A 72,089-nucleotide genomic window follows, 5' to 3' on the forward strand; every position below is an offset into this window, starting at 1 on the left:
ATTGTGGCTACCCCCTAGATTTTGGGGGTCAGAAATCCGAATCCATCTAAAAAAGTATGTTCATTCTGGGAAATACGTTTTTAAGTTGGATTTCGCGACTTAAATATCGTTTGCACTAATTAATTAGCATATTTGAGGTGGCCCCCTCAAACCATTAAGATTGAGAGCTAGAGCGCGAAAATATGATCATTAGATCAAGCGTAATTCTGGGTGGCTCTTTTTTTCGCTCTGTACATTAATCTTAACCTTGGACACAAATGGTTATCGATGAGAATTTTTACCATGACTTTTTTTTTAATTTCTAGAAAATAAAACATTCAAATTCACATTGGCTCTGGTAACCAGAGTCTGGTTTCACAATATGCTTTTAGCATGAAGAAATTACAGAATCCGGCATATTTCACGAAAGTTTTTAATTAATGTCAATGTAATAGTTTAGACCTCTGTTAAATATAGAAAATTACTCATAAGTTTAAAGACATTTATAAGTTTTCTTTTAGAATTTTAATTTTAATAACATTATATCCTAAATAATAAATAAGTAAAATAATAAAGGAAGAAAGAGGGGAAAAAAATGCGTGCCTCTTAAAAAACTTCTTTCATGCTACGCTTATGGTTGAGACAGTACTCTAGATTTATATGTCCTTCTATAAAATTAAAAAAAGAATTTTATTTTTAAAAAATATATGAAATTGTTTATTAATATCTTTTTTAGAGAATTAGATACAATCAAACAAAATAGACTGAACACATTTCAAAAAAGTTGATAACTCAAAATCATTTTAGACAACTCATTATAGACGTACACCATGAACGCTTGAGCAACAGTTTATTCAAATGCTACGAGTTTCTTAACAATGCTTGCTTTTTCCTGATTTACAGCATAATCTTTCCTTAAACCGGATACCTGTGTCGAGGAGATCACTGCCACAGCTCTCCGCAAAGAGACCAACTCTTTCATCACATACATTCCTGTTGAGTGCTTGACACATCCAATCTCCAACTAAAAGACCCGACGGAAATTTGCTACATGTTGTGTATCCGTTCGTCCATATATCGACCTGCAGGAGTAAAGGTGATATTATATGTAAATATAACCATATTTTTGAAAAATTTCAAAACTGGTGAAAAAAAATATAGAGGAAACAAAATAGTCCACATTTATTTGAAAACGTGAAAGTGGTACTCATTGGTTTAAAGCAGAGTTCCCCATCCCCCGGTCCGTGAATGAAATGGTGCCGGGCCGCCCATTTCATTGAAACTGAATTTAAATTTCTAGATTTATACCCCAAATTAAAAATATGTGTTCCATCAAAATTTTATTTATTTGAAAAAAAGGACCCCCGAAGATAGTGACATAAATTTTTTAATGTTTTAAAAGAAAAAAGAAAAAAAAAAGAAAGAAAATCACCGCAACTACAGGGTTATTCATAATTCCCTCCGGGGTTAACGCCATTTTTCTTTACTACAACTGCTTCAGTGGTACATCTTACTGCCATCTACCGGTAAATGCTTAAATTAAAACTTGAATACTTTTCGGAATAATTTCATATGTTCTTTTTTGTCATATTCGTCATCGTTTTCTTACTATAACGCTTCGATACCCCGGAAGGAATTATGAATAACCCTTTATTTTCTCTTTCAATTAGTTTTAATTAAAAATATCAATCATCATAACTGTAAATATCAAAAATAAAACACGAAAGCAAGGCGCGAAATTTACATCGGAACTGATGAAGAACTTCGTCTTCTCTCTATCGTTATTAAATCAAAATAAGCTAAAATATAAGCAATCAACGTCCCCCCCCCCCCCCCAGTAGGCCGCGGTAAAATTATCAAACGTTGACAGGTTCGCGGTGATAAAAAGGTTGGGGAACACTGGTTTAAAGGACCATGTATTGACGACTAGTTTTCCGAGTTGTCGCCAATGGGAACATCGGCGCTAGAAACCGATAAGTAACTTTAATATCACGATGAAGAAATATATCACGTAAAGAAATATCAATATCTAACAATGCATCATGATTTTTTTTTTTTTTTTTTTACAATTTAGCTAATATATACTATTTTTACTTTTGTTCATATTTTTATTACAGCTATAAAATTTATCAACAGTGGCAATAATATCGAATTTAATACTAATTATTATGCTTGATACTCATGAAACTAACTTTTTGATATGTTAACAGTCAAGGATGTGCAAGGAATGCATTAAAGAATGTGCATTTTGCGAGCCTGGGGTAGTTTATAAACTCTCCAGCAATATTTTTTTTTTCTCGGGTAAGAAATAGTTCAGCATTTATGCTACAACTTTTAATAATGAGTAGTCTTAGTCACGGATATTTCACTTTTTCTGAAAACCAAGGTAGAAATGAAAAATATTTAGCATATTTTTTTTTCTGTTTTCCAGATACTATAAGCCCTGGTATTGGTATTGTGTGTTTAAAAAAAATTTCATTTATTATTTTAAACAGCACTTAAATTACGTTTTTTTAATCCTTGATCCTTGGTTGAGAAGTATTACATATTGGGGGATGTAGGATTCTTATTGTTTAGAGCAGCTAAAATATTTGATGTTAATGAGATTGTAGAAAAATATTATTTTAACAAAAAAAAAAAAAGAAAGAAAATTAAATAAAAATTAATGAATAAAAAATAATATTGGGAGTACAGATTAGTTCGGTCCGTTTTCTTGCGGTCAAAAATACATTTATTTCAGAACAAAATGAATGAACAGATTAATCAAAGTATTGCTGGCCACTACTTTTTCCCACCTTTCAGGCAATTTTCGAATACCATCTCGAAAAAATGTCTCGTCTTTTGAGGCGATCCAAGTTAGAAGCCAATTTTCGATTTCTGAGAAAGAAGTAAACCGGTGACCTGCCAAATCGTGCTGCATCCGTCGGAACAACCAGTAATGAGAAGGAGCAATGTCCGGTGAATATGGCGGGTGCGGTTAAATATCCCACTTGAGCGTTTCCAAATAATATTTCACGACTTTTGCGACATGAGGCCGACCGTTATCATGCAGAATAATATCTTTGTCATGCTTTTGCTCGTATTCCGGCCGTTTTTCTAGTAATGCACGGCTCAAACGAATCAGTTGTAGCCTATATCGATCGCCCGTAATGGAATCGCCTGGTTGGAGCAGTTCATAGTATACCACTCCACTCACCATTCTTGAAACGTCGAAACCATTCTCTACATGATTTATCAGTCGGAGCATTGTCCCCATAAACTTCTACAAGCATTTGATGCTCTTCAGCTGCACTTTTCTTCCAATTAAAGCTGAAACACAGAACCTCCCCCAAATACTGCTTCGTTACCACAAAATTTGACATATTCAACAAAGTAAAAAACATGGCTTTTGTATGAAACTCAAAGAGATATAAACTGAATATTATTGACAGATGTCTAACCTCTCTGAAACCACCGAAACCAGCTGTCACTATGAAACATTCATAACAGCCTGAGCCATCTTATCTAATTTGTACTCCCAATAATAAAAAAAAAAAAAAAAAATTAAAAAATAAAAGAAGAAGCAAAATGTATGTTTTCGTAGCATTCGGCACTTTTTTTTTTAGAAAACTGCACATTTTAACACGGGAGCTGTCAGATTGTTGAAAAAAAAATAAATTAAAGAAACAAACAACAAACTATTCCTAAACTGATATGCCAATTTCTCGCACTTAAACCACAAATTTAGTCAGTTTTTTTTTTTCAGAATTGTCATAAAGTTCAAAGTTTATAGAGGTCAAACTCTCAGAAAAAAATCCACAAAATCTTGAAGGAAGAACGTTGTTGGGAAAACAATGACTTTTTGAGCTTGGAAAGTTTAAGAAACGTGAATTTTTTAAAATTAGACATAATTCTTTCGAAGAGCTTAATGGAATAACTAGGCGACATCTTTAGAGGTATTTATGAAGCCGAGAAAATAACAAAAAGCGATTGCATCAATATCGGTATTTCCACTGTAACAAAATTTTTTTTGCTGTCACGTTAATAATAACATGACTAATCACGTTAGTTTTGAATGTGTTTGCATGATTTTTTATTTCAAATTAGGCAGCGGATAATAAAATAAGGCGAAGAATTATTAGTCTCGCCTTCTAATATATCGGTAATAACATAATTCGGCTAATTAATAGTTAGTTATATAATAATAAAAAAGTAATATAATTTTTTTTTCGTATCCCGATTAAAGGCTGTCTAAAAATTTCACTTACCTGGTTTTTCCACTAACTCTTCAATTAATGAAGATACAGTAATTTGCATGTTTTTATTTATTATTATTTGTTGCCTTTCCTGGTGGCTTTACGTAATTGAATTAAGTAAAATATGATTTTTTTGTAGTTCAAATAGGATAAAAATAAGGAGAAAAAATAATTTGTCCTGAATTAAATTCCCTGTTAATTAAACATATTTTTTGCAAGAAGGAACAGCACTAATTTTTAGAGAGTACACACGAGGATGATAAGATTTATGTTACCACTTGAATGCATAAATCTTTACACTTCACGATATGATCCCCATCGCATCTGGTATCCCCGAGGATTTGTGCTATATAAGCCATTCTGTTTTCTTTTAAAAGTCCATTTTCGGAAATGAGGTAGGTAACACATAGGCAGGTTTCAGCTCTGGTTGACCTAAATTAGAAATTGAAATAGTCTTATACATTGCTGCACATGAATATTATACAGTATTATACATTGTTGCACATGATGGCTATAGTCAATTGATTTTTGAAGATGTTTAGGCTATATCCACCCTCAGAGTGTCTACTGTCTCAATTAAAAATCTCTTTCAGAGGATCTGTCAATTATTATTATTTTTTTAGATCAGTTATTTTTCCTGTCCCTCAATATCAGATTGGTTAGAGAAATTGTATCTTAAGTGATAGTAAACTAAAAATATATTATAAAACTATCGAATTTGAAATAAAGGTCACAAAATTTTTTATGGCCGGTAGACGGTCCTGTATATTTTAATAATTAATAAAGAAACATCAGACTACGAAATGATCTAATGCATTTTTTTATTGAATAATACGAAATGGTTATAAAATAACTTTGTTGAGATATCACCTTCTGGACATCATACTAATTGAGTAAATAAAATAAAATTACGTACAAAGGTATTATGATCTATGCGCTAAAAAATAATGTTATAAACTATTGCTTAACTCTCCCGGTTACAGTTACAGTGACAAAATTTAGAAATTTTTAAACGGCAACACCCACTGTTTTGTTCGAAGTGTCATCCTTAAAGTAAAAAAAACCTGAATTCGAACTGAAACGATGTTTTTTGCGCAAGAAATTTTTGCGATAGACTTTTGTCCAGCACTGCCATTTTTCGTGACCAATAAAGAAAAGAGAAAAGAAACAGTGAACATGTGAGGACGGGCATGTAAACATTTTTTAAAACATTAAATGCTTTCTTGTAATTTTTTTAAAGTTTTTTTTTCTTCTCTCATCTCGTTATTTGTTAGGATAAAAAGCGCAGCTTGGCAAAAGCGTAGCGTCTCGAATTTTTCTCCTAAAATCATCGTTTCAACTCCAATTTTTATTTTTTATTCTAAGGATTACGCTTTGATCAAAAAAATTGGGTGTTGAAAAATTTTGAAATTTTGTTACTTTAACTGTAACTGCTTGTGCTACACAATGGTTTATAAGTCCATTCTTGAGCACATGAATCACAATTCCTATGAAATTTTATTCCGTTCATTCAAATGGCATGGGTTCCAGAGGGTCATATGCCGGCAAAGTAATTTTATAATCAGCCGTTAGATAAAATTAAAAAAAAAAACGCGCGGTAACATATCAATTGTTTTTTGTTTGTTTGGGAAGCGAAAAAAAATATCGTGGTGAGCAAATTGTGGTTATTGCTGTCGAGAGTTTTCATAGAAAAATTGCGACAAAATGAGATAAATTCCAAGTATAAAACTGACGTTCAATTTCATATGGCAGTCATTAACAATGGGAAACAAAATGTTTTTCTGAGTACGATAATCAAATTAAATTTGTACTCGCAATACGTAAAATAAAGTATACACTGATTTTTACGTACTAAAATGATTTACTAATTCACTCCCCCAGCCTTTTTTTTTTTTTAAATATTCCCTGCAAAGGCGACGAAAACTCGCTGTTTTATATTAATGTAAAATAACTTTTATAAAAAAAAAAGTGTTAGGACATTTGGACAGAGATGCCAACTGCCCCGAATTCAACAAAATATTTTGCAAAATGGAAGAGAACTGCAAATTAAAATCTGTAGATTTTCGGTCAATTTTGTCAACTATGGGGCTCAACACGGTTTAACAGTAACAAAGTGGCATTTTACATAAGCCTTTGAATTATTTAGAAGTAATTGCGAGTAAAATCAAATTTACTAAACCAAAACCTATAAATCAAATTTACTAAACCAAAACCTATAAATCAAATTTACTAAACCAAGAATTGTATATTAAAAGACTACCACTCGAAAATATTTATCCTATGTTCGGAGCAAGTTGGCATCTCTGTTATCCTCAAGTTCTGTATCGGGGTTTAGAACATAATACAGCCCATTTGTTCAAACGTAAATATATGCAGTCATCTTTTTTTTTCTTTTACAAAATGTTGAACTTTCATCAGTAAGATAATAATAATTATAAAAAGTTTGGTGAATAAATAGAAGGTTGAATGAATTTCGACACTTTAGAGTAATGCAATTTTTCATGTAAATCCGTGATAATTTAACAGTACAATTTAATTTAATAATCACTCTGTACATTGGAAAAAAAAGATAATTAGAAAAAACTGTGACTAAATGTGATAATTTTCACTCCTGAGCATGTAACTGACGCTCAATTTCATACTGCAGTCATAAACAATGTAAAACACTATGTATTTCTGAGAACGAATAGTCGAATTGAAGGAGTGCGGTTATGAGTTAAATAAACTATTCATAAAATTTTACGCAATGAAATGAATAATTTGCTATACCTTTTTATACAAAAACATTCTCTGCATAGTTTTGCAGTGACGTAAAATTTATTTGTATGAGAGAAGTGGTAAGGAGATTTAGATAGTTGATGATTAAGTTCTGTATTGAGGTTTGAAATGTACTAAAATACAGCCAGTTTGTTCGAGCGTTAGCTCGAGCGTTAAATGCAGGACTCTCATCAATATAAAATAATAATAATTATAAAAATTCAGCAAATAATTAAAAAAATTTAAATTACTCTTGGCATATTAGCAATAAACCGCATTTTTCATGTCAACCGTGGTATTTTCATGATAAAAAGATATTTTACAACACAAATTGAACAGCCGACCCAATTTAGGGTTACTACTACCAACATTCAACACCGTAGCTTTGTAATTTTGAATCCAATCCAGAAGACAAAGAAACTCATGGATCAAGTATTGGGAGAAATTTGCTTTCGTGGAGGACTTTTTGATGGAACTAACCCGCATTTGAGTTACGTGGAGAGGAAAACCATGAGCACCTCCCACGATTAGCTTGACGGCAACGGGACTCTAACCCATGATCCGTCTACCACTGAGAATATTTTGCGTCAGTACTGTGGTCGGTGCCAGTCGACATTTAAAATATTAGATGACAATATTTAAATATATTAGATTAAAACTTTTTTGTCTATTAATGTCACAAACATAACTCAAAATGAAATTCATAAAATGGTACATTACCTAAAACAAAGAATAAAGCCTGCACAGATCAAGTAAAATTTCATGCTTATTTTTTCACCTCTAAATTCAATTTATGAAAATTAAAATAAGACTCAATAATTTTTATGTCATACAAACTAAAGGTATGAATTATATAAGACAAAGTTTTTGAATTGTTATTTATACTGCTGATAAGAATTATTCCACATCAGGAGTGTTCTCAAGAAAAAGATTGCCAACAAAAGATTAATCCTTTTTTTTATTATTTAACATTTTTACTTACTTTCGCCTCATATGTCGTATAAATTTGATAAGTTTCCCGAAATCAAACTTTTATACTTTTTAGAGAAATAATGTTTACTTCAGAATCTCTGAAATTACATTGAATCTTTACAGATAGTACAACAATTAAAATGGCACGTAGGCAAGTTTAACAAGATATATATATATATATATATATATATATATATATATATATATATATATATATATATATATATATATATATATATATATATATATATATATATATATATATATATATATATATATATATATATATATATATATATATATATAATTATTGAGAAGAGGATAATATTATTCATATGCAAGTTGGTCGGGACTTGTGAAACATTATTGTAATAGAGGTAATAGAGGGAGTTATTGTTGTATCGGATATCGTAATAGCGATGAATGATATATGAATGGATGAGGTAAGGGATGAATTTGGTAACAGTTTTAATCAAAGAAATAATAAAGATCGATTGAAATAGCGAATTTTTTTTTTCTTTTAGAATTCAGACGCAAAAAAATCACTCTCTATTTTTTCTAAAATTGTAAATTTAAATACACAAATATTGAGTGAAAAATTGAAATCTTATAAGGTGTTGTGTCCCTTTATTTATAACATGCATAACATGTACAAAGCGCAAATTAAAAAACGGACAACACAGAATAACTTTTGATCTAATGATCGGATCTTCACGTTCTAGGACTCAGTTTAAATGGTTTGAGGGGGTGACCTTAAACATGCTAATTAATTAGCGCAGACGATATTTTAATTTGCAGAATCAGTCACAAAAACTTACCTTCTCTGAATAAACATTTATTTTCTTCGTTAGATTCGGATTTCTGACCCTCAAAATATAGGGGATAGCCGCAGTCTGTGAAATATGGTCCCTATAGATTGGGCAGTAGAGAGTATTGCTCGAGAACTTTTTAAGCGAATTAAAAAAAATTGCAAACAATTATAAAATTCGTTTATCCATATTACATCATTTTTAAGGGTGTAATTTTGCATGACAAAATTAAAAATTTGAGCAAAATCGGTCGAATAGTTTCTAAGAAATGGAATTTAAAAAAAAACGTATTTTTAAAATTTGATTTCGCAGTAGCTATTCGACCTATTTTGTTCAAATTATATATTTAACCATGTAAAATTATATCCTTTAAAATGATGTTAAAAGACTATGCCATACTTCTTTCAACTGTTATTAAGTAAAATAATAAAAAATAACAAATATTTACTAAATGTTATAATTTGCTTAGAATTATTTTTGGATACACGAATTTTATAAAAGTTCTTGAGATATTACGCAAAAAATGAAATTATCATGAAGGAGGAGTCCAAATTTTGGACCACTACTCCTGACAAAAGTTTGGGAACCATATTTCTTAAATTGCATCTACCCCCTAAATTTTGGAGGTCAGAAATCCGAATCCGTTGGGGGAAAAAAAAGGTATGTTTGTTCAGAGAAAGTGCGTTTTGTGCATGATTTCGTAACTTAGAATATCGTCTGCACTAATATTAATTAGTGCAGGCGATATACACTTCACAAGACGAACAAATAGAACATATAGATGAGGTCACCCCCTCCTCGAACCATTGAAATCGAGACATTGAACGTGAAGATCCGATTATAAGTTCAAAAATTATTCAGGGTGGTCCGTTTTTTATTTTGCGCATTGTACATCTGCGAGCCTCATGTTATACGGATATCACACGAGAGAAAAATATGAGCAATCGTTAGAGTGAGCTGTGGTGGCTAAGGGGATAGAGCGTTTGCCTTCTCATGAGGTGAGCCGGGTTCGAATTCCAGAGATGGCTGGTCGATACAAATTCCGCACCAGGATTGCATCGACCATAGTGCTGACGTAAAATATCCTTAGTGGTAGACGGATAATGGCTTTGAGTCACATTGCCGACAGGCTAACCGAGAGTGGTTTTCGATGTTTTCCTCCCCATGTAATGCAAGTGCGGGTTTCCATCAAGAAGTAATGCACAAAGGTAAATTTCTCCCAATACTTGATTCAGGAGCTCCCATGTCTTCTGGATTGGGTTCAAAATTACAAGGCTACGAAATTGAACATAAGTAGTTGTAAACCCAAAATTGGGTCAGCTGTTCAATGACGGTTTAAATAAAAATCGTAAGCATAACCTCCATTCTATCTATAACTCCAGAGACAATTTTGGGGTCGGCGTTGCAGATAGGTTTGCTTAATTACTCATAATTGATTTTTTTTACGTTGAATCAAGTAACTAATATTTTAGAAGTTACTTAAAATGTATGTATAAAAAGTACAGTTTTTTTACTTATATTTATTTATGCATCTATTATTACTATCAGGCAAGTGAGGTATCGTTAACAATGGATATCATTACGATAAATCGAATGAGAATAAAATTAAGTTATCTGAATTAATAGTTTATCAGTTCTGAAATTTATTAAAAGTTTCGTACGTACAAAGTAAATAAATAATTGTTTATACCAGTTTATGTAACTGACATTGCTATCTAGGCAGTAGAGGCATTGCCTAAATTTAATTTTTACGTAAATCCAATAAAATCTAAATGAATCCATTGAACTAATAGTTCAGAAGAAATGAGGATTTCATGCTTGAAATATAAAATTTTTGAAATACCTTTGACTCATAAAGTAATACTTATAAGATCCTACCATTAGATCTCTCAAATTAACTTTGATTTTTTATTAAATTAAAAAAATACATAAAAACTGACCTGCTAATATAACAATTTCTTAAAGATTTATTGCCATATAATGAGTAAATTGATAATACATTAATAGTAAATTTCAACGGAAATATTACTTCTACGAATTGCAATTTTTAAAAAAAAAAATGATTTTAAAATACAGGAGGCTTGGTTTTGATAAATTAAGTACACTTATTAACAGTTTATTATTAAAAAAATTAAAATATTTATTATTGGTATAATGTATTCTAATAAAAAATTACAGGAATTATTTTACTAAAATTTTATTGTAACATTCAATACATAAATTCAAATGAAATAATAGCAATAAAAATATTTAATTAAGAGCACTCTCTTTATGTACTTTGTTAAAGGCTTTAAATGTGTTTTGCATTTTGAATTACACAGGAATCAATTTAAAGAATAAAACATTTCATATTAAGTGTAAAATTTAGAGCATTATTTACATTTTCATAATTTTTTTTTACTTCAAACATAAAAAAAAGGTTACATTTCTTTATTTCTACATCAAACAGACCTTACAGACTTCTACAAAATATCTGAAATAAAAGAAACAAAAAGTATTAGCATGATAAAACACTACCAACACATTGTTAGAATTACTATCAAATTCAAATCAGTTAAGCCTTCAGGTATCCCTCCAAAATCTATTTTAGGTCTGATAAATATTTCCATTATAGTTCTAGGATTATTCCATGTACAAAGAAATATGAGAAGAATAATTGATTTTGTAATTTTTATGATTTGACGAAAATTTGTTTGTTTTTGAAAGCATAAAATAAATCGGTATGGAACAATTAGTAAGATATACTTACATAGTTGCTCCCATTTTAGAAAAGTAAAATATCAATAGATAAATGTATGTCGATTTTGTATAATAATAAACAAAATATTCTGCAAATCATAATACATCAAAACAAAGAGGGACGAATGTATAGAAACAGATAAGAAAATATAAAGAAAAGGGATTGTGGAATATAGGGCAGTTAAGATTGTGTAATTTGTATTTTTTTTAAAAATTACTTCTTATATATTATATTACTACTTCTTTTTAAAACTTTTAAATAATTACAGTAAAATGGCGTGACTCTGTGGGAGTCCAAAACTGGTTAATTTCATCAATGTAGAATTTCATTCAAACAATCTCTCCATCTGCGTTTTCGACATTTTTTTTTGTCGTATGCCTGTTAAGGCAGTGGGGGGTGCGATTGTTCCTGTTTTTCAGTGGCGCCATCTATGGCCAGGAATTCGACTTCTGCCACACAATTCACACAACCACAACCCGTTTATAGGGCGGGTCGCATTCACACGCTTTCTCACACAAAGGAGAAAGGACATAGAACACAAAGAGAGAGAAAGAAACATCCGTGCCTTGTCCGGGATTCGAATCCAGGACCTTTCTGATGCAAGGACAGTTGAATTCATTTTAAATTGTTGTCTTTGATAATAATAGGGGGAATTCTCTGCTTACCTGTTCTTTGGTATTGACAATCATCGGTATCATCCATCTCTTCTTTAGCTACGTCATTGATTTTAGATTTGTTGTGAGGTGCGGTGCTTCTGAGCGTAATCCCACGTAGACACTCCTTTGGGATGCAGTGCTTGTAGATGGTTTCTGAATAGTTGCTCCATCTCTCGGATTGGCAGTGCTGGTGCTGGGTTTTCGTGTCGGTGAAAGTTTTTTGCTGCAGCTAGTGATTTTTTTAATTGTTGGTTCGTCTTCTTCAGAGCTGGATGATCTATACTTTTATTGGCAGCTTGTTGTTTGTCAGCATCAGATTCTTTGTTGTTTTTACTAGTTGTTGGCTGTTGTTGATCAACTTTTTTATTTTTGGTTGTGGCTTTCTTACGGCTTTTATTTTTCTTTGGTGATGATTCTATTGGAGTTATGGGAAAATTTTTTTTTAATGGCGGGCACTTGGAACTATTTCTCTTTCCGTTGATCGTGAAAGCTTCGTACGATTATTTGAAGACATTATCTGAATTTTTTTATTTGTGTTATAATTATTTTATTCCTCCTTAAGAATTCTTTCAATTTTTGAAAAACCTATCTTGAAACAATAATAAGTTAGAAAACACGTGGCCTTGTTTCTCATAAAGTCATCCCATTTTACGGTAACTATTTAAAAGTTTCAAAAAGAAGTAGTAATATAATGTATAATGAATATTTTTAAAAAATACAAATTCCACAATCCCAACTGCTCAACATTTCACAACGCCTTTCCTTTTATTTTTTTCAAACTGTTTTTACATTCACCCTCTCTATGTTTTGGTGTATTATGATTCATATAATATTTTGTCTGCTTTATTTCAAAGTCAACATACATTTAACTATTGATACTTTATTTTTCTGGAACGAGTAATGCAAGTTTACCTCACTAATTTTTCAATACAGTTTCATTTTCAATAGGACAAAAAATATTATACCTCCCATCTTTCATCAGTGTATAGAATAATCTTAGAACAATAATGAAAATATCTATCACACTTAAAATAAGTTTCTGAGGGATATCTGAAGGCTTAGCTGATTCCAAATTAATTGTATTTTATCTTCCTTGCTCTAATATTGATATACTGATAATATTTTATCATGATATTGATTTTTTTCTTCTATTTCAGACATTTTGTAGAACCCTGCAAAATTTATCTAATATAGAAAGAGGGATATGTGATATTGTTTTATAATTGAAATAAAGAAAAAAATTTAAAATGCTAAGGAATAATGTACTTAATGTTACACTTGATATTAAATGTTTTATTTTTTAAATTCAATCTTGTGTTATTTAAAATGCGAAACTCATTTAAAGTTTATAACAAAATTAATAGGGTATATAAAGGAATGCTCTAAATAAAATATTGTTCTTTTTAGTTACTCATTTTTTCAGAATTTATATATTGTATGTTACAATAAATTTGACCTAAAATAAATCCTGTAATTTTTACTTAAATTATATTGTACCAATAATAAATGTTTTTAATTTTATATTAATTAATTGCAAGTATGATATTTAATTGATGAAAACTAATCCTATTGCATTAAAAAATATATTTTCTTAAGAAAAATATTGTCATGTTTCGCAAAAGTGATATTACTGATGATAATTACTGTTAATGCAATATAAATGAATTAATTGTATTTATGACAATTATAAGACAATAAAACTTTAAGACGTTGTCATATTCACTAGTCAGGCATTATTTCTGTACTTTTTTAGACAATAAAAAAATCAGAATTGATTTGATAAATCTAATAGTTTTGATGTTGTAAATATTTTATGAGTAAAACTTGATCGTTTTTACTTGATTAATTTTTCAAGTTGTCAGTAATTCATGGGAGCTTTAATAACATGATTTTAGATAACGAGCATTTCTATAAACACGTTCTTCTGGTGCGTAATACTGACCCAATTAGGTACTTGCACTTTAAGAAGAAGAAGATAACAGATACACACACTTGAGACATATCAAGTCAGTGTCAGCTAATCGTTCCAAAGCAAAATATGTTTTTAAATTGAGCTAAATTTCGCCACATAAGTTGGAATGTTAATTAATGTAAAGTTGATTAAATAAAGCGCCGCATCGAACATCGACATTGTTGAAATATAATTTTTCATCTTAACTAAGTCTTTTACTTACATTTGATTTATTATTTGTTAATGTATTTTATTGTAATCGTGATATATTTTTGATTTGTGTACCTGGCAACTTCGATGCATAATTAGTTTGTTTATGTTCTACATGACTTCGTGCCTGTCTTTGTATTGAGTAAGAAATATATAGTGAAAGAATCTTCGTTTAAGAATATAGAATGTGTCACTTAAGGGAATTGATACTTGACGAACTTGGCTTACTCGAAATAGTATGCAAAGAACAGTTGCGAACGTAAGCAAATGCCACTTGTCAACAACCAATCAGGAGCGAAATACCCACACTACGTCAATTGCAGGTATCCCATTGCCATACTATCATGTCTTTGGTCTCAAAATAGTGGATGTTTAAACTATATGACCCCACTGACTCACAACTGGTAGTTGAGGTAGTGCTATAAGTAAGAAATATATAGAGAAAGAATCTTCGTGTAAGAATATAGAATGTGTCACTTAAGAGAATTGATACTTGATGAGCTTGGATTACTCGAAATAGAATAAAAAGAACAGTTGCTAACAATGCCACGTTTCAACAACCAATCAAAAACGAGATACCCACATTACGTCACTTGCAGGTATCCCGTTGCCACACTATCATGCCTTTGGTCTCAAAATAGTGGGACTTTAAACTATATGACCCCACTGATTTATAACTGGTGGTTGAGGTAGTGCTTCAGATTTATATGTTTTTCTATAAAATATAATAAGAATTTTATTTTTCTAAAAATTCACGAAATTATTTATTGCTTTTAGAGAATTAGATACAATCAAACACAATAAACTAAACATATTCTAAAAAAAATTGATAATGAAAAGAGACAAAAATTCAAAATGATGCCTTTTTTTAATCTGAACATTTCAGACTTACATCATAAATGCTTGAGCTATAGTATGTTTAAATGCAAAAAGCCACGAACTCTTTAACAATGCGCGCTTTTTCCCGATTTGCAGCATATGCTTTCCTTAAACCGGAAACCTGTATCGACCGGATCACTGCCACAGCTCTGCACGAAAATTCCAACTCGTGCATTACATACGTTCCTGTTGAGGGCTTGACACATCCAATCTCCAACTTTTTGGTGATCTCCCGGCATCACGACGCATGTTTTGCCGCCGTCTGTCAGTTCTGCGTACTGCAAGAGTAAAATTGTTATTATATATAAGGGTAGCGATAAGTAGTTGACGATAACACAAATATCTTTCCTTATAACCGATAAGTACGAACAGTAATATCGCGATGTATTGTAGAAAAGATATCAGTATCTTATAATCATGGATTTTTTTTTATCACGATTGTAAGATATTGATATTTTTATTGTAATTAATGTATCGTGATTTTTTTAATTTAACTCATATATATTATTTTTACTTTTGTTCATATTTTTATCACATATATAAAATTAACAGTCACAATAATATCGAATTTAATACTAATCATTATGCTTGATATTCGCAATATTAACTTTCTGATATGTTATCAATTAGGATCATAATATTACCAAATTCGATTTGTGTTGTTAACGAATTTGTATTATCGGCAACCAGTGACCATTTTAAAACAGGAAATGGTGTTGTGCCTTCGTGTTGGGGACATTGGGCTTCATGGTCCCTGTTACCTATAAGTGACATGAAATTATAAAGTTTCTGTCGCTCTTTAACCCATTCAGGATCCCAATCACTGTCTTCACGGGACTCAGTATCATATATGAAAAGGACGTTTCCGACTCTAGCGGCCCACGGACGTGCACTCAATATGGTGCTCTCATATTATATTATCTTGTATTAGTACGTATACGTACTCTTTATTATGTATAAACTCGGATTTTGCGAGCCTGAGGGAGCGCTTCTTTCTTCATCCTCCAGTCCTGAAGGGGTTAATTACTTTTATAATAAACTCTCTAACATTATTTTTTCTCGGGTAAGAAATAGTTCTGCATTTATGCTATAACTTTTAATAATAAGCAGTTATACTCACGGAGATTTTAATTTTTCTGAAAAATCAGTGTAGAAATGAAACCTATTTATTCCCAGTTTTTTTCTTCAGTTTTCCAGGGTACTAACAGACCTTGCATTGGTATTGTATTTTCAGGAAAAATGAAAAATTTATGATTTTAAACATCATAAAAATTAATCATTTTTAAACTTTGAATGAGAAGCCTTGAATTATTGTATGGTTCTCAATGCTTAGTGCAGCTAAAATAGTTTGATATAGACGAGATTGTGGGTAAATTGCGCTGGAACGAATAAATAAATTAATAAAGAACTAAATTAATAAAAAAATAAATTAAAAAATAAAAGAAATAAAGTACAGCTTTGGTAGTATTCGACAATTTCTCTTAGCATTCAGATTGTTTAAAAAAAACAAAATAAGGAAACAAACAACAAACAAATTTCTTGTTCTTAAACCACACATTCAGTAAGTTTTTTTGATTTCTCTTAAGGAACCCATGCTTTATAGAATTCTAATTGTTAGGAAGAAATTCCACGGAATCTTAATGGAGGAATGCTAGTTGTAGGGAAAGCAAAGAATTTTCTTTTGACCTTGAAAAGCTGGGAAAAAAAATCGATTTTAAATTTAGGCAGAATTCATTTGAAGAGCTTAGTGGAAGAACCAGGCAAGTGACATTTTTAGAGATATTTATGAATTAGGAAAACTAATATAAAAGGATTCCATCCATATGGGTATGTTTACAGAATTGTTTTTGCTGTCATATTAATCTTAACACAAGTAATCTACATTAGTTTTGAGTATGCTTTCATGATCTTTATTTCAAATTAAACAGTGGTAAAAAAATAGGGCAAAGAATTATAATCCATGCCTTCTAATAAACAGGTAATAAAATAGTTCAGACATCAGTTTTTTTTGTATCCTGATTAAAGCCTCTCTGAAAATGTCACTTACCTGGTTTTTCCACTGAACTCTTCAATAAATAATGATAAAGTAATTTCGTTCCTTTATTTATTATTATTTGTTGCCCTTCCTGGCGGCTTTAGGTTATTAAGTTAAGTAAAACACGTATTTTTGTAGTTAAAACAGGAAAAAAAGGAACTTAATTTTCCGTCATTTTGTAGTTAAAATAATTAGTCCTCAGTGAGATTTCCTGTTAATTTAACATATTTCGTTGCAAACAAGAATATCACTAATTTTTGTAGAGTACGCAGAAGGATGATAAGAGTTACGTTACCATTTCAACGCAGAAATCTTTACACTTCATGATACCATCCCCATCACATTTGGTATTCTCGATATCATATTCAGTTGAAGTAATTCTGTTTTCTCTTGAAAGTCCATTCTCGGAAATTAGGTAGCTAACACAATTACAGGTTTCAGCTTTGGTTAACCTAAATGAGAAATTAAATACTGTTATTAACATCCTGCCTCAAAATGACAGTCATAGCCGTCCTGTTTTGATGGTGTGCAGGCACGCAACGGCTATAGCCATCCTAAAAACGTTTACCGTCTTAAACAAAAGTCTTTTTTAAAAAATCTGTCAATTACAACTTCGTTTTGAAAATTTATGCCAGTGCACACAATATCAGATTCGTTGATGAAAATGGAACTTAAAAGTTAGTTAGCTAAAAAATCCTTGAAAATCATTGAATATGGAACGAAAATAATCTTGACCGGTAGACTCTCTGTTCCTGCACATTTTAATTAATAAAAAAGGAAAATCATTTGTACGAAACGTATTAATGCACATATTTTTTGACTATGTATGCTTTTTTTCTCCAATGCCCACCTGGAGAATGACCTTTCGTCATATATGCATCTGAAGGGCAGATTTGCTGGCCACTCTTTCAGGGGTACCATATTAGGTGGGCCCACAGTAAGGACAGAGAATGAAAGAACATCTATGCCTTGCCAGGGATTTGAATGCAGAATGTTACAGATGCAAGGCCAGTAACCTGACTTCATACACAGGCCGGTCGGCTTAATTATGTAGTAATTCAAGGTGATTATAAAATAAAATCATTGACATATGACCCATTGGAGAGCGCAGTGTGTTTAGTTTTGTGTTTAGGTATTATGATCTGTGCGCTTAAAAAGGAAGTTCAAAATGATTGCATAGCTCTCACGGAATGCGGAAAAATATTCTTTAGCAGTGGTGTTTTAATCTATGATTAATTCTTGGTAAATAAATTCGATTTATAAGGATTTTATTAACCACTACTTTTAAAAAATTCAAAGGCTTGTACCCAACTACTCTTTGTTACAGTTATGCCATGTTCTGCTTTTGTAAAAGTTGGCAAAATTAAAAGAAAATCTGCAAATTTCATTTAATAATTCTCTACCGTTTTTTAAGATATTTTCTAATATCCCGAGCAGTTGACATCTTTGTTTAAGTTGTCAGGTATGATATTTTGATTAAACAAGGTGATTACTTATCTAGAAAATAATTTAAAAAAATACTAATTGTAAGGAAACGTTTCCTTTCTTTCTTCCCTTTAGAAGAAATCAAAGCTAAAAGGTTACATATACCAAAGCTAAAAGGTTACAAAGGTTACATAACAATACGGAAAATAGCAAAAACAGATCAGTACATTTTATTACTTTTTTTTTTAGGGAAAATTAATTATCCATGACAACTATGAACTTTTTTTTTCAGTTAGAACCTATACATAGGACAGCTTTTTGGAACCGAAAAGAGTAATTAGTGATAAACAGTTTAGGCATGTAAAGCTGAATGATAATAAAAATGATGAAACAAAAAATACAGGGATGCCACGGGCGACTAAAAATGCTAAAAGTGATGATTAAAAACAAAAACAAAATTGCATTAAAAGTGATTAAAACTAGCATTTTTTTCTAGCATATTTCATTCAGTTCACGGAAGAAGGTGATTGCAAAGATTCGTTCGTTCGTTGTAATGGAACTGGACGTCTGAAGCCTTACGGCCCATTTCCCATTCATCCTGAAATTAGACCAAGAAACATACATGACAAAAGTAAAGTTTGGGGAGCAAAGTGGAGTTTGTGAGAAAAGAAAGAAAAAATGGCGCTTTGCCATTATTAGGTAATAGCAAAATTACAAGTAATAAAAAAGTACATGAAAAAAGGTAAAATTAAAGTACAATGAGAAAATAAACACTAATGAATATTTACAGTATTTACAGTTTGGAAGGTAAAAGAATATTATAACTTTATATATTAATAATTTATAATGTATGTCATGGTTACGATTGAATAATTAATAAATTAGGTAAACAAAAATAAATTAAATATTATTTTTATCACTTCTCACATTTTTAGTCTCCTGTGGCATCTCTGAAAATAGAAGAAATAATAATTGTCAGCAAGTTAAGTTTAACCCCTTAATGCACAGATTTTTTGAAGAAAACAGGCCAAAAAAAATAAATTTTTTTTTATGTAAAAAAACACACTTTAGAACATTGTCTTTTCTTTTGGTGGACAATTTTGAAATACTGCGCTTTTGTTCCATAGAAAAAGGATATATTCAGAGATGCCAAATGTTCCGGACACGCCAAAATAATTAAGAAAACGGTAAATAACTTTAAAGTAAATTTTGCAAATATTTGACTATTTTCGCTTGCTTTTTAAAAGGTTTAGCATGACATAAGCATTATAAAGCGGTGAATTATGTAAGCCTATGAATTATTTAGAAATAGTGGTGGATAAAAGTCTACTAAATTGAATTTATTAAATCAGGAATCAAAATTGATAAACTACCACTTTATAATATATATTTGCTGTCTGGAGCAACTCTGTATATCTTTATTCTTGAATAAATAAGTGTTATAGCTCACAATCCTATGTAAATGATAAATATCAATAAAACGATTTTCACAAACAATTTTCACTTTCACATTGTTATTCTCAATTCTCGATTATAATCGAGTGTGAATAATTATAGCAGCATAAAATACAACGCCGCTCGAATTATCTCGATTGTGCACAGATAGGCCCGTTTAGCGCGCTCGAATTAACTCGAGCCCACAAGTTAAGGGGTTAAACTCATCCCCCCCAAGAACTTTGGTTCCTGAATTTCTCAGGAGCACATTGAGTAAATCCCAACTTCATATTTACGTCACAGTTGCCTATTTCAAAAACATATTTTGTAGTTGAACTATTGTTTCAAAGCCATCATTTTTCTAAGAGAATTATAAAATCCTCACCCACCTTAAATTATTTATGATTTTGGTATCCGTGACTAGATTTGATAAAAAATAAAATGGAAGTAACAGTAGAAAATATACACTTCGTTCGAACACATGCATCATACCATTTTTTCCATGAATCTATTTTTTGTATCACTTCAGTATAAAAAGTGGGGATAAAACAGGTTGGTAGAGAATATATACAATATGAATAAGTTTAAGTGTATAATTTGAAAATTACCTAACTTTACTACTATCACTAAAACTTTTCAAGGACTGCGGGAACCCTATTTTCGAGGAAGATTTTCTCTAGGGGTAATGAGAGGATAACTGAATCACAATTGCAGCAAAAATATTTTTTCATGATTTTAAAAACACTGTTTAAAATAGACTCAAATAGGCAGTAGAGTATCGATTATCTAAACAAGTAAGTATGAACTGAATTTTCCTAATAACCGATTTTTTTGTCAATTAATTGTAGTAATATGCAGGACTCTCAGAATTTATGTCAAAACTTTTACTGGTTGCAATTAATTTGCAATTTTAACTGGTAGCGAAATTCATGTTATGAAATACATTCCTAGTTTTTAGAAATCGATCATGAAATTTTTCTTTATCACCGCAAAGGTCTAGAAACATATTGCACAGATAGTAATCTGATAGATGCAAGACTGACAACTAAATTGCAAATTTTTTTAAAAGACCATAAATTGTAACACTGCAGGGTTTAAGGAAATTTTACTTTTAAAAACTTGAGAAAAGACATAAACGTTGAGCCAATGGGAGCTCATTGGCGTAACTTTAACTGACTTTAACTGACTGACGTTACGCTCATTGGCGTAACGAGTGGCGTAACTTTAACTGAAATGCAAAATATTTAATTTTCTTTTTACTCCAATTTGTATTTCAGTTACCAAAAAGAGCTACCTTAACCACTTCGAGACGGGTGAGTCATATATGCATTCTCAGGGTGTCGATTATCAGGGTAAAAATAGATAAAATTGGTAGCCAAACTATTTTTATAGCAGTTTATTTGTGAGCGGGGTAATAATAGTTTGCTTTATTTAATTCATCACTACTTAGTTCGAATTAAGAATTGTATAGTTACACTTTCAACGCACTAGGATTGGATGTGTTAGATTAAAAGTGAAAGCAAAAATAAGTCTGTCAAATTAGCAATGTCCAAACTTAAACTAACGCTTTTTATTTTTTTACATCCTGACTCTGACTCCGTACGACTACACTGATAACTCGCCCGTCCCGAAAAGGTTAAAGATAGATAGGAAAGATAGTAGGAAATAGGAAAATAAGATAGAAAAGAGCCATTAACGGCCGCAGGCTCCTAGATAAATCTCGATGATAATGATGATGAAGGCTGACAACTACTACACTTTGGCAAAGAATTTTAGAAAAACAAAAGCAAATTTATATGCCGAGCTATACTCGAGACCTTCATAATAAAAATAATGCATTTAAATAGTTTGCCGAGAAGGTTAAAGATAGATAGGAAATAGGAAAATAAGATAGATAGGAAAAGGGCCATTAACGGCAGCAGGCGCCTAGATAAATCTCGATGATAATGATGATGAAGGCTGACAACTATTACACTTTGGCAAAGAATTTTAGAAAAACAAAAACAAATTTATATGCAGATCTATACTCGAGACTATAAAGCATTTAAATAGTTTGCACTGTATGACTATGCTTGCAAATGCTTTTGTACTTATTAAATGTTTGCTTTACAATCACCATTCACACCAATCTTAAAAAAAAGGCAATTTATTTTTTAAAAAAATATCACAGGTTTGAGACATTTAAAATTTTAGATTCTTAACTAAAATCTTTTTGTCTCACAAACACCAAAATAAATATGAATTTCATGAAATAGTAGTACATTACCCAAAACAAAGTAGAATGCCTGCACAGATCAAGAAAAATTTCATTTTTATTATTTCCCCTCTAAATCCGGTCTACGAAAATAAAAATAAGATTCTATGCTTTTTGGTATCATACAAACCAAATGTTTGAACTATAGGTGATAAAATTTTTTTAAACTGTTATTTCTACTGCTGATAAGAATTACACCACATCAGGAGTGTTCTCAAGAATAAGATTGCCGACTAAAGATTAATTCATTTTTCATTATTAACATTTTTATGTGTTTTCTTTTCTCTTGTCCTTATCAATTTGATAGGTTTCCAGAAATCAGACTCTTATACTTTTGGAGAAGTGGTGTTTACTTTAGTATCTCTGAAATTTGATTTAATCTTTACAGGTACAGCAATTGAAATGTCACGTAGGCAAATTTTAACACGAAAGAAAATAACTGACTTTATTTTATGAAAATCGTTATAAGCATCTTAACTCAATGTCTTATGTCATTATTTTTTTTTTAATAAAGTTTTGAATATTCATATTAAATGTTGTGAAATTACTAAAAATGATTCTGTCTGAACTATCAAATTCTAAGAATACGGTAGATTCTAATAATAAAAAAGTATTCTTGTTTTACGTTTTATGAAATTTTTGATGGATGCAAATAAATTTATGAAAGTAAATAAGTGAACGAGCTTAAAAACTATGCTTGAGTAATGTTTGATAATGAGAAATCCATTATTACAAGTCAAATGCCTCATACTTGTTGCTATTTATAAAATTGAAAGTAGATTATTACAAAAGTCAAACCTATGCATATTAAAATATTTCCAATGATCAGTAGTTGCATTTTTAGAAATTTTCCTAAAAAGAAAAGTGAGATGGTGTTTGATAAATCATAAAATCAGCAATTTAAAAGTTTATGGAAGCATCAAGTTTAGGAACTAAAAATGATAAAATAAAGCAAAAATATATATTATTTTTTAAGCAAATTTAAAAACAAAAATTCCATTTTTTAATAATTAGTGGTACTTACAGGTACTACTTTCAATCGCATTAACAGGCAAAAAGAGGAAATAAAGTTCATTAACAAATGTGTCAATTTGAATTATTTGTTAGTTTTTTCATTTACTGGTTGCATCATTTATGTGTTAACATCCAAAACTAATTTTAAAAGTAAATACAGGATTTGTACAGTAGAAAATTTAAAAAGTGGTGCTTACATTCTAATAAAGTAGTAGTATTTTCTTTGCCAATCCAATGCAGGTGGTTATATGATAGCTCCTATCGTTGAAACGTAATATATAAAGATAAAAATTAAATTTTTTTAGTAGCCATTTTAGTTTTTGAATTTTGCAATAAGTTTATTTTAACAAACAATATATAATTGTCATGAGAAAACATCATATTTTCTGAATAAATTGTGTGATTATAATATGCATCTTGCTACCACTTGATATGTTATATTGACACAAACTGTAACATACTTTTCAACTTTTTCGCTATTTAAAAAGGTGATTTTCCAGTGGTAGAGAACAGCCAATACGAATGAAATCTTTTAAATCTTTAAATCAAATCGGTCTTCTTAAATCAAATCGTAAAGAACAGAAATTTTACTATCACTTTATAGTATATTTGAGCCAAACTTTCCGGCTAAAATGGCTTTATGTTCAATCGACCAAAAGAAGTTAATGCTATGGATGTTGTGTATCCGTACAAAGTTTTATTAAATTTACATATACTTCAATGTTTCAGATTTTAGGGGGAAAAAAATTTCTATTGGTAGTGAACTAAGGCAAAGGTTTCTTTTTGAAGAAATAAATTTTTATAGACCTTTCACGCGTAATAACAAGACCGTTTGCTTATTTGATATTTTATACATTTGTTTATATAGAAAAAATATTCTTAAATTCTAATTTATTAAAAAATTAAAAAATAAAACAATTTGACCCTTAATGTGTTATTTAACACATTGCATGTGGGCAACATTTCTTTGATTGACTTGATATGTGGTGGCTCAGACTCGCTGTCCGCGAACCGGACACTCCACTCTTTCATCTGGATTGAGCCCGCGGGCGACTTAGACTTGCTGCTATATAAGCAGATGAAGAATTAAGATCTTCAGTTATATCTGATCAGATCATGAATTTAATATCAAATAGTAATAATATTTGAGTTAATATATTACTAATAATGAGGTGTGAGCCATGGTGGCTCAGGGGATAGAGAGTTCACCTTCCAATGAGGTGAGCTAGGTTCGAACCCTAGCTACGGCTGGTTGATACAAATTCCGCACCCGGTTCGCACTAACCGCAGTGCTGACGTAAAATATCTTCCGTGGTAAAAGGATCGTGGGTAAGAGTCCCCTTACCACCAGGCTAACCATTAGAGTGTTTTGTGGTTTCCCTCTCTTTGTTAAGCGAATGTGGGTTATTTCCATCAAAAAGTTCTTCACGAAAACAAATTTCTCCCAATACTTGATCCGAAAGTTTTTTTGTTTTCTGGATTGGGTTCAAAGTTACAATACTACGGAGTTGAACATTAGTAATTGTAAACCTAAGATTGGGTAGGTTGCTCAATTGCGGTTATAAAATAAAATGCTAATAAGGAATCTAGTTTGTAGAGAGCAATTAGGCATATATATATATCAAGGGGTGGTATACTTCCGTAGCAAAAATAAACTTTGTTCATTTCCTCTCCTCAGGAGCATCCTTGGATAAGAATGGAAGTGGGACATCTATTCAATTTGTCTGAAACTATCCCAACTGAGCGGCAACTTTTCCAAAACAATTATTACAGCTGTTGAAAATTAGAATGTATTAAAATTTTTAAAAAATGGTAGGCAAGATTTCATAAAAACTGGAGCAAACTTGTCACTACAGCTACAACTTAATTGAAAAAAAAATTATGATGACCGATTGTAGTACTGATTACATATATATTTAATCATTTATGTTTGTGGTAATCACAAATGGATAATTTCATTGAAAAATAGAGCTGAAACGAAGTAGTTTTGCAACCACTTTTTTAACTTTTGTAAGGATGGCAGAAATTTCAAAAAAGTATTTTTGCGTGACCAGCTTGCAATGTGTTAAGTGTTATGGATAAAAAAGATATTACCGGCAGTTTTCTATTGCCATTCATTATGATTTTTCCCCCCATCAGATTTCGATTGTCTGCTTTCAAGAGAAAAATATTTATTTTACTCAGGTGAAATCATTTAATATAAATAAAAAATTTAAAGAAAATTAAAGCAATTCTTTCTTAAAAAATTGTGTTATTTTTAACAAAACGAATGCCCGAAGTCTTGCTCTAGTGCTGGTGAAGGTTTAAAAAGCTCATTTAATGATAATAGTGGTAACTAAATTTACAGCAAAGTCTTCTTGTTGAAAATAATTTATACTTAATAGGCTGCAATGGCAGAAATTTTGATTTGCTTTGATAAGTAATTTCCTGAAACTTAAATATTTTTTTATGATCCTCTGCGTGCCTAGTTATCAGAAACGAACAGTATGTACCAGTATTTGTTTTTTTTTTAAAATATTGTATACCTTTCCTTTGCCATCCAGAGGGGCCTCTTTGTCACCCCTGCCGTCTGTAAAATATCTAACGCTCTACATGTTAAAATTTTTTCATCTTAACGTTTAGTAATGACTTGATTCAGGGTTGTCTTCTTTCTACGCTTTGTAATGGTAGTAAAGTGTATGTTTTTATGAGTGATTCTTCGTTTTGTTAATTTGATTTGAATTATTTTCCTTGTCACAACGTGTGAATGATTCAAAGGTTTATATATACAGGGTTATTCATAATTCCATCCGCCTGTAAACGCCATTTTTCTTTACTACAACTGGCTTCAGTGGTACATGTTACTGCCACCTACCGGCAACTGCATAAATTAAAACTTGAATGCTTTTGGAATAATTTCATATGTTCCTTTTTGCCATATTCGTCTTCGTTTTTTTACTATATCTTCGAAAATTATGAGTAACCCTCTGTTTGTTTTCTGCTAGTTGAAGCCTGTAAAATGCTGTTAAAATCAATCAAAATTTAATAAGCTTTAATTTTGGTTTGTCAACCTCTCTTTGAAATATTTTGCTTAGAGCGTAGTAGTTTCCTCCAATTATTGTATAAATGTGTAAGCGTTGAGGTAGGTTTTATAAACAGTAAGTGGATGCACCCACATCAGGGCTGCTAATACGCCGGAAACGAAAAAAAGAAAAAAACTGTTAGCAAAAACCACTTCATTTATGTCTTGTTTGTACTTTCATGAAAACCAAAATATATGCTATTATTCTCATTAAATCTTTGTTGATAGAATTCTATATTTCACCCAAAAGTAAAATGATTATTATTTGGATTTAATAACAGCTTTTAATCATTTCCGGCTCACAAATAATTTCAACAATAATACAATAAGCAGACTTGTCATATTTATTCATAATTTCGCGCATTTATAGAGCTTTTTAATCTTTCTTATGTCTCCAGCGCTGAGGTATTTCCGCTGTCCAATTCTAGCTCTTCTTTTCTTTGGCTCTAAAGTAGGACTTTTACCTGGATTCTTGCTAAATGTGAATCTGTGGTAATGAAGAATTGATTCGTAATCATATCTTTCATTTAACACACTCATGTCGTACCAGTCAAGTTTCAAAAAATTATCCTTGTGACCTGAAATTTTAAAATTAAATTTATTTAGAAAAGGAAAAGTATTCCTACCCGAAAGCAATGCAGTGCAATACTTTTTATATTACTCTTTGCACTTGAAGGCTCCTGTCTAAACTTTAAATTATCTACCTCTCTGAATCTTAAAACTTATGCACATTAACCCTTTCGCGCCGACTGTCACTAATACGTTGGGATTTTTGGACTTCACGACAATTCCTGTATCATCTGCGAAAAGTGCTGTGATGCTATTAAAGTCTTGTCTGTCGATGGGAAAGTCGTAGGTAAATAATATGAATAGTATGGGCCCAAGGATGCTTCCTTGAGGCACTCCTGCTGCTATTTTTCTGTTTGTTGATTTCATGTTTTTAAAATTAACCTGAAAGGTTCTATTATGTAAGTAGGCCTGTATAATTTTAATGACACCAAGTCCAGAAATCCCAACATTGCCCTACAGAAACTCCAAGAAAAACTTACGGAAATAGAAACCTGGTGTCTAGACTGGAAGTTTAAAGTCAACAGCCAAAAATCGAAACTACTAATCATCCAACATAAAAGAAAAACTATCCTCCCAAAAAATCAAGTTGTTCTCTTCAGCGAAGCTATATCCATAGTCAAAAGCGCAAAATATCTTGGTCTGGTCATAAACAGCAAACTTAATTGGAAAGATCACGTTAAAACAGTTATCAACAAAGCACAAGCAGCCTATCACAGATTACAAATCCTTCTTCAGAACCCCAAAATGGAACTCAGACTTAAACGTTTACTCTTCATCTCGATGATCCATCCCATCCTAACTTATGCATCTCCAGCTTGGTGCAACATCTCCACATCACTCCTTAAAAAACTCAAAATATGCCAGAATGAAATCCTCAGGAAAATAACAAAAGCAAGAATATCCGCAATAAAAACATACATCGCGACCTCAACATAGATTTTTTAGATCATCATATTGCAAAGTTAAATTTCAGATTTTTCGAAAAGACCATAAACTGTGACGCAGCAGGATTCAACGAAATTTTTACTTTTGAAAACTTAAGAGAAGACATAAACCTCAGACCGATGGCAGCACATTTTTGTAGTGACGTAATTTTAACTAAAAAACAAAATATTTAATTTCCTTTTATTCCAATTGCATTCCAATTACCAGAAAGAACCACCTTAAAGACCACAATACAAGACGAATGGGAAAAAGGCCGCTAACGGCCCCAGGCGCCCAAATAAATTTCGATGATGATGATGTCACAAATACGTGCCAGCATAAAACCGTATCAATCGGGGCAAAAAGATAAAACTGGTAATCAAAGTTATTCCTTAGCAGTTTATTTGTGGGCGGAGTTATAATAGTTTGATTTATTTAACTCACCATTACTTTGTTCAAAATAAAACTATTTAGTTATACTTTGAACTAACATTGATTATATATATGATTAAACTAACAATAATTAAAGTAAAAGCAAAGTAAGTCTGTAAAATTAGCAACGACTACATTTAAGTTATCGTTTTTTATTTAATTACATCCACATCCTGATTCTGATTTTGTATGAATGCTTTTCTGAATCACCCGTCCCCAAGGGGCAGTGCCGTAGCGAGCTTAACTCGCGCCCGGGGCACAATACCTTTTTAGCGCCCCCCCCCTCACTCGAAAACCATCTAATATTATAAGTAAAATATACTCGCAAAGTAAATAAAAAATTAAGTAAAATAAATAAAGTCATAGGCTCAAGCTAGGCATTAAATTTGAGACAAAAAATGTAGTTGAGAAAACAAGACTAGATTTTGAAATGTATATGATCATCTAGAATTAGTTCAAAAGATACCCATTATTTATTTTACATACTTATAAAGAAATATTTTAAAAACACGCAGTTTTAAAGCAATAAAAAAGTAAATATTTATTATCTCTAAGAAGATACATATATTTAACAATATGATTATAATACATTAATAAAACTAATTACTATGTATAAATTTTCCGCTTTTGATGAAGCAAATTTATCAATAATATCATCAAAGTTGATCATTTCAAATTTTTCTCTTTCCACACTTAAAAATGCTAAGTCACTTAGGCGATCTTGTCCCATCGTTGATCGTAGATACGTCAAAATTAATTTTAATTTGCTGAATGGCCATTCGCAGCTAGCAATTGATACTGAGAGAGTCAGGAGTATTTGAAGTGCCACTCTCAGGTTTGGAAAAACATCTTCTCCATACGGGATTATAAAAGTAAGAGATTCTAATGGAGTTTTAAGTTCAATTTCTTTTCTACTGCGGAGTAACATTTTGCAGTCACATACTTCGATAAAGAGTTCTATTCCATTGAAATCTGTATTATAAAATTCCCCCAAATTTTTAAAAAAAATTTTCAAGGTCGTTATCAACATTATCCTTGTTTAATAAATTTTCAACGTCTAGTAGAAATCTAAATTTGAAATTAAGGTCACTTAATCGTGTAAATCCTGTATATATTTCTTGTTGGAGATGATCAAGAACGCTTTTCATAACGCGGGAAATTTCACTTTCTGCGGAAAGACTGACATCTCTAGCCAATTCTCCGGGCATTTTGCGGCGTCTTCTTATACGTATTGTTGCATCAATATCCCATTTTTCACAAAGAGACTTCGCTTTTTCTATTGCCTCTTCACAGAGCTTGTCTCGAATTTCGGCTAGTTCAGTCGCTAATGATTCAAGATCATGGAACGCTTCTCTGAAATTCATTCTAGGATCTTGTAATCTGAGCTGCACACGATCATTCCTCCCTAAGATTTCATATCAGAAATGAACTGAAGTTATGAAACTAAAAGTTAGTATATTTCGCAACAGAATTGGAGCACCCTGCAAATATTTGGAGATAATATATGTAACCACACAGCGTAGATGCCATAAGGAAGTGCTGACAGACACAGGTCGAGTCAGCCCTGCCATTAGAAAAGACGTGTCATTTCTATTATTAATATATTATTACAGTTTGATTAGTGTTCCTTTTTATTTACGAATTAACATTTATTATATTTCACTGGCACTAAATTTAAAATATATTTTCCAGAAATAAATTATATTAAAAATAAAAATTATCCAACGATTTTGTTTTGTTGACCATTTGGCGCCCCTTTGTGAGTAGCGCCCGGGGCATGATGCTCCCCCTTGCTCCCCCCTCGCTACGCCACTGCCAAGGGGCTAAGGTTCGGTTATCACTTATTTATTTAATAGTCTCAGTGTTATATAATAATTGAGCTCACAGCAAAGTTTGTCACTTTAACTCTTATTGGTTGCTTGAGTCGTTATAGCTGCAGCAGGGGTGAAAGCGAAACGGAAAAGAGGAAAGGCTGGTAGTAAAACCATTTCAGTTATAGCTAGTTTTGGGGAGGAGTTTACTTATTCTTTTTTTAAATTTTTCAACAATATCTACTTTATCTTGGACTTACTTACTTTATTTGAAAACAACTGGGCACCTGGGCCGCGCAGTGGCCCCTATCCCATTCATCGTGAAATTACAACAATGAGGTAAAAACATTTTGAATATAAGCAGTCGTTGTGGTAGCTTTACAATAATATTACCATGATTAGAGAAAATACAAACTTGAACTGAGATATTTACAGTAATTGCCATGAAAATATGTACAGAAAAATATAACGTTGATTTGAAAAAATTACAACTTGAACAAAGATATTTACATTAATTGCCATAAATATGTACAGAAAATTGAATATGAGCATTAATAAATGATGATTATGTATATACAAAAGTCGTGATTCAAGAACGTGAAGATTTAACATAAATTTTCGACAAGCCTTAGTGGCGCCATTTAGTATGCTTAACTTTAATTTGAAAGGTCAGTATGCAGTATTTATTTATAATCTGTATGGAAAATAATAACAAGTTCTGAATAATAACAAGAGTTCAAATAAAAGTTCAAATCAAGTAAAAAAAAAAGAAAAGAAAAAAGAAGATGTTACTGTGCAAGAGTGGCTTCCCCTATAATCCTTTGAAATACTTTATCTTGGAAAAGAAGCAATTTTATATGTATGCCAGAATTATAAAAGAAATCTTGATAGTTACAGATATTTCATTTTTTTCGAAAAAAATGCAGGAATGAAATGTTTTACGTACCAGGTTTTGCTCTTTTCCGTCTTGCTATATAAGGGCTTTCACCCATGAGCTGTAGAAGGAGCTTCAAGTGCAAAAGTGTGAAATATTATTTTTGATTAAGGAACTCGAACTCTTTTTTTTTGAAATCTGAAGTGCAATCAAGAAATCGACAAGATAATTAATTTAAGATCGACTTATACTCGAAATATACACAATATTAAAGAGAAATAAGACTTTATATTAACACAATTGATCAAATTTTACACCCGAAATCATAGCGGTTTCCCTCATTTTTCTTTATGATATTAATATGTTACGAATTATTACACATGAAGGATAAACTTCCTTAGAAAAATTACTACAACGAATCAAATGCAATAGATTTGATTCAGTTACAGAAACAATTATAAGTAAAGAAAACCTACTAACCATCTTTAATATTGTCCCAGATAATAGTAACATATTCGTCTCGGTCATGCCGAGTATGCTCGTGTACAAATCCTAAAACTTGCATCAATTCGTGCATAATAATTCCTAAATAGAGACACTCAGGAGATAAATTAAGTATTTGTGCTCCACCATTTCTGCCCCCGTAAGATGAACATCTAATAATAAAATTAGCACTAACGAGAAATTTAATATTTAAATAGTAATTCTAGTAATTAAATAGTAACTGGCATAAAAATATCGGAGTCATGCAAATATAGGGGAGTGTTGGGTACCCCTGCCCACTGTCAATTTCATATGTATAGAATATTTTTTCAAGTCAATGGGCCATCGGACATTAATTGTTATATTAAAAAAAGATTATTTTCAAAGTTTCAAGTATTTATGCAGCTGGTAACATGGTAAACAATAGTTTTGAAAATATGTTGAATACAGTAGTCATGAAATTAAGAAAAATCAGTTGAATTTTGTGATAAAAATGATAAATGAGGTTTATCTATTGTCATTACATTGGTCATTTTCATTTACACCTGAAAAAACAGTTAAAAAACATAATTTTTGTAACTGGGCGGGGCTACCCGACACAATTTGAAAAGAGCTGAAAAACATGTTTTTTTAAATTTCTATTTTTTTAAGTTAAACTATTCTTTTTTTGGTTCATTCTTTTTGCATTACTTAATTAGATGATAAAACAATAGAAACATACAAAAATATTGATTATTACTTAATATTATACAGAAATATAAGCAATACCCCTTAAGTGGGCGGAGCTATACCAGACTCTCTCCTACATTTAAAGAGATATATTTTGCTTTTGAAGAGATTTTTACGATAGAATTTCAGACTTTTTTTCGATAAAATTTATGCAACAATTTTAAACATTTGAGGCGTTATGTTTGAGCATAAATATTAAAATATTAAAATCCAAAATGCTGTAAAGAATTTTTTTTTTATAAACGTTTTAAAACGAACAAAATTTTAAAAAAGTGTGGCGTTTCAATGTATTTCAACACGTCTGCCGTTTACGATTTCTGAATTCCAAGTAGAAAGCAATTTTAAGAATATAAGACATTTTTATGATAAAATTCAAGTAACAAATTTTAGTATATCAGGTGTTAAATAATAATAAAAAATTTGAAATATTAATGTTAAAATTAGGAAGAAATTATTAATCAAAAGTTCGATAGTCGAAACAGAAACCTTTAAAGAGTGAAGTGTTTCAATTCATTTTTTTTTTATTCATTTCGATGAACTTTTTTACGATTTCTAGTTTACGATTTAAAAAGTATTTTCTTTTAAAAATGTCTTAAAAAGTCATTTAAAAGCGTTTTTCATATTTATTTTTGAAAATAAAATTATACATATTACGTACAATGGTATTTTAGGGAAAAAAAGCCTTAAAACAATAAAATATAGATTAAATACACATTAAATACGAATAATTTAACGAAGAAAAATGTAAAACATCGATGAACATAACAAAAAATTCGATATGTTAAGGATTAGGTTATATTTATGTTAACAAAACCGAAATATAGTTATTTTTTTCTGAAATATTTATAAGCATTTATTTAAAGGTAAAATAGTGCATAAAAAGAAATAAGACCAATAATAGGATAAACAGGATTCAATCTATTTGATCTCGATCATTTTGCACGTACCATATTTTAAATGTAACATCTTAAGTCGGTTATTTCATAAGTGAAAGGATAATAAATTTTAGATGTCCCTATCATAGCCGGATTTTTCGAAATTTCTTTTAGAAACTTTTTGATACGCCTACAAATTCTCTTAAATTGGTGTTATTTTCGTTGTTTTCAGCTTTGCTCCTAAGTTTGATAAGTGCGCTGTATTTGTTCCCATTTTTACCTTATGACAAATAATCTGCAAATCCAAGATACTGTTAGAAAATGGAATTCTCCAAAAATGTTTAAAAAATAACATTTCTCTTTTCTGATGTTTGAATTAGGTATTTATATAATTTCGCTTTAGAAATGTACAGCTTTTAAAGGATTAAACATTGAATATTCTGTATTTTTTGTGTATTTATTTACTTTTTTTATTAAAAAAAAAGGATTTTTGCTGAAATTAGGAATGTTATTTTCAATTTTTTAACAAAACTTTTAATAAGTAAGGTATTCAAAATTCAATTACTTTCAAGATATTAGACAGGTAGATATCAAGATCTTTATGTCTTCCATAACATAATTAAGAGTTAGCACTAATTATTTAGCATATTTGTCTTCTCTTTGAGGCACTGAAGTTGGTAGGAGAGAGAGGGATAGGAAGGACGAGAAATTATCACTCGAAATTTCTCTATAAATTTGGCATATGGACAAAACTGTGCTATACTTTCATATGCAAATGTAGCAAACACAAGAAAAATATTGCTACAAGGCAAATTAAATAGCAAGGTTTTTATAGGGAAAAACATCTTAATTTGTTTTTGAATTTCAACAAAAGACTTTTTTTATTCATTATTTTCAACTACTATTAGGAGATACTATATTACAAATGAAAAGACTAATACATATTTTAACTCTTTGTCGCAAATGGGGCACCAGTTTTCCTTTTATGTATTTTTTTCAGACTCTCTAATTCACAGAAGAAATATATTTTTGTTTCTTTTTAAATATAGAAAGCAGTTTAATAGTTGATAAAAAATCTGTTAGATAGTCGGAATTACATTTGTACTAAAATATAAAATCCAAGAACAGTAGTTTGAATTTTTTTTCTCATTCACATTCAAAAATTTACTAATAATTGATTTTTTAAATTAAAAACATTTTATTGGTGAATAATTGTTTCTCTTAGATCTAAATAAATGCAAATTTGAAAAATTATTGTTTGGAAGTGAGCTGCGTTAGAAATATTTTACATTTAACGCAGATAAAGACAGCAATGCTTAAAGCTGTATTTAAAACATATAATTTATTAAATTGTTAAATAGTATTGTTTTCTATTTATTTTTACCTAAATTAATGCAAAATAATGAAAAAAGTATACAAAATATGTTGAATAAAAATTCTGCGTCAAAGAGTTAAGTGTCATTTTAGATTTAAATTTCTTTAAATAACTGATAATGAGATCAAACTAACTAATTGCTTTACAAGGTTATTTCGGATACAAAGTGGTGGGACATTATTAGGGTACCCAAGGTTCTAAAAAAACTTAATTGTAGCAATAAATTCGCATTAGTATTAAAAGCAATTTCTTTCTTCAGACACTATTTTAATGTTTAAGGGTCTGTAAGCCTCCACTCTTACATAGATATCTTTGTTTTATGTTTGTAACATTAATTTTTTCTAATACAACATTTTCCTTAAGATTTCTGTAGTAATACTGCATATAAATTACTAACGTATGACATTACGGTATTTATAAACTGGTAGAGTAATAACAATAAAGTTTAAAAAAAGTTTTCTCCGTCATTTTACGGTCTTCATGTGTTCATCGTTTAATGGTGAAACATCGAAACCAAATTTGGTAGAAATTTTGACCCGGAGTATTGTGGAATATAGCAGCCTGGTCACGTTCGATAGAAAAATGTCCGGTTTTATTCGACATCGCAATTTTATAGAAAAAAAGGCTTAAATTACTTCAAATGTGATGCTAAACCTATTTTGATAATTGAAAATTTATCAATTGAACTTACTTAAAATAAATTTTCAGTCAATCAGATTAGCATCAAGCATATGACTTTTAATTCGCCAATTTAATTCTCAGCTACAGAATTAAAGTCTAAATTATAATGTTTCACATTAGCCTCCCTTGAAAATAGTGGTATTTCATTAAATAAATAATCCCAATAAGCTGAAACAGTGAGATATTACTTGACAAGTAATAGTATTTCACATTAGCTACAAAGTATTTAATATTTAAGTAAGAATAAAAATTTTGAAAATTTTGTTTTTAGAACATTTAACATTTTCGACAATTTGGACATTCAAAATTTTTGATGCATTAGACACTTAATATTTCGAACATCGAACATATGTCGGTCAAAATTGAATAATTTAAGTATTAAAAATTGTCAGTTACAAAGTAATGCAAGTTAAGCTAAGAAAGTTTCTTAATAATCATATTAAATATTTTAAATCAAATGAAAATAAAGGATATAAGTCTAAAATAGTTTTTATTCTAACATGGCAGGTGTTCTGAACTAACATGGGCTGCTATTTAAATTAAATTAACCACACAGTTATTATTTCTGAATAAATTTCTACTTGTTCATCTACTTATTTATTTAAACATTTCGATTCTCTAAAATTCGAAAATTTCTTTTACTCATTTTAGGCAATAATAATTATTTAAAAAGCAACGTTGATATCAGAAAAGATTTTGATCGCGCGAGTCTGTTCTGGCCATTGGGTTTGATTAGAGCCCCAATACATGCCTATAGCATACTAGAAAGTTACGAAAGACAGCTTCAAAATTATTCGAAAGAAGAAAGTAAAGGTGTCGTATATCACAGTGACGAAGTTTCTCTCGAATTTCACTTTCTTACTCCATGTCAAAATCATATTAACTGTATGGAGGTAAGTTTCAGTTTTCGTTTTTTAATTAGCCAAAGAACATACTACATCACGGGTTGCGTAATTATCAATGAAATGTGAATAAGACATAAAAGTCCTATTTTATTTTTCGTTCGCTAGTAAAATTTCTAGAATAAATAACTTCATATTAACCCCTTGACATACGAAGACGTCTGGGAGACGTCATTTGCTTCTTATGTCAAAACAATAATGGATGTGTCTCAGACGTCTTCAACACAGAAATGCCAACTTGCTCCGGACAGCAAATAAATATTTTAAAGTGGTAGTTTATTAGTTGTGATTCTTGGTTTATTAAATTGAATTTAGTTGATTTTTATTCACCACAATGTCTAAATAATTCGTAGGCTTATATAATTCAGCACTTTATAGTACTTATGTCATGTTATATCTTTTAAAAAGCAATAAAAAATAGTAAAATATTTGCAAAATTTAGTTCGTAGTTATTTACAATTTTTTAATTATTTTGACATGTCCGGAGCGGTTGGCATCTCTGTCAAGATTCCTTTGCAAGTTGTTGTTTACAGTGCAATCAAAGATCATTTCTATATCAAGAAATCAATAATATTGCACAGTTTAGAGTTTGTTTAATGATAAGCCAAGGGGTTAAGAAAACTAACGTTTTATTAAAAATTCACTGTTTATTTGGCATAAAATAGTATGAATAATTTGATGAAAATACCTAATAACTTAAAATTTTTTTATATGATAATGATTTTACAAAATATATGGTTGTTAAACATTGTTTTTTAGTACAATAATTTCATTGAAAGATTAAGATTTATTTTCAAAAAAGTATTTTTGAACTTCCGTTGGGTAAGAAGATACTTTGAGTTCCTTCATGTCTAGTAACTGAAGAAATTTTTGTTCCGTATCTTCTCCATAAATTTTGACCTAAACCAATAACAGACTTCACTCGCTTGCAATTACTTTCTAACTACGTTAGATACAGAGACTCTAGGATGCGGTACTGGCAAAAACAGATTGGGAACTCTTGTGATCAAACTTAATCATTAGAAAGATAATGTTATTGTATTCATATGTGGAAAAAGTTACCCTCCTTCTCTAGAAATGTGGATAAAATCTCCTTCATTTGTCCTTGAAATGAACCGGACACAGGATACATTATGGAATTCAAGTATAGCTCTAGTAATAACATTATTTTCTTTTTCACCTACAATACAAGTGAGGAATGAAAACAAATACATTTAATATGTACTTATGATGAAATGGTGCGATTATTTAACGAAAAACAGTATCTCTGAGTAACATATGACAAAATTTATAAGTTTATACCTTGAGAATAGTTAGGGTGTGAAATGTTTTTTTTTTCTTTTCTTATGACTACAATAAGAAAATTGATTAGATCATGATATTAAATAAAGTGAGAGTTAGTGATATTGAAAAGAGAAAAAAAAAAAAAACTCCACATTTTAATGCCAATAATATGAATTCAGTATGCAAAAAATTTTAGTATGCTTTTGAAATATAATATTCGAAATAGATTTATATATCATAAAAGTGGAAAAGTTATGAAAACATAGGTGTTTCATATGAATCTCAATGCAGTAATGAGTTAGTTTTAATTTTATCAATATACTACATCTATAAAAAATGGTTAGGGTTAAAAAAACACAGTGTTGCTCTATGAAGAGAATTTGATCAATTGATTACCTACGAGAAAGGGTTCAATTACGTGCTAAATATCAGTTAAATTACGAAAATTGATACAAAAAATTACAATTGATTTGTTAAAAGATGCTTTGTAAATGTAATAATAAATTGTTAAACTCATTATCCTATAAATCGCTAGAAAATATAATTATTGAATTTCAATAAATGTATTTCATACACGTTTCAGACAGTTTTAAAAAAGGGTATTAATGTAACAAAAATCTGAATTATTATTGCTTTTTATGAAAGTTTTTATGACAATAGCATGTATTTATTGAGCATGTTCATTTAAATAAAATTCTATAATTTCAAGAAAAAAAATGAAAAAGAAGAGAAATTTAATTCAACATTTTCTAAATATTTTCAAATTTGATAATTAAGATAATGAAAAATACAGCAAAAATCAATCCATTTATTTGCTTCAATAAAAATTCTACTCAAAAACTCTTTTATCTTGAAAATTTCATAAAAATAGAGTTATTTTCTTTTAGTTCTATATCGTTTTACTGAGCTAAGTGCGTAAGAAAAAGTTATAAATAATTTCTGCGCTTTAATACAGAAAATATATTAAAGTTCGAGGCCATCAATTATTTTAAACATTTGCTTCTTAAAGTAAATCTTAAATAAGAGTAAGAAAGAACTGTGTGAAGTATGATGTTTTATAAAAAGGATTCTTTCCTTTCTGGATACTTTTCCTTCAATAATAGTAAAAACTGCTTAAAGAAAACAGGTTGGAAAATTTTAGGAATTTATTTTATTATTATTTGTATCTTCATAAACTTAATTGATTTTGTCGTAATAATTTATTTTCAAATTATTTATAAAATCCCTACATGGAAAGGTGGAACTATAATTTTTTTTGCTTATTTATCAAGCTCGTTAGCATTTGTAGATATTTCAAGGAGAAGAGAGCTTGTTATTTCGTTAATCAAGCAACACGAAAAGGTTTATCATAGTTACACGTCTAAATATACAATTTTGATAGCATTTGTTTTCTGCTTCTTGTATTCTTTCTGTGGGTTAAGTCCCGAAGATGTATCTTTATACATTTATGGACATACACTAAATTCAAAATGGTGGTTTGTTTTTATATACATAAAAATATTTTTCTTGAATTCTGTGTTTCCTACATGGTCCTGTCTATTAACATTGCTATATTACAAATTTTGCCGTTCTTTTTTATCAAAAATACAAGAACTGAGAAAAAAACTAAAATCGGAAATTCCTGAAACATTCGGAAAATATAAGCAGATGAGCTTATTGATAAAAAAATCTGAAATCGCGTATGATATATGCGACTTTGAAGCCGCATTCTCACTGCCGATGTTTTTTGTTTGTTCTGCAAGCTTTTGGGCATGTTTTAGTGTCGTGGGACTGATGACGATCAAGGAAGTTAGTTCAACGAGCATGATTTGGATTTTTGATTTCTCATCTTACATTTCCATTTCACTAGCTAATTTGGTCATAATAATCTGGAATGGAAGTGAAGTCGTAAACAGCTTAAAACAATTCCAATTCGAATTCTGGAAACTAATTGAAAAGCGATCATATCTCCTTGTTGCTTCAAATTTAAATGAGCACCGAGCCGAAACGTTCAATTTGGTGAGAGATTTGCTGGAAAGACCTAAATTGTCACTGTCTGGATACGGAATTATATACTTTAAAAGAAATACAATATTCGCCATCATTGGGACAGTTTTGACTTATAGCTTACTTTTAATGAGTAAAGAATAAGTAAATTGATTTAATTGCATTTTTTTAACTTTCTTAACCATTCAAATCCTGGAAACTAATTGCTTGTCGCTTCAAATTCAACATGTGACCGAGTGGAAGCGTCCAATTTGGGGAGAGATTTGCTGGAAAGACCTAAATTGTCACTATCTGAATATGGAATGATATACGTTACAAGAAATATATTCGCCATTATTGGAATAGTTTTGACTTATAATTCACTTTTCATGAGCACGATACAAGCAAATTGATTTAATTGAGTTTTTCAACATTCGCCAATTGAATTCTGGAAACTAATTGAAAAGCGATCATCGTGTAATTTTGCTAAATGTTCACTAAAATAATTTTCGCACTATTGTGTATAAATAATAAAAAAGTATGTATTGATGGCTTCATAATCATTTGATGTGGGGACAGTAAAATCATTCCTTGTGCATTATTGTTTTAAAGTGCAATATTTTGTATCATGTTTATATGCATTTTCATTTTGACGTTTTGTTTTTGTTTTCAGCCTGTTTAAATGGTTGTTAAGATGTGATATCATGACTTCTATATCATTCTCCATTGTGTCGCTGCAAAATTTCTTAAAATAACTATCGTATTTTTTGAAAAACCGAAATATAAAGGCCAAAAAATGACAAAGAAGGAATCGGGAACCTAAATACTAAAATAAAAAATCAGTTTAATTCATCATGCTGTTGCAAATACAAAAAAAGCGCAAGAATTGCATTTACTGAACTTCCTTGATTATTATTAATAATTACCGGTTATTATTAATAATTAACCAATTAATCACATTTGACCGTGACATATATGTACTTAAAAGTTTTAACAATACTTCAAAATTTAGATACTATTTAGAAAAACTGCAATCCGAGTTAGTTAACATATGCTTTGAAAATGTAATTGAATACAAGCTTCAATTCGGAAAATCGTAGAAAGATTATATTCGTTTCGGTATACGTTTATCAATATAACTAAATTATGTATTGTTATTTTATCTATCAGTTTTTGAGTTGTAATTTTATATTGTGGTTGTCATAAGTTAAAATGCCTTATGATTGTTAAAAAAATAAATTTAAAAAAATTTATTAAAAAAAATAAAACTTGTTTTAATTAAGGCTCTTAACAATTTAAATAAATTGTGTAAAATTATAATATGTAAATTTTTAAATTAATTATATTGAGTCCATAAGGTTAACTTTTGTTGATATTATAATAGACAAGATTTTATTTAATATTAGTATTTAACGTTTATTATTTTTAGTATTTAAATTTTTTGTGTATAACAACAATTAATTTTATATATTCATTAAATAATCATTTTATCCATGTATTCATACATCATATATATATATATATATATATATATATATATATATATATATATATATATATATATATATATATATATATATATATATATATATATATATATATATATATATATATATATATATATATATATATATATATATATATATATATATATATATATATATATATATATATATATACATATATATATATATATATATATATGTGTGTGTGTGAGTTAGTGCAGCATTAGATGAAATAATGGTGATAATTTAACAAACATAACAGTTTAATAGAAATAAAAAGGATAGAAAGATATAGCAGTTAACATTATTTACATGACTCATGAGAGCTGCCTTCTCGCAGTGGTCTCCGGAATACATGTGACTAAGAATTAGATTGTTCTATGGTATAAAGTAAGAGTTAATTACAAATTCGGGAGTTTCCCTTCGGGACTTCCCCTTCTGGACTGGATGGCGCCTCTCAATGTCAAGATGGATGATGCAACTTCTTTTTATATTACAAGATGGTGAATGACGTAATGTTCGAAGCTATTACACTATAATACTGTAACAACAGCTCTAAACTCCATATATATATATATATATATATATATATATATATATATATATATATATATATATATATATATATATATATATATATATATATATATATATATATATAATAACAGGGTTACATGGCTACATCATTGTTGTATTCAGCTTGAATAATTCATTCGTAAGCCATAATAAGCTATCAAAAGGTTTATTTAAAGGTAGTCTGGTAGTTATAACAGTTCACATCCCCACTCCACAAGGGACGGGGTGTGCATAAAACTCCGGATGGTTCCGGCAGATCTTTTATGAAGCACATTATTCAGCAAGAGACATGCGAAAACAATCGCTCCCGCATTAAATACTAACAGAGAATGATGAAAACAGGCTGAAAATAAAACTTGTTTTAACTAAGGCTCTTAACAATTTAAATAAATTGTGTAAAATTGTAATATGTAAATTTTTGAATTAATTATATTGAGTCCATAAAGTTAACTTTTGTTGTTATTATAATAGACAAGATTTTATTTAATATTAGTATTTAACGTTTATTATTTTTAGTATTTAAATTTTTTGTGTTTAACAACAATTAATTTTATACATTCATTTAATAATCATTTTATCCATGTATTCATACATACATACTCACACACACACACACACACACACACACACACACACACACACACACACACACACACACACACACACACACACACACACACACACACACACACACACACACACACACACACACACACACACACACACACATATATATATATATATATATATATATATATATATATATATATATATATATATATATATATATATATATATATATATAGTGGTGACCAAAAGTGTGTACATTTTTTGAAAGTTTCATGTTTTTCAACTTTGTGTGCTTGTAGAATATATTAATTTTCACTTAAATACAAAGGATTATATATCAAAGTGAAGATAATTTAATGTTGAATTTAATAACAAAACAGAATTAAAATATCTGCATTACACGAAAAGTTATGCTCATTTTAGTAGAACAAACAAACACAAATCGTTTTTAATAAGGATGCGTTTTGTAATAAAAGCCTACTAGCCAATCACAAACACTGTCCTTAGGACCTATCAAATGTCTGTAACTATAGTTTAGGTTATTTGGATGGTAAAAGAGTTATTGTTGTATATATATTTTGCGGAATGATGCATACTAGTACAATTAAATTGAGTATTGCTGTTTTTGAATATTTAAAGTCCTTTTTTTAATTAAACTAATTTTAAACAATGTCATCAACAAGAAGAACTAATTGGAACTAACGAATTGTCATATTGAGAGAAAATGGCCTCTCTTATGCTGAAATTGCAAGTTAAGTTAGTAGTTCAGTGACTTGTTCTGGTGTACGAAAGTTCTGTTTACGTTATGAAAAAACGATAGTTGAGCATTTATTTAATTAATAGGAATCTGTTTTAAGTGAAATAAGTTAATAGAAACAATCTATTTGTTTGAACTTAAATTTATAAACAGATTGCCTTTTAACGACTCCAAATGAGGCAATTCATTTTTGTTTCCGTTTACCATCGAGTTTGACGGAGAAATTATTAAAAATGATGCTTTTCTAGAACTACTTGTGTGAAGGGGCCTATTAGAGAAATTGCATTGAGAACCTTCTTGTCTTTTTAAGAAAAGTAACTATTTTAAATGAATTGATCAGTTTAAATGAATTTAATCTTTAAAATAGAGTTAGTTGTCTTTTGGATTAATTAAAAAAAAAGAAAGAATCTGTTGGAAAGAAACTTCATAATTGACAAACTATACAAAGCCTGCCTAGCGTATAGAAAACTTGCTTAAAAAACTGGCTTTTAAACAAAATAAAAATTTTTAACGATAAAGTTTTTGTTTTTAATAAAACAGAAATACCATTATATTATTCAATGAAACAATTCAGCTGTTTTATTAAGTGAGTTTTAATGTTTAAACAAAGTTATTTTATTTATGTTGCAAGAAATTTTGATTATTAAATGAGTACGCTTATATTTTTTTTCTTACCTGAAGACTTTCCGAAATATCATCTTCTAAGTAATCAGGGACGTCTTGTAAGTCAATCAAATCATTCTCTAAATCATTAAAAATAATTCAAACTTAAATTCTATTTACTTTTAAATATTACCATAAAGTTTTATAACAATAAATAAAGACTTAGACCAAATAAAATTAAACAATAGAAAAGATACTTATCTTAAAAATATAAGAATATGCATTCTTTAAAAATACCCCATAAAAGTATGATAAAATTTGTTTACAATTAAATTTAAGTGAAAAATTAACTCTTAAAAGTAGTGATCCCACGAAATAATAACCTCGGATAAAAGTTCTTGGCCAACTGATCCTTTAAAGTAAATGCCTTCTAGTGTTTGCTTAAAAATGTATGCTAACTTGGTTTATGATTAAATTCAAACTGTTTTGTTAATTCACAACATAAAAGGATGAGGCATCATAAATGCGTGCGTAACTATTGTTTAATAAATTAATTACTAAATAAATATCATTCCCAGTCATATGAATGAGAAGCCTCACTTACTGAGTGGTCTCGTCAAATGTAGCGTCGTAGTGGTCGGTTTGAATCCTTCGTCAATCCTGCGTTCATATTGGGAATGTTCCTTTTTAAGTTGTGCTATTAATTTTTAAATTTGACAAGGGCTTATAAGCCGTTCTTTATAATGAGCAAACAAAAATGCAAACGTAAAGCAGAAGACAAGGGAACTCCAAAGTCAAGTATTGGAAGAAATTTTGCCTTCAGGGAGGACTTTTAGATGAAATTAACAAGCGTATGCGGTACATAGAGAGGAAAACCACGAACTCACCCCTGCGGTTAACCTGTCGGCAAAGGGACATGATCCGTCTACCACTTTAGATATTTTACGTCACCACTGTGGTTGGTATGAGCCAGATACGGAATTCGTAACGATCAACCATTGCTGGGATTCGAACCGGTAACCTCATTGGGAGGTGGACGCTCTAGCTCCTGAATCACCTCGGCTCCTGTAAAGTAATTTTGTAATATCTCAAAGGAGTCTCTATAAATTATGTTTAACAGTATAAATTTTAACTTCAGAACCGTTTTCTTAATTTCAATACAACAATTAACTATTCTCAAAATTACCGTGCGTAAAATTAGCATTAACTCACTTAAATTTTTTATTATGAATTATTTCCACATTTCTTAATTAAGCAAGCCTATCTTTTGAACACAATCAACACATAAGTCAGTTGTTAAATGACGAAAATTAATGAATATAACACTGCTTTTATTTTAAGTAAGATATTTCTGCTGAAAATTTCAATATTGCATTAACATCAGTGAAATTAGTATATCTGTTAAAAAAGCGTATATGCATTTTTTGTTACAAAAAATATTGTTTTATTTCTATTTAAAATGAGGTTTTCCGCACTTTAAAACCATAGAATTATTTCTTTCATTTTATTCTTGATTCATTTGTTTCAAAAACGATCCTTCGTCGGTGCTCGAATCAAGATCGGAACTCGTGTTTCACTGCTGTACTCGCCAAAATCTTGGAGACTTTCGACTCGTCATCAACTTCATCTTCTAGCCTTCATGTCATGCGTCAGTCTTCAGTTGGAGCATTCATAGCATGTGAGTAGCCTTGCCTTTATTTGTTCGCCCAGGTTCTTGATCATCAATAAACCTGTTTAGCCGTCATCTGGGGCTCTGCGACTATGTCAACGCAAAGATGTGCCCGTGGTGGGAAGCGGCGGACCGAAAGGCCCATGCGGCAACCCCCACAGTTCCGTGATCCCTCATTGAGCCATTACAGTATAGAAGGAATTGATCAGCGAATTGCTACTCGTGTTGCTCTTCTTAAACTAGTGAAGGAAAATAATGCCTTCAACCCAGAGACACTCACTTCCTACGAGCAGGAACTCATCGACTAAAAGCAAGCAAGGAATCTACGGTGCCCTGTGGAACCTGAATCGACAACGCCCATGGAAGCGGAAAAGTCAAATCTGCCTGAAAGGACGATGGAACCCACAGAAACTGTATCTTCCTGCGAGCCTCAACTAAAAACTACCCAAATCGAGCCATCTACTGAGATAAGTGTGGAAAAGGAGCCTCTTCTTAAAGATTCATCCCCCGAAAGACCAAGGAAGAGAAAAAAGAAAAGCCTAAATGCCAGCGGAAACCAGGAGACCATTTCTACCCGTCTTGAGCCAACACCTGAGATCACTCCATCCAAACCTGAATTGACGGAGCCTTCTCCACCGACCAAGGACTATTACCTCCCGAGAAAACTTAAATTTCTTGCGCGAGGCCTTACTGTAGACATCCGAACAGAAGATCTTCGGAAAGATACAGAGGACAATGGTCGACGACCAATCAAGATAGAGCAACTAAGAAAGAGACGTGACAACGGATACAAGATCCTCCCCCTTTTTCTAGTGATACTCCATGACTTGCCAGAACATCGGGACTTTATTTCCACAAAGAATCTGCTGTCCTGTCCAGTCCAAATCGAGAAATTTAACGGAGGGCGTTACGCCATCCAATGCTACAAGTGATAAAAATTTGGACATACACAGAAATCATGATCAAGTTATCCAGACCGCATGAAATGTGCAGGAGCACATTTTACTTACCAGTGCGTGAAGCCTCTCTCCCTTCCGGCCAAATGCATCAATTGTCAAGGCGATCACCCGGCCTGTTTTACGGGCTGTGGTGTTCGGCTGAGGCGAAATCATCGCACCTTTACGCGTAGACCATAAGACGCCCCCAGCAGTGCAGTGAAGTTCCTAAGGATCATCAAAGAACTTCAGGAACTTTTGAAAGACGAGAAAGTCATCTCATTACTCATCTCCCTGCTCCCAGTCCTAAAGACGTAGATGAGGAGCCTCCCCTTCAAGCCTGCTACATCCTACCATGATGCCTTTCATTATTTTATCTCATTTCAGGTTCTTTTCCGTACCACCAATACAACTTTCCTATGTATGTCCCTTTGGGATATTTCATGATGAATGGGATAAGGGCCATTTAGGCCTCAGATGCCCAGTTCTACAACAACGATCGAACGAGTCAGGACCTTTCACCATTCAATTGTGCTTCGGCGATTTATCATACATTCCCATCCAGATGAATTGGTTAGAGCCCCTCGCGGGGCTGATGCTAAGATAACTACCGCATATGGGATGAGAATGATTCAGGACTTTCAACTTTCTACGCTTTCTAATGGTAGTAAAATGTATGTTTTTATGAGTGATTCTTTGTTTTGTAAATTTGATTAGAATTATTTTCTTTGCCTCAATGTGTGAACAATTCATAGAAAAAGCTGCTTTGTTACAGTTTTCTGCTTGTTGAACCTTGTAAAATGTTGGTAAAATCAAGCAAAATTCAAAAAACTTTAATATTAGATAGTCAACCTCCTTTTAAAATATTTTGTAAAGAGCGTAGTAGTGCTCACCACAGCTCTTCATTATTTTGTTTCCTCCGATTATTGTTGCTGTTGTTTCTAATGCCACTTACCACACTAGCAAGCCTGCTTGGTGAAACCGAATAAATTTAAGGCAGAGGGTGCGTTTCTTGTTTTTAAGTGGCGCCATCTATGGTCAATAATTCGTCTTCAGCCACACACAAGTCACACCCGTTTATAGGGTGGACCCATTCATACATCCATTCATTCATCCACAGAACGTAATTTTTGACCGGGATCAGAGAACGATCGATCTCCAGCCCAGTACCCCCAGATTTGTTATGGGAACATGGAGGACAGCCTTCGTGAGTCGACAGATTTAACGTGCGTCAGTCGCCATTTTCTACACGGGGAGTCTTCAGCCGGCGGGGTTCGAACTCACGAGCTCTCGGACATGGGCCCAGCGCCCTTCCTACCAGGCTATTCCGGCCTCTAATTATGTATTGTATACGTGTGTAAGCATTGAGGTAAGTTTTATAAACAGTAAGTGGATGCACCCACATCACAAGGCTGTTTTTACGTCGGAAACGATAAAATACTGGTAGTAAAACTATTTTATTTATGTCTTGTTTGCTTTTCCATGAAAACCAAGATATATGCTATTATTCTCAATAAATCTTTGTAGACAGAATTCTATATTTCACCCAAAAATAAGATAGTTATTAAATAGATTTTATCACAACTTTTAATCTTTTCCGGTTTACAAATAATTCCAACAATAATACAATAAACAGACTTGTCACATTTAATCACAATTTTGAACATTTGTACAGCTTTTTAATTTTCCTTATGTCTCCAGCGCTGTCCAATTCTAGCTCTTCTTTTCTTTGGCTCTAATGTAGGACTTTTACCTGGATTCTTGCTAAATGTAAATCTGTGGTAATGAAGAATTGATTCGTAATCATATCTTTCATTTAACACGCTCATGTCGTACCAGTCAAGTTTCAAAAAATTATCTTCGCGACCTGCAATTTTAAAATTAAATTTATTTAGAAAAAGAAAAAAATATTCATACCCAAAAGCAACACAGTGCGATATTTTTCCTTTCACTCGAAGGCTCCTGTCTAAACTATAATTTATCTGCCTCTCTGAATCTTAAAATCTATGCACGTCAAGGTTCAGTAATAACTTTATTTAATAGTCTCAGTGTTATATAATAATTGAGCTCACAGTAAAGTTTGTTGCATTAACTCTTATTGGTTGCTTGAGTCGTTGTAGCTGTAGAAAGAGCTTCAAGTGCAAAAGAGTAAAATATTATTTTTGATTAAAAAACTCGAACTCTTTTTTTTTTTCTTGAAATCTGAATTGCAATCAAGAAATCGACAAGATAATTAATTTAAGATCGACATATACTCGAAATATACACAATATTAAAGGGAAATAAGACTTAATATTAACACAATTGATCAAATTTTACAACTGAAATCATAGTGGTTTTTCTCATAATTCCTTATGATATTAATATGTTACGAATGATTACGCCCGAAAGAAAATCTTTCTTAATAAAATTACTGCAACGAATCAAATGAAATAGATTTGACTCTGTTACAAAAACAATTATAAGTAAAGAAAACCTACAAACCATCTTTAATATTGTCCCAGATAACATTAACATATTCGTCTCTGTCATACCGAGTATGCTCGTGTACAAATCCTAAAACATGCATCAATTCGTGCATAATAATTCCTAAATGGAGACACTCAGGAGCTAAATTAAGTGTTTGTGCACCACCATTTCTGCCCACGTAAGATGAACATCTAATAATGAAATTAACGCTCATTAGAAATCTAATAGTGAAATAGTAAATCTAATAATTAAATAATAATAAGCAATCGGCATAAAAAGTATCGGTGCCATTAAAATAAATATTTAAAGAAATATATTTTGTTTTTGAAGACATTTTTTCAATTTCAGACGTTTTTATGCTAAAATTTAAGTAACAATTTTTAACATTTGAGGTGTTATGTATGAGCTTAAATATTAAAATATTAAGATCCAAAATATTGAAAAGAATTTATTTTATAAATGTTTTCAAACGAACAAAATTGTAAAAGAGTGAGGAGTTTTAATGCATTTCAAAACCTCTTTCTTTTAAGATTTCTGAATTTCGAGTAGAAAATTATTTTAAAAATATAAGACATTTATATGATAAAACTCACGTAACAGATTTTAGTATATCAGGTGTTATGAATATTATCCTATATATTGCTATGTATATTAATATAAATATTTCTAATTTTTTATTTTAATATTGAAATATTAAAAATAAAAATTCGAAGGCAATTATTAATCAAAAGTTCTATAGTCGAAGCAGAAACTGTAAAAGAGTGAGGCGTTTCAATTCGTTTTGACTTTTAATTTATTTCGATTGACTTTCTTAAAATTTCTGATTTTTGATTTAAAAAATATTTTACTTTAAAATTGTCTTAAAAAATAATTTCCAAATGTTTTAATATTTATTTTTGAAAATAAAATTATATCCATTAAATGCAATGGTATTTCAGGGAAAAAAGCTTTGAAACAACAAAATATAGATTAAATCCACGTTAAATAAGAATAATTTAACAAAGAAAAATGTAAAACATTGATGAACATAACAAAAAATTCGATATGTTAAGGATTAGGCTATATTTATATTAACAAAACTTAAATATAGTTATTTTCTTCTGAAATATTTATAAACATTTGTTTAAAGGCTTATAAATATTTCCGAAAAATAGTGCATAAAAAGAAATAAAACAATAATAGGATAAAAGGTTTTCAATTTATTTGATTTAGATAATTTTGCGCGTGCGATATTTTAAATGTAACATCTTGAGTCGGTTATTTTATAAGTGAAATGATACTAAATTTTAGATATTCAGATCATCACAGGATTTTTCGATATTTCTTTCAGAAATTTTTTGATAAGCCTTCAAATTCCTTTAAGTTGCTGTTATTTTCGATCTTTTCAGTTTTGCTCTTCAGTTTTATAAGTGCGCTGTAGTTGTTCCCATTCTTACCTTATGATGACAAATAATCTGCAAATCCTGGATACTGTCAGAAAATGGAATTCTCCAAAAATGTTTAAAAAATAACATTTCTCTTTTCTGATGCTTGAATTAGGTATTTATATAATTTCGCTTTAAAACCGTACAACTTTTAAAGTATTAAACATTAAGTATTCTGCATTTTTTGTTTATTTATTTATATTTTTCATTAAAAAAATGATTTTTTGCTGAAATTAGGTATGTTATCTTCAATTTTTTAGCAAAACTTTTAATAAGTAAGGTATTCAAAATTCAATTGTTTTCAAGATATTAGACAGGTAGATATCAAGATCTTTATGTCTTCCATAACATAATAAATAGTTAGCACTAATTAATAAGCATATTTGTCTTCTCTTTGAGGCACTAAAGTTGGTAGGAGAGAGAGACTGATATGAAGGACGAAGTACTGTCTTATCTCTCTAGAATTTATCACTCGAAATTTCTCTATAAATTTGGTATATGGACAAAACTGTGCTATACTTTCATATGCAAATGCAGCAAACACGAAAAAATATTGTTACGAGGCAAATTAAATAGCAAGGTTTACATGGGGGAAAAACATCTTAATTTGTTTTTAAATTTCGACGAAAGACTTTTTTTTCATTATTTTCAACTACTATTAGGAGATACTATATTACAAATGAAAAGACTAATACATATTTTAACTCTTTGTCGCTGATGGTACACTAGTGTTCCTTTTATGTATTTTTTTTCAGACGCTCTAATTCAAAGAAGAAATATATTTTTGTTTCTTTTTAATTATAGAAAACAGTTTAATAGTTACTATAAAATCTGTTACATTGTCGGAATTACATTTGTATTAAGATATAAAGTTCAAGAAAAGTAGATTGAATTATTTTTTCATTCACATTCAAAAATTTACTAATAATTGATTTTGTAAATTAAAGACATTTTATTGGTGAATAATTGTTTCTCTTAGATCTAAATAAGTGCAAATTTGAAAAAGTATTGTTTTGAAGTGAGCTGTATTAGAAATATTTTACATTTCACGCAGGTAAAGACAGCGATGCTTCAGGCTGTATTTAAAAAATACAAATTATTAAATTGTTAAATAGTATTATTTTCTATTTATTTTGACCTAAATTAATACAAAATTATAAAAAAAAAGTATAAAAAATATGTTTAATAAAAATTCTGCGTCAAAGAGTTAAGTGTCATTTTTGATTTAGTTTTCTTTAAATAACAGATAATGAAATCAATCTAACAAATTGCTTTGCGAGGTTATTTTGGATTCAAAGTGGTGGAACATTATTGCGGCTCACAAGGTTCTAAAAAAACTTACTTATAAATTCGCATTAGTATTAAAAGCAATTTCTTTTTTCAGACACTATTTTAATGTTTAGGGGTCTGTAAGCCTCAACTCTTACATAGATATCTTTGTTTTATGTTTGTAGAATTAATTTTTTCTAATACAACACTTTCCTTAAGATTTCTGTAGTAATACTGCATATCAATTACTAATGCCTCTATCACACGAGAGAAAAATATGTGCAACTGCAAGTGTAAGTGAAACTCTAAGCGCAATTCCTCCGTTCGGAGTTGCCGAAAGGGTTGCTTAATTGCCTGAACGGTTGCATGTAATTGTGTTACCATATTTTGTTATTTATCTTTACTTTTGGCTCATATTTTATTTTATCATATTTTATTATATCATAGTTTCTGAACGATGTTCGTAAAGGGAGGAAAAAGAAATCACAGACGCTGTAGAATATTGATTGATTTTGATTTAATTTTTTACATTTGTATTTGTGTGAAGTCTTTTTTTCAGCAGCAAATTAAAATTCTAAAAAACTTTATTTCCCCAATAGTGAAGTAGCATAGTATAAAAAGGATTATGATTTCTACCTCATAATATAAGATGATATTAAGATATCATTGAATTTCATGCTGCGTCCCTGAAAGGATAAGGGGGTGAAAGGGAGATGGACTGAAATACATGCTGCGTCTCTAAAAGGATAAGGGGGTGAAAGGGGGATGGATTTAAATACTATCTAGAATTTTGACAATTTTTTTTATCTTGATTTGAGTGACTAAGGTATAAAACATGGTGCGTAGCGTTTTTGAAAAGTGCTTAAAGGTGCTTATTTTCGATTTTCATTTTTTAAAGGCCCTTAAAGGTGCTTTTCTTAATGGGTGTTTTTAAAAGGTGCTTTATTTTCCCTTTTCGAAAATGAAATTTATGAAAGGGAATGTCGATTTTCCCCACGTATTATGTAAAAACGTGTTTTTCACATTTTTCTATTTCACGTTTTCAGAATTCATTCAACCACGATCAATTTCAGCGTACCGTCAGTCCATAGCGTATGAATGCGCCAATCATTTTACAGGTTTGGTGAAGTACTTGCGAGTCCGCATGTGCGTCTAGTGAGCTGGGTTCGGTGAGATTCTTGCTTTCTCATGTGCAACTCTGCTGTATTTTGCAAGATATTCTCAATTTCAGGCTTTATTTTTCACCCTCTGAAATCGAACCGAAAAATCTCTTGATCATTTTTTAATGGCTAATATAATCAAGAAAAGAGTTCTTTGTCAAATTCTAGTTATTTTATCATGATCATGTGAAGTCTGAGATTTATTTTGCATTTTGTCAATTTACATAGTGCTTGAAAATATTTTTTGAGTGCCTAAAATGTTCTTAAAAGTTGCTTATTTTTTGTTGAATTTGGCTCCGCACCCTGTAAAAGCATAGTTTATTTATATATATTTACTATCTAACATGCTAGCTAGGCAAGTGCGGTATCGTTATCTATGTATACGCTAAATTGAATGAGAATAAAAACAAGCTGTCTGATTTAATAGTTTAGCTACTCGAAAATTTATAAAAGTTTCATGTGGGGCCGGGATAGCCTGGTCGGTAGGGCGCTGGGCCTATATCCAAGAGGTCGTGGGTTCGATCCTCGCCGGCCGAAGACTCCCCGTGTAGTAAATGGTGACTGATGCACGTTAAATCTGTCGAGTCTCAAAGTCCTCCATGTTCCCACAACAAATCAATACCTCTGGGGGTACTGATCCAGGAGTTTCCTTGTCTTCTGGATTGGTTCAAAATTACAAGGCTACGGAGTTGAACGTAAGTAGTCGTAAACCCATGAAATTGGGTCGGCTGTTCAACGACGGTTATAAAATATAAAATAAAAGTTTCATGTGTAGAAAGGACAATTTTATGACTTATACCATTTTATGCAACTGACATTGCTATCTAAACAAGTAAGGCATTTCTTCAAATTTAATTTTTTAAGCTTAATTAAAAAACATAGTTCTTTGAAATAATTCTTTAGAAGAAATGAGGGTTTAATGTATGAAATATACAATTTTTGACTTTCCTTTTGCTCATAAAATATTTATAACATCAAAACTATTAGTTCTATCAAATCAATTCTATTTTTTTAATTTAGTCTAAAAAATACATAATAAATAATGTCTATACTGCTAATGTCTATACTACAATGTGTCAGAATTTTATTGTCATCAAATTAATTTACATTGCATTAAGGAATCATCACGCCCGGTGGCTGAGCGGTAGCTCTTCGCGCTGTCGTGCCACAGGTCCCTGGTTCGATCGTCGGGCCGAGCAAGGTTGACTCAGCCTTTCATTCCTTCAGTGGGTCGATAAATGAGTACCAAGTATACTTGGGAGCTAAACACTGGGGGTTTCACGTATGGCTGACTACCTAACCGGAACAAATGCTCCTGCATCCCAGAGCCCAAAGGTCAAGAAAACTGAGATGGGCACAGAAGGCCTTGGCCCTCTGTGGGCTGTGCCGCTGAGTTTAGTTTTTAAGGGATCATCAATTTTATTCATTTACAAATTGCATATCAGGAGTATCACTTTTATGAAAATTATTTTTTCCAATTTCTTAGTAAAATTGTTTTTTAAATATGAGAGGATTTTCAATGTCATACTTACAATTTATTATTGTAAAATTTAAAACATTCTTTATTGATATGAGATAATTTAATTAAAAATTATAGGATTTATTTTAGGACAAATTTATTGTAATATACAGTATAAAAATTAAAATTTATTTATAACTATGAAAAAAAAAACAATATTTTATTAAGAACATACTTTTTATGTATCATATTATTTTGTTACAGACTTTTACATGTTTTGTTTTACATTTTAAATAATACAAGAATCAATTTAAAAAATAAAACATTTATTGTCAAGTGAAACATTTAGAACATTATTCATTTTCATTTCCTATTTTTTAATTTCTTTCATAAAAACAGTATTGCATCTCTTTCCTTCTTCACCAGACAAACCTTACAGGATTATACGAAATATCTGAAATAAAAGAAAGAAATCACTTTCATGATAAAATTTTACCAACACATTATTAGAATAAGAGAGATTAAATACCATTAATTTGAAATCATTTAAGTCCTTAGGTATCCCCTTTAAACTTATTTTAAGTTTGTTAGATATTTTGATTAGAGTTCTAAGATTATTCTATACACTAATGAAAGATGGCAGGTATATTTGGTTTTGTAGTTCTTATGTTTGGATTGAAATTTGTTTTAAGAAAAATAGATTGTATTTATGATCGAAGACTATTAAAAATTTATGTATATTGAAAAATTAGTAAGGTACACTTACATACTTACTGTCATTGTAGAAAAGCTAAGTATCAAAATATAAATGTGAAGTATAAATAAAAAGTAAAGTATCATTAGTAAATCATCACACACACACACAAAAAAAAAGAATTGAGGGGATGAATGTAGAAACAGACAAGGAGATTGGAAATTTGCATTTTAGATTTTCAAAAATTAAAAGAATTCTTAGGGAAGAATAAAATAATTAATTCACAAATAATTATAATAATAAAAAAATTTCAAATAATCGGACAGATGCTTTTACAATCAACAGTAATAAAGTTTAAAATTTGAAAATAAAGAAATATAATCATTATTATATTTTATGTTATAATAATGTAACAAAGTTTGGCGACTTGCTTGGCGAATATTTCAAAGTAAAGCTTTTCGCCAGTATAAATTTTTACATATATAAAAATTGAAATTATTTCTATTTAAAGTAATTAAAACTTTGATCGGAACAAACTATAATAAGTTTTAATTTTATTAGCTTAAAATAAATAAATATTTTAAAAGAAAATTTATCTAGAAAATAGTGTACTATACTCACCGATACTAAAATGATGTGCAGGTTCCTGTTATGGTAGTACATCAACTGCATTGAGATGGTTATTTCATCGTGTGAAAGTATTTTTAATGCTTTGATTTTAAAGAAAATGTTATTATTAAACTAAAAAACTGTTCCGTTTCGTCTATAAAGAAATTTCATCCGATCATCCTCTTCACCAACGTCGCCGCCATTTTTATTTACATTTGTATACGTCATCACATAAAATTGAAACGTCATAAAAGCAAACGATCTGATTGGTTCATGAAAGAAATTGCCTGAACGGTTGCAGATATTTCGTGCAACCGTGATTTCTATGTCACACGAGCAATTTTTGGAGAAATTTCATGCAAAAATGTTTTGCAAAATATTCAGAAAATGTTTTGCAAAATATTCACTTTTTATAGCTTTTTTTACAACTTAATTCATTAAATTTAATTAAATTTTTTATAGAGGCAAATACAGGATATTTAAATATTTTAACAAGATGTAAGGTTTTTGTTTATAATCAAAATGTTTATTACCTATGAAACTTTATTAGTTTTTGTTAAGTGAAAACGTTCGATATATGATAGTGTTTCTTAGTTCTTATTTAATATTGATTTATCCATTTACTTTAATAAATAAATACCAAAATAGAGTTTTTTTTTGTTTTGTTAAAACAATGTGAAAAATACACTTCTATTGGCATAAATACACTGTCATGTACAAAAGATTTTTTCATAAATGGAATATAGTATTTATAATAGTTAACAGTTGATATTTACATAGTTAAAAAACCCGGAATTTTGTAATCTTTAAAGTGGTAGAGTAATGACAATAAAATTTAAAAAAAGTTTGCTCCGTCATTTTACGGTCTTCATGTGCTCCCCGCTTAATGGTGAGACACCGTAACCAAATTTGGTCGGAATTTTGATCCGGAGTATTATGGAATATAGTAACCTGGTCACGTTCGATAGAAAAATGTCCGATTTTGTCCGACATCGCAATTTGATAGAAAAAAAGGCTTAGCATATTTCAAATGTGATGCTAAACCTATTTTGTATAATTGAAAATTTAACATTTGAACTTATTTAAAATAAATGGTTGTTTAATATTGTTGTTTAGTACAATAATTACATTGAAAGGTTAAGATTAATTTTTAAAAAATAATTTTTGAAATTCCGTTGAGTGAAGATACTTCGAGTTCTCTTCATGTCTAGTTACTAAAAAGTTTTTTGTTCCTCATCTTCTCGGTAAATTTTGACCTAAACCAATAACAGACTTCTCTCGCTTGCAATTACTTTCTGACTATGTTAGATACAGAGACTCTAGGATGCGGTACTGGCAAAAAAAGATTGGGAGCTATTGTAATCAAACTTAATCATTAGAACAATAATGTTATTGTATTCATATAAGGAGAAAATTACCCTCCTTCTCTAGAAATGTGGATAAAATCTTCTTCATTTGTCCTTGAAATGAACCAGACACAGGATACATTGTGGAATTCAAGTATAGCTCTAGTAATAACATTATTTTCTTTTACACCTGCAATACAAGTGAGAAAAGGAAAAAAATACATTTAATATGTATGTATGTATGTACAAAAAATGGTGCGAGTATTTAACGAAAAACAGTATCTCTAAGTGACATATGACAAAATTTGTTAATTTATACTTTGAGAATAATTGTGGTGGGAAACGTTTCTCTTAAAAAATACAGTAAGAAAACTGATATTAAAGAAATATATTAAAGAATAAAAAATGATATTAACCAATAATTATAGAAAAAAAAGGAGAGTGAGTGAAATTGAGAAGAAAAAAACCCTACATTTTAACATCAGTAATAGGAATTTAGCATGCGAATAATTTTTGAATATTTTGAAATATATTAGAAATAGTTTTATAAATCTTGAAAGCGGAAAAGTTATGAAAACCAGGAGTCTTAAAACAGAAATGAGTTAGTTTTAATTTTGTCAATATACTACATCTATAAAAAAATGGTTAGAGTTAAAAAAAAACACAATGTCGCACTATGAATAACATTTGATCAATTGATTACCTACGAGAAATGACTCAATTATGTGATAAAAATCAGTTAAATTACGAAAATTGAAAATAAAAAGATGCTTTGTAAGTGTTATAATAAATTGTTGAAACTCATTATCCTAGAAATCCTTAGAAAATATAATTATTGAAGTTCAATAAATGTATTTCAGACAGGTTTTTGGCAGTTTTAATGGAGAGTACTAATGTAACAAAAATCTAAATTATTATTGAATTTTATGAAAAGTTTTTATGACAATAGCATGTATTCTTTGCGCATGTTTATTGAAATAATAATCTATAATTTCAACAAAAAAAAGAAGAATAAAAAGGAAAAGAAAAGAAAAATAAAGATAATTAATTGAACATTTTCTATATATTTTCAAATTTGATAATTAATATAGTGAAAAATAAAGAAGAAATCAATGCATTCAATTGCTTTAATGAAAATGTAACTTGAAAACCCTTTTATCTTGAAAGATTTCATAAAATAAAGTTTTTTTCATTGCAGTTCTATATCGTTTTACTAAGCTAAGTATGCAAAAATAAGTTATAAATAATTTCTGTGCTATAATACATAAAATGTGTTAGAGTTCATGACCATCAATTATTTCAAACATTTGCTTCTTAAATTAAATCGTAAATAGGAGTAAGAACTGTGTGAAGTATGATGTTTTATAAAAAGGATTCTTTCCTTTCTGGATACTTTTCTATCAATAATAGTAAAAACTTCTTAAAGAAAACAAGTTGGAAAATTTTTGCAACTTATTTTATTATTATTTGTGCCTTCATCAACTTAATTGATTTTGTCGTAGTAATTTTTTTTCAAATTATTTTTCAAACTCCTACATGGAAAGGTGGAATTATAATGTTTTTTGCTTATTTATCAAGCTTGTTAGCATTTGTAGATATTTCAAGGAGAAGAGAACTTGTTATTTCTTTAATGAAGCAACACAAAAAAATTTATCATAGTTACACGTCTAAATATACAATTTTGATAGCATTTGTTTCCTGCTTCTTGTATTCTTTCTGTGGGTTAATTCCCGAATATGTATCTTTATACATATACGGACATCCACTAAATTCAAAATGGTGGTTTGTTTTTATATACATAAAAATATTTTTCTTGAATTCTGTGTTTCCTATATGGCCCTGTCTATTAACATTGCTATATTACAAATTTTGCCGTTCTTTTTCGTCAAAAATACAAGAACTGAGAAAAAAATTAAAATCGGAAATTCCTGAGACATTTGAAAAATATAAGCAGATGAGTTTATTGATACAAAAATCCGAAATCGCGTATGATATATGCGACTTTGAAGCCGCATTCTCACTGCCGATGTTTTTTGTTTGCTCTGCGAACTTTTGGGCATGCTTTAGTGTCGTGGGACTGATAACGATTAAGGACATTAGTTCAACGAGCCTGATTTGGATTTTGGATTTTTCATCTTACATTTCCATTTCACTTGCTAATTTGTTCATAATAATTTGGAACGGAAGTGAAGTCGTAAACTGCTTAAAACAATTCCAATTCGAGTTCTGGAAACTAATGGAAAAACGATCATATCTCCTTGTTGACTCAGATTTTACCTGGCACCGAGCCGAAACGTTCAATTTGGTGAGAGATTTGCTGGAAAGACCGAAATTGTCACTGTCTGGATATGGAATAATATACTTTAAAAGAAATACAATATTGGCCATCATTGGGACAGTTTTGACTTATAGCTTACTTTTAATGAGTACAAATTAAGCAAGTTGATATAATTTAAATTTTTTAACGTTCTTAACCATTCAAATTCTGAAAACTAATTGCTTGTCGCCTCAAATTTAACTGGGCACAGAGTGGAAACGTCCAATTTGGGTAGAGATTTGCTGGAAAGACCTAAATTGTCACTATCTGAATATGGAATGATATACCTTAAAAGAAATACAATATTAGCCATCATTGGGACAGTTTTGCCTTATAGCTTACTTTTGATGAGTACAAAATAAGCAAATTGATTTAATTGGATTTTTAAGCGTTCTTAACCATTCAAATTTTGGAAACTAATTAAAAAGAGATCCTATCTCCTTGTTGCCTCCGATTTTACCTGACACAGAGCGGAAACGTTCAATTTGGTGAGAGATTTGCTGGAAAGACCTAAATTGTTACTGTCTGGATATGGAATGATATACCTTAAAAGAAATACAATATTCGCCATCATTGAGACAGCTTACTTATAGCTTACTTTTAATGAGGACGAAATAAGCTAATTGATTTAATTATATTTTTAAACTCATTGAAACTCACTGAAAAATGAATGAGAATTGTCATTTCATATTAAGGTTAGCAGCACTAGAAAACGAGTTTAGCGAAAAAATTTTTTGTTTTATCAAAATGCTATGCTTCTTAACATTTATGCAGCAAAAAGGTGCATTAAAGTGTGATAAATTTTAATTGATTATAGCATCCACAAATAATCTTCATCGTCAAACAGATGAATCTCTATCCTGGTCGTCAATATGTTAAAGTGAAGCAGAGCGACAACAACCACCACAGATAATTTACAGACTATTGCATATCTTATTATTATAATTATTGTGTAATTGTGCTTAATGTTTACTATAATAATTTTCGCACTATTGTGTATAAATGATAAAAAAAATATGTATTGAAGGCTTTATAATCATTTAATGTGGAGCTAAGCGTTTGATGTTGGACCATTTGATGTAATATCGCTTGGCGGTCTCGCCCAAAGTAGAAAGGCCTCAGCACGGATCAATTTAGTAGTCCGATGTGACGAAGTTAACTACGCAGTAGACGAAAAATAAGAAAAATGTCATTACGTTAGGGGTACTAAGCTGCGCAGTGGTTGAAAATACAAAATATGTCATTGCGTTTGGACTACTAAGGGATATTTATGGTAACCCGTGCTGAGGCCTGTTCTTTCTAGGAGGTGTTGTCTCGCCTGTCAAACGATTATAACACACTCAAATCCCATTGCAACCTAGGATGTATTTTTCTGATATCTTTTTCTAACATGTGGTATCTATTTTTCAACTTGACAAGGGCTCATAAGTCTTTCTTTGTATTGAGCACATAGGCATGTACGCATATCTCTAATAATAAATAAATAAACTGTTGGATGTGGTGTTTTGGTGCTGGAGAATTTAAAGATAAATTCTGTTTATAATCATGTATGCAATTATAATTTCATTTTGACGAAATTGAATAATAACGATGTATTACGATATAATTTAACTAGAAAAAATGCTTTTCGAAATCTAAAAATTTGGATGCTAGATCACATATTATTTCTTAGTCTTAACTCTTTTAGATTCAAGGTACATATTATGTGTGCAACATGTCAAATATGATTTAGAAAAATTAGAAAAAAAAGAGTGATAAATTCTTCTCGAGACTATACTGAAACTTTTAGAAAGCGAGTTTCCATTTTAGCTTTTATGAATTTAATTTTGAGGAAGTCTATACACCAATTATCTCATGGCTATCATTTTTGGTTGATATATATGTCACGGTATAAGCGATAAATCCAGTTATTATTAATAATTATAGGTCATTATTAATAGTAGCAGCTTCTTTTGGTTATTTTTAATAGTGATCGGTAATTATTAATAATAACAGGTTGTTGTTAATAATAATCAATGAAGCTTGGTAAATGTGATTGAACGGTTTTTATAGCATGGGTGTGCCTGTTTGGATATGTGTTACGATTTAAGTGATAAAACCGGTCATCATAAATACAAATTGTTAAAGTTAATAATAACCGCTTCTTGGTCAAAGGGAGAAATAAAAACGCGAACTTGTATTGCGTTCGGTGTGAATTACAATGTGGGAGGAAATTTTAAACAGCTTAAGACACTGATAAGTATGCTGAACAAGCTAATGCATTGGTTATATCGAGAAAAACCTATATCGGGCAGTGACACATAAGCTTAAAAAAAACTGTTTATGGTATACCGGGCAGTGGTATTTAACTTTAGACAAAAAATGGTGTAGGGTATACCAGGTAAAAAACATCAGTGTAGAGTAAACTTTAATTTTTAATCACATCACTTTTCAAAAATAAAAAAAAATTGAAAATACCTGACTGCTTTGAACTAAAATACTACATTTTTTAAAAACAAACAACTTATTCTGACAGGAAAAGCTACTGTGACGTTTGGAATTACGAAGTGTTTTTAACTTTTTACATTTGCAACGACTCGAGTTGCAGTTGCTTCTAGAATTGCAATTCTGAGATCCTTGACTACCTAAGTTTGAACCCTTACGCAGGGGTCCCCAACCCTATGCCCGCGGGCAGTATGGCGCCCGTCGATCGATCTAGGTGCGCCCGCTGCTTGTGCCCAACGATAAAATATTTCAGTTTTCCAGTTTCCCAATAAATGCTATGCAAATACATATTGAGGTACGCTGGTTCAGTAATGGCAAAGTACTTCTTAGATTTCTACATTTAATTGGAGAAATAAAAAATTATCTTGCAGCCAAAAATCAAACATTTTTGGAACTGAGAGATCCTCTTTGGCTAGCATATTTGTCTTTCATAATGGACATAATGGAAAAAACTAAATAATTTAAACTTGGAGCTGCAGGAAAAAGACAAACATAAAGCAAAAATGATAGAGGCTATAAACTCGTTCAGAGCTAAGCTAGTTTTGAGGATATCACATTTGAAAATGAAGTCTCTTGTGCATTTTCCAAACATGAAAAAAATGTTAGGTGACAGTGAAATTGACTTATTAACATTTGTCATCAACCTCCAATTGTTTAAAGATCAATTTAAAAAGCTCTTTCAACAATTTAATATCATCGAGCCTTTGATAACTTTTTTGTTAATCCTTTTACCAACCAAATAAACGTTGCCGTAATAGCAACATACATTTCAGAATTTCTTCAAGTAAAGAGAGAAGAATCGAAGATAGAAATTGTGGATCTTCAGAATGACATTATCATCAAAACTATTATATCCCATGAGAAATTCTGGAATATAATTGAAGGAATAAATTCCATTCTTAAAAATAGCATTATATTCTTCCAATTATCTAGCGCTGGCCAGCGAAATGCCATGCCTAATACCACATTGACTGTATTTTATAAATAATTTTTATATTTCATATGTTTTGAAAGCAATTTAGTAATTATTTATTTTACACAAGAAAATTAATACTAATTTTATTCATATGTTAAATTAATTTTTAAAATTAAATTTTTTTGTGCACTATATGTAGTGTGTAATATTACCTATGTCTACCAACTATAAATTTATCTTGAAAAAATAAATGGTGCCCGCCATTCGACCAATATTCTGGTATTTGCTCTTAGGTACAAAAAGGTTGGGGACTACTGCCTTACGAGATCATTCTCTTAGACTTATTTTATTCACTGGAACTTCATTCGCTGAAATAAAAGCTTCCTTACAGACAGTAAAATCATTCCTCGTGTACAATTGTCTTAAGATGCCATGTTTTGTATCAAGTTTATATAAATTTTCATTTTGAAGTTGTTTTGTTTTGAGCATGTCTGAATAGTTGTTAAAACGTGATATTGTGACTTCGAAATCATCTTCTATTGTGTCGCTGTAAAATTTCTTAAAATAACTATCGTATTTTGTGAAAAAACCAAAATATAAAGGTCAAAAAATTACAAAGAGAGAATCGGGAGCCTAAATTCAAAAATAAAGATTCAGTTTATTTTATCATGCTGTTTCAAACACATAAGAAGCGCGAAAGGATAACATTCACCGAACTTCATTGGTCATTAATAATAATTACTGGTTATTATTGATAATAGCCAATTAATAACATTTGACCGTGATATATATATATACTTTAAAGTATTAAAAATATTTCGAAATTTAGATACTATTTAAAAAAACTATTTCCAAACTATGTTTACGTAAAATACAACAGATCTGAAGAAGTTAAATCCTATAAGCATACAAAACTTTATCTTGATTGTCTAGTGACACTGCGAAGATTTTTATTAGTAATTTTAGTAAGTGAGTTCCTGCAAGCAACGTCACACGTCGTTATCGTACCTGATTGTTAGCTGAGTCGCGGAATTTGTATAGGCCATGATTCAGCAGCCCATCAGGTTCGACATATACGAGTAACGTCACTTTCAGCTATCTAACTAAATCTGATCCGAAAATTTATTCAGTGTTATTATAAACCAAGCCTAATAGCTGATTTCCAGCTGATTTCAGAAGGTAACTTAATAGTAAGGTTAATAGTATGAATTGGTTTCTGAATAGTATGAATTTCCTTAGTGAAAACATCACATATGCGCAATGTCTCATAAAATTGTAATTTCAAATAAAAACTAAATGTATTTTTAATTAGATACTAAAAATACTAAATTAAAAGAAGGAAGAACTAATATTATTTAAATAGTCTTCTTTTATTTAACAATAAAGCGAATGAGATTTAAGGATCAATTCAAATGGCTAAACTGAAAGTGGCGACCTGTTCTTTTGATTTTCATTTAGGGTGGTGAATTGGATAGTAAATTAAGATGTATTGTTCGAAGTTCAGCGATCTCTGAAAGCTCTAGTGGGTGATTAATTTTCTCCATTTATTCATCTGATACAATAAACTTTCTCAATACAAACCGCAATCAGAGTTAGTTAACATATGCTTTGAAAATGGAATGGAATACAAGCTTCAATTCGGAAAATCGTAGAAAGATTATATTCGTTTCGGTATACGTTTATCAATATAACTAAATTATGTATTGTTATTTTATCCATCAGTTTTTGTGAAGTAATTTTATAGTGTGGTCGTCACAAGTTAAATCGTTTTATGATTGTTAATATATTTTTGTAGTAATTTTAAAAAAATAAAACTTGTTTTAACTAAGGCTCTTAACAATTTAAATAAATTGTGTAAAATTGTAATATGTACATTTTTAAATTAATTATATTGAGTCCATAAAGTTAACTTTTGTTGTTATTATAATAGACAGATTTTATTTAATATTATAATATTAGTAAATAACCTTATATATATATATATATATATATATATATATATATATATATATATATATATATATATATATATATATATATATATATATATATATATATATATATATATATATATATATATATATATATATATATATATATATATATGTGTGTGTATATATGTATATATATATATATATATATATATATATATATATATATATATATATATATATATATATATATATATATATATGTGTGTGTATATATGTATATATATATATATATATATATATATATATATATATATATATATATATATATATATATATATATATATATATATATATATATATATATATATATATATATATATATATATATATATATATATATATATATATATATATATATATATATATATATATATATATATATATATATATATATATATATATATATATATATATATATATATATATATATATATATATATATATATATATATATATATATATATATATATATATATATATATGTGTGTGTATATATGTATATATATATATATTCAAAAAGTTAATTAACTATACAAAGTCTGCCTAGAGTATAGAAAACTTGTTTAAAAAGCTGACTTACGAAAAAAATTTTTTTAACGATAAAGTTTTTTGTTTTAATAAAAGAGAAATACCATCATATCATTTGATAAAACAAACCAGTTGTTTTATTAAATGAGTTTCAACGTTTAAACAAAGATATTTTATTTATCTTGCAAGAAATTTTGATTATTGAATGAATACGCTTTTTTTTTCTTACCTGAAGACTTTCCAAAATATCATCTTCCAAGTAATCAGGGACGTCTTGTAAGTTAATCAATTCATTCTCTAAATAATTAAAAATATTTCAAATTTAAATTCAGTTTACTTTTAAATATTGCCTTAAAGTTTTATAACAGTAGAGATAACAACTTATAACAACTTAGGATTTATCCCTGCCCAAATAAAATTAAACAATAGAAAATATACTTATCTTAAAAATATAAGAATATGTATTCGAAAAAAAAATAACCCACAAAAGTAAGCATGATAATAAAAATAAAACCTGATAAATTTTGTTTCTAATCCAATTTAAGAAAAAATTAACTCCTAAAAGTAGTGATCCTAAGGAATAAAAACCTCGAATAAATCCTTTAAAGTAAATGCCTTCTAGTGTTTGCTTAAAAATGTATGCTAACTTGGTTTATAATTAAATTCAAACTGTTTTGTTAATTCACAACATAAAAGGATGAGGAATCATAAATGCGTGTGTAACTATTGTTTAATAAATTAATTACTAAATAAATATCATTCCTAGTCATATGAATGAGAATCCTCACTTACTGAGTGGTCTCGTCAAATGTAGCGTAGTAGTGGTCGGTTTGAATCCTTCGTTAATCCTGCGTTCATATTCGGAATGTTCCTTTTTAAGTTGTGCTATTAGTTTTTAAACTTGACAAGGGCTTATAAGCCGTTCTTTATAATGAGCAAACAAAAATGCAAACGTAAAGCAGAAGACAGGGGAACTCCAAAGTCAAGTATTGGATGAAATTTTGCCTTCAGGGAGGACTTTTAGATGAAATTAACAAGCGTATGCGGTACATAGAAAGGAAAACCACGAACTCACCCCTGCGGTTAACCTGTCGGCAAAGAGACATGATCCGTCTACCACTTTAGATATTTTATGTCACCACTGTGGTTGGTATGAGCCAGATACGGAATTCGTAACGATCAACCATTGCTGGGATTCGAACCGGTAACCTCATTGGGAGGTGGACGCTCTAGCTCCTGAATCACCTCGGCTCCTGTAAAGTGCTTTTGTAATATCTCAAAGGAGTCTCTATAAATTATGTTGAACAGTATAAATTTTAACTTCAGAACCGTTTTCTTAATTTCAATAGAACAATTAACTATTCTCAAAATTACAGTGCGTAAAATTAGCATTAACTCACTTAAATTTTTTATTATGAATTATTTCCACATTTCTTAATTAAGCAAGCCTATCTTTTGAACACAATCAACACATAAGTCAGTTGTTAAATGACGAAAATTAATGAATATAACACTGCTTTTATTTTAAGTAAGATATTTCTGCTGAAAATTTCAATATTGCATTAACATCAGTGAAATTAGTATATCTGTTAAAAAAGCTTATATGCATTTTTTTTTTTACAAAAAATATTGTTTTGTTTCTATTCAAAATGTTCCCGCACTTTGAAACCATAGAATAATTTCTTTCATTTTATTCTTGATTCATTTGTTTCAAAAACGATCCTTCGTCGGTGCTCGAATCAAGATCGAAACTCGTGTTTCACTGTTGTACTCGCCAAAATCTTGGAGACTTTCGACTCGTCATCAACTTCATCTTCTAGCCTTCATGTCATGCGTCAGTCTTCAGTTGGAGCATTCATTGCATGTGAGTAGCCTTGCCTTTATTTGTTCGCCCAGGTTCTTGATCATCAATAAACCTGTCTAGCCGTCATCTGGGGCTCTGCGACTATGTCAACGCAAAGAAGTGCCCGTGGTGGGAAGCGGCGGACCCAAAGGCCCATGCGGCAACCCCCACAGCTCCGTGATCCCTCATTGAGCCATTACAGTATAGAAGAAATTGATCAGCGAATTGCTACTCGTGTTGCTCTTCTTAAACTAGTGAAGGAAAATAATGCCTTCAACCCAGAGACACTCACTTCCTACGAGCAGGAACTCATCGACTAAAAGCAAGCAAGGAATCTACGGTGCCCTGTGGAACCTGAATCGACAACGCCTATGGAAGCGGAAAAGTCAAATCTGCCTGAAAAGATGACGGAACCCACAGAAACTGTATCTTCCTGCGAGCCTCAACTAAAAACTACCCAAATCGAGCCATCTACTGAGATAAGTGTGGAAAAGGAGCCTCTTCCTAAGGATTCCTCCCCCGAAAGACCGAGGAAGAGAAAAAAGAAAAGCCTAAATGCCAGCGGAAACCAGGAGACCATTTCTACCTGTCTTGAGCCAACACCTGAGATCACTCCATCCAAACCTGAATTGACGGAGCCTTCTCCACCGACCAAGGACTATTACCTCCCGAGAAAACTTAAATTTCTTGTGCGAGGCCTTACTGTAGACATCCGAACAGAAGATCTTCGGAAAGATACAGAGGAAAATGGTCGACGACCAATCAAGATAGAGCAACTAAGAAAGAGACGTGACAACGGATACAAGATCCTCCCCCTTTTTCTAGTGATACTCCATGACTTCCCAGAGCATCGGGACTTTATTTCCACAAAGAATTTGCTGTCCTGTCCAGTCCAAATCGAGAAATTTAACGGAGGGCGTTACGCCATCCAATGCTACAAGTGATAAAAATTTGGACATACACAGAAATCATGATCAAGTTATCCAGACCGCATGAAATGTGCAGGAGCACATTTTACTTACCAGTGCGTGAAGCCTCTCTCCCTTCCGGCCAAATGCATCAATTGTCAAGGCGATCACCCCGCCTGTTTTAAGGCTGTGGTGTTCGGCTGAGGCGAAATCATCGCACCTTCACACGTAGACCATAAGATGAACCCAGCAGAGCAGTGAAGTTCCTAAGGATCATCAAAGAACTTCAGGAACTTTTGAAAGACGAGAAAGTCATCTCATTACTCATCTCCCTGCTCCCAGTCCTAAAGACGTAGATGAGGAGCCTCCCCTTCAAGCCTGCTACATCTTACCATGATGCCTTTCATTATTTTATCTCATTTCAGATTCTTTTCCGTACCACCAATACAACTTTCCTATGTATGTCCCTTTGGGATATTTCATGATGAATGGGATAAGGGCCATTTAGGCCTCAGATGCCCAGTTCTACAACAACGATCGAACGAGTCAGGACCTTTCACCATTCATTTGCGCTTCGGCGATTTATCATGCATTCCCATCCAGATGAATTGGTTAGAGCTCCTCGCGGGGCTGATGCTAAGATAACTACCGCATATGAGATGAGAATGATTCAGGACTTTCAACTTTCTACGCTTTCTAATGGTAGTAAAATGTATGTTTTTATGAGTGATTCTTTGTTTTGTAAATTTGATTAGAATTATTTTCTTTGCCTCAATGTGTGAACGATTCATAGAAAAAGCTGCTTTGTTACAGTTTTCTGCTTGTTGAACCTTGTAAAATGTTGGTAAAATCAAGCAAAATTTAAAAAACTTTAATATTAGATAGTCAACCTCTTTTTAAAATATTTTGTAAAGAGCGTAGTAGAGCTCACCACAGCTCTTCATTATTTTGTTTCCTCCAATTATTGTTGTTGTTGTTTCTAATGACACTTATCACACTAGCAAGCCTGCTTTGGTGAAACCGAATAAATTTAAGGCAGAGGGTGCGTTTCTTGTTTTTAAGTGGCGCCATCTATGGTCAATAATTCGTCTTCAGCCACACACACGTCACACCCGTTTATAGGGTGGACCCATTCATACATCCATTCATTCATCCAAAGAACGTAATTTTTGACCTGGATCAGAGAACGATCGATCTCTAACCCAGTACCCCCAGATTTGTTATGGGAACATGGAGGACAACCTTCGTGAGTCGACAGATTTAACGTGCGTCAGTCGCCATTTACTACACGGGGAGTCTTCAGCCGGCGGGGTTCGAACTCACGAGCTCTCGGACATGGGCCCAGCGCCCTACCTACCAGGCTATTCCGGCGTCTAATAATGTATTGTATAAGTGTGTAAGCATTGAGGTAAGTTTTATAAACAGTAAGTGGATGCAACCACATCACAAGGCTGTTTTTACGTCGGAAACGATAAAATACTGGTAGTAAAACTATTTTATTTATATCTTGTTTGCTTTTCCATGAAAACCAAGATATATGCTATTATTCTCAATAAATCTTTGTAGACAGAATTCTATATTTCCCCCAAAAATAAGATAGTTATTAAATGGATTTTATCACAACTTTTAATCTTTTCCGGTTTACAAATAATTCCAACAATAATACAATAAACAGACTTGTCACATTTATTCACAATTTTGAACATTTGTAGAGCTTTTTAATCTTCCGTATGTCTCCAGCGCTGAGGTATTTCCGCTGTCCAATTCTAGCTCTTCTTTTCTTTGGCTCTAATGTAGGACTTTTACCTGGATTCTTGCTAAATGTAAATCTGTGGTAATGAAGAATTGATTCGTAATCATATCTTTCATTTAACACACTCATGTCGTACCAGTCAAGTTTCAAAAAATTATCTTTGCGACCTGAAATTTTAAAATTAAATTTATTTAGAAAAAGAAAAAAATATTCATACCCAAAAGCAACACAGTGCGATATTTTTCCTTTCACTCGAAGGCTCCTGTCTAAACTATAATTTATCTGCCTCTCTGAATCTTAAAATCTATGCACGTCAAGGTTCAGTAATAACTTTATTTAATAGTCTCTGTGTTATATAATAATTGAGCTCACAGTAAAGTTTGTTACATTAACTCTTATTGGTTGCTTGAGTTGTTATAGCTGTAGAAGGAGCTTCAAGTGCAAAAGAGTAAAATATTATTTTTGATTAAAAAACTCGAACTCTTTTTTTTTTTTCTTGAAATCTGAATTGCAATCAAGAAATCGACAAGATAATTAATTTAAGGCCGACTTACACTCTTAATATACACAGTATTAAAGAGAAATAAGACTTAATATATTAACACAATTGATCAAATTTTACACCAGAAATCATGGCAGTTTTTCTCATAATTCCTTATGATATTAATATGTTACGAATGATTACGCCCGAAAGAAAATCTTAAATTACTGCAACGAATCAAATGAAATAGATTTGACTCTGTTACAAAAACAATTATAAGTAAAGAAAACCTACAAACCATCTTTAATATTGTCCCAGATAACATTAACATATTCGTCTCTGTCATACCGAGTGTGCTCGTGTACAAATCCTAAAACATGCATCAATTCGTGCATAATAATTCCTAAATGGAGACACTCAGGAGCTAAATTAAGTGTTTGTGCACCACCATTTCTGCCCACGTAAGATGAGCATCTAAAAATGAAATTAACGCTCATTAGAAATCTAATAGTGAAATAGTAAATCTAATAATTAAATAATAATAAACAATCGGCATAAAAAATATCGGTGTCATTAAAATAAATATTTAAAGAAATATATTTTGTTTTTGAAGACATTTTTTCAATTTCAGACGCTTTTATGCTAAAATTTATGTAACAATTTTTAACATTTGAGGTGTTATGTATGAGCTTAAATATTAAAATATTAAGATCCAAAATATTGAAAAGAATTTATTTTATAAATGTTTTCAAACGAACAAAATTGTAAAAGAGTGAGGAGTTTTAATGCATTTCAAAACCTCTTTCTTGTAAGATTTCTGAATTTCGAGTAGAAAATTATTTTAAAAATATAAGACATTTATATGATAAAACTCACGTAACAGATTTTAGTATATCAAGTGTTATAAATATTAACCTATATATTGCTATGTATATTAATATTTCTAATTTTTTATTTTAATATTGAAATAGTAAAAATAAAAATTCGAAGGAAATTATTAATCAAAAGTTCTATAGTCGAAGCAGAAACTGTAAAAGAGTGTGGCGTTTCAATTCGTTTTGACTTTTAATTTATCTCGATTGACTTTCTTAAAATTTCTGATTTTTGATTTAAAAAATATTTTACTTTAAAAATGTCTTAAATTTCCAAATGCTTTAATATTTATTTTTGAAAATAAAATTATATCCATTAAATGCAATGGTATTTCAGGGAAAAAAGCTTTGAAACAATAAAATATAGATTAAATCCACGTTAAATAAGAATAATTTAACAAAGAAAAATGTAAAACATTGATGAACATAACAAAAAAATCGATATGTTAAGGATTACGCTATATTTATATTAACAAAACTTAAATATAGTTATTTTCTTCTGAAATATTTATAAACATTTGTTTAAAGGCTTATAAATATTTCCGAAAAATAGTGCATAAAAAGAAATAAAACAATAATAGGATAAAAGGTTTTCAATTTATTTGATCTAGATCATTTTGCACGTGCGATATTTTAAATGTAGCATCTTGAGTTGGTTATTTTATAAGTGAAATGATACTAAATTTTAGATATTCAGATCATCACAGGATTTTTCGATATTTCTTTCAGAAATTTTTTGATAAGCCTTCAAATTCCTTTAAGTTGCTGTTATTTTCGGTCTTTTCAGTTTTGCTCCTTAGTTTGATAAGAGCGCTGTAGTTGTTCCCGTTGTTACCTTATGATGACAAATAATCTGCAAATCCTGGATACTGTCAGAAAATGGAATTCTCCAAAAATGTTTAAAAAATAACATTTCTCTTTTCTGATGCTTGAATTAGGTATTTATATAATTTCGCTTTAAAAACGTGCAACTTTTAAAGTATTAAACATTAAGTATTCTGCATTTTTTGTTTATTTATTTATATTTTTCATTAAAAAAATGATTTTTTGCTGAAATTAGGTATGTTATCTTCAATTTTTTAGCAAAACTTTTAATAAGTAAGGTATTCAAAATTCAATTGTTTTCAAGATATTAGACAGGTAGATATCAAGATCTTCATGTCTTCCGTAACATAATAAATAGTTAGCCCTAATTAATAAGCATATTTGTCTTCTCTTTGAAGCACTAAAGTTGGTAGGAGAGAGAGAGGGATAGGAAGGACGAAGTACTGTCTTTTCTCTCTAGAATTTATCACTCGAAATTTCTCTATAAATTTGGTATATGGACAAAACTGTGCTATACTTTCATATGCAAATGTAGCAAACACAAAAAAACATTGCTACGAGGCAAATTAAATAGCAAGGTTTTTATAGGGGGAAAACATCTTAATTTGTTTTTAAATTTCGACAAAAGACTTTTTTTATTCATTATTTTCAACTACTATTAGGAGATACTATATTACAAATGAAGAGACTAATACATATTTTAACTCTTTGTCGCAAATGGGACACCAGTGTTCCTTTTATGTATTTTTTTCAGACTCTCTAATTCAAAATCGAAATATATTTTTGTTTCTTTTTATTATAGAAAGT

The 72,089-nt window shown here is 30.3% G+C and overlaps 4 protein-coding genes across 5 annotated transcripts in view; all 4 read right to left on the reverse strand.

The window, feature by feature from the left end:
* Window positions 1–667: 667 nt before the first annotated feature.
* LOC107450827 (uncharacterized) lies at window positions 668–7,848 on the reverse strand. Its single transcript, XM_016066735.5, has 3 exons — window positions 7,692–7,848; window positions 4,490–4,646; window positions 668–1,061 (listed from the first exon to the last, which is right to left on the reverse strand). The coding sequence occupies exons 1-3, from the start codon at window positions 7,733–7,735 to the stop codon at window positions 852–854; spliced, it is 411 nt and encodes a 136-aa protein (XP_015922221.1). The 5' UTR covers window positions 7,736–7,848; the 3' UTR covers window positions 668–851.
* Window positions 7,849–10,936: 3,088 nt separating this feature from the next.
* On the reverse strand, window positions 10,937–22,421 carry LOC107450826 (uncharacterized). 2 transcript variants are annotated; one of them, XR_011636846.2, is made up of 4 exons: window positions 22,349–22,421; window positions 17,519–17,675; window positions 15,202–15,466; window positions 10,937–11,225 (listed from the first exon to the last, which is right to left on the reverse strand). XR_011636846.2 is itself a non-coding variant. In XM_016066734.5 (3 exons), exons 1-3 carry the CDS (start codon window positions 22,390–22,392, stop codon window positions 15,254–15,256), a joined length of 414 nt encoding a protein of 137 aa, XP_015922220.1. In that variant the 5' UTR covers window positions 22,393–22,421; the 3' UTR covers window positions 15,159–15,253. The 2 variants fall into 2 exon arrangements, 1 of the variants encoding a protein (XP_015922220.1); XM_016066734.5 differs by lacking the exon at window positions 10,937–11,225 and having other exon boundaries at window positions 15,159–15,466.
* Window positions 22,422–26,759: 4,338 nt separating this feature from the next.
* Window positions 26,760–39,156, reverse strand: LOC107450818 (zinc metalloproteinase nas-7-like). Its single transcript, XM_087149570.1, has 4 exons — window positions 39,066–39,156; window positions 37,130–37,247; window positions 31,503–31,678; window positions 26,760–26,989 (listed from the first exon to the last, which is right to left on the reverse strand). The coding sequence occupies exons 1-4, from the start codon at window positions 39,154–39,156 to the stop codon at window positions 26,760–26,762; spliced, it is 615 nt and encodes a 204-aa protein (XP_087005696.1).
* A 30,719-nt stretch (window positions 39,157–69,875) lies between these two features.
* LOC147806175 (zinc metalloproteinase nas-8-like) overlaps window positions 69,876–72,089 on the reverse strand; it is a 15,803-nt gene continuing 13,589 nt past the window's right edge. The window contains exon 5 of the mRNA XM_087149571.1: window positions 69,876–70,059. Within this exon, the coding sequence (XP_087005697.1) occupies window positions 69,876–70,059 (184 nt within the window). The remainder of the gene's footprint in view (window positions 70,060–72,089) is intronic.

Source organism: Parasteatoda tepidariorum, chromosome 8 (genome assembly GCF_982258835.1).
Source record: "Parasteatoda tepidariorum strain Cologne lab strain chromosome 8, Ptep-v5.0, whole genome shotgun sequence".
NCBI lineage: Eukaryota > Metazoa > Arthropoda > Arachnida > Araneae > Theridiidae > Parasteatoda > Parasteatoda tepidariorum.

Bases quoted from the DNA above. Each gene is read 5' to 3' on its own strand.
- LOC107450818 (XM_087149570.1), bottom strand. From the start codon at position 39,156: ATGCTCGTTGAACTAACTTCCTTGATCGTCATCAGTCCCACGACACTA. The intron at 37,248-39,065 runs GTGAGAATGCGG...CTTGTATTGTAG, and splicing joins ACAAACAAAAAACATCGGCA to GTGAAAAAGAAAATAATGTT. The intron at 31,679-37,129 runs GTAACTTTTTCC...TTTTATTATTAG, and splicing joins CACATTTCTAGAGAAGGAGG to ATGTTCATCTTACGGGGGCA.
- LOC107450827 (XM_016066735.5), bottom strand. From the start codon at position 7,735: ATGAAATTTTACTTGATCTGTGCAGGCTTTATTCTTTGTTTTAG. The intron at 4,647-7,691 runs GTAATGTACCAT...TTTCTAATTTAG, and splicing joins GGCTTTATTCTTTGTTTTAG to GTCAACCAGAGCTGAAACCT. The intron at 1,062-4,489 runs GTAACATAAATC...TTACTCCTGCAG, and splicing joins AAGATTTATGCATTCAAGTG to GTCGATATATGGACGAACGG.
- LOC107450826 (XM_016066734.5), bottom strand. From the start codon at position 22,392: ATGAAATTTTTCTTGATCTGTGCAGGCATTCTACTTTGTTTTGG. The intron at 17,676-22,348 runs GTAATGTACTAC...TTTCTCATTTAG, and splicing joins GGCATTCTACTTTGTTTTGG to GTTAACCAAAGCTGAAACCT. The intron at 15,467-17,518 runs GTAACGTAACTC...TTACTCTTGCAG, and splicing joins AAGATTTCTGCGTTGAAATG to TACGCAGAACTGACAGACGG.